The 72,089-nt window shown below is 44.9% G+C and overlaps 1 protein-coding gene across 1 annotated transcript; it reads left to right on the top strand.

The window, feature by feature from the left end:
• The first annotated feature begins 35,640 nt into the window (after positions 1–35,640).
• On the top strand, positions 35,641–71,070 carry lrpap1 (low density lipoprotein receptor-related protein associated protein 1). Its single transcript, XM_067982444.1, has 8 exons — positions 35,641–35,874; positions 57,104–57,248; positions 57,415–57,545; positions 60,511–60,631; positions 62,151–62,306; positions 67,630–67,712; positions 69,770–69,946; positions 70,640–71,070. Exons 1-8 carry the CDS (start codon positions 35,656–35,658, stop codon positions 70,706–70,708), a joined length of 1,101 nt encoding a protein of 366 aa, XP_067838545.1. The 5' UTR covers positions 35,641–35,655; the 3' UTR covers positions 70,709–71,070.
• Positions 71,071–72,089: the final 1,019 nt, after the last annotated feature.

The raw sequence follows: 72,089 nt of genomic DNA, 5'->3' as shown, positions 1-72,089 counted from the left end.
AACTTCCACCATTGACCTGATATTCAAGAAATTTTCTGTGCTGTATCCGGGGTACAGTGTCTCTATACACCTTGTACAGTGCTGTACCCAGGGTACAGTGTCTCTATACACCTTGTACAGTGCTGTACCCGGGGTACAGTGTCTCTATACACCTTGTACAGTGTTGTACCCAGGGTACAGTGTCTCTTTACACCTTGTACAGTGCTGTACCCAGGGTACAGTGTCTCTATACACCTTGTACAGTGCTGTACCCAGGGTACAGTGTCTCTATACACCTTGTACAGTGCTGTACCCAGGGTACAGTGTATCTATACACCTTGTACAGTGCTGTACCCAGGGTACAGTGTCTCTATACACCTTGTACAGTGCTGTACCCAGGGTACAGTGTCTCTATACACCTTGTACAGTGCTGTATCCGGGGTACAGTGTCTCTATACACCTTGTACAGTGCTGTACCCGGGGTACAGTGTCTCTATACACCTTGTACATTGCTGTACCCGGGGTACAGTGTCTCTATACACCTTGTACAGTGCTGTACCCGGGGTACAGTGTCTCTATACACCTTGTACAGTGCTGTATTCGGGGTACAGTGTCTCCATACACCTTGTACAGTGCTGTACCTGGGGTACAGTGTCTCTATACACCTTGTACAGTGCTGTACCTGGGGTACAGTGTCTCTATACACCTTGTACATTGCTGTACCCGGGGTACAGTGTCTCTATACACCTTGTACATTGCTGTACCCGGGGTACAGTGTCTCTATACACCTTGTACAGTGCTGTACCTGGGGTACAGTGTCTCTATACACCTTGTACAGTGCTGTACCCGGGGTACAGTGTCTCCATACACCTTGTACAGTGCTGTACACGGGGTAAAGTGTATCTATACACCTTGTACAGTGCTGTACCCGGGGTACAGTGTATCTATACACCTTGTACAGTGCTGTACCTGGGGTACAGTGTCTCTATACACCTTGTACAGTGCTGTACCTGGGGTACAGTGTCTCTATACACCTTGTACAGTGCTGTACCCAAGGTAAAGTGTCTCTATACACCATGTACAGTGCTGTACCCAGGGTACAGTGTATCTATACACCTTGTACAGTGCTGTACCCAGGGTACAGTGTCTCTATACACCTTGTACAGTGTTGTATCCGGGGTACAGTGTATCTATACACCTTGTACAGTGCTGTACCCAGGGTACAGTGTATCTATACACCTTGTACAGTCCTGTACCCAGGGTACAGTGTCTCTATACACCTTGTACAGTGCTGTACCCAAGGTAAAGTGTCTCTATACACCTTGTACAGTGCTGTACCCAGGGTACAGTGTATCTATACACCTTGTACAGTGCTGTACCTGGGGTACAGTGTCTCCATACACCTTGTACAGTGCTGTACCCAGGGTACAGTGTCTCTATACACCTTGTACAGTGCTGTACCCAGGGTACAGTGTATCTATACACCTTGTACAGTGCTGTACCCAGGGTACAGTGTCTCTATACACCTTGTACAGTGCTGTACCCGGGGTACAGTGTCTCTATACACCTTGTACAGTGCTGTACACGGGGTACAGTGTATCTATACACCTTGTACAGTGCTGTACCCAGGGTACAGTGTATCTATACACCTTGTACAGTGCTGTACACGGGGTACAGTGTATCTATACACCTTGTACAGTGCTGTACCCGGGGTACAGTGTCTCTATACACCTTGTACAGTGCTGTTTCCGGGGTACAGTGTCTCTATACAGCTTGTACAGTGCTGTACCCGGGGTACAGTGTCTCTATACACCTTGTACAGTGCTGTACCCGGGGTACAGTCTCTCTATACACCTTGTACAGTGCTGTTTCCGGGGTACAGTGTCTCTATACACCTTGTACAGTGCTGTACCCGGGGTACAGTGTCTCTATACACCTTGTACAGTGCTGTACGCATGTTGCAGAATATCTAAACACGGTGTAAATGCCAGCCTTTCCAGAGGTAGCCACGTCCCAAGTAGGAAGATGAAACACAACAGCAAAGTGCAGTTAACAAGGGGTGTGCCTAGTGGCTGAAGAGAATGAAACTGCAACAAGTGAATAATCAGAAGGCGGCGGAACAGGTAGATAAGGTGGTAAAGAAGGCATATGGGATACTTGCCTTTATTAGCCGAGGCATAGAATATAAGAGCAAGGAGGTTATGATGGAGCTGTATAAAACACTGGTTAGGCCACAGCTGGAGTACTGTGTGCAGTTCTGGTCGCCACACTACAGGAAGGATGTGATCGCTTTGGAGAGGGTGCAGAGGAGATTCACCAGGATGTTACCAGGGCTGGAGCGCTTCAGCTATGAAGAGAGACTGGGAAGATTGGGTTTGTTTTCCTTGGAGCAGAGGAGGCTGAGGGGGGACATGATTGAGGTGTACAAAATTATGAGGGGCACAGATAGGATGGATACTAAGGAGCTTTTTCCCTTCGTTGAGGGTTCTATAACAAGGGGACATTGATTCAAGGTAAAAGGCGGGAGGTTTAGAGGGGATTTGAGAAAGAACTTTTTCACCCAGAGGGTGGTTGGAGTCTGGAACTCACTGCCTGAAAGGGTTGTGGAGGCAGGAACCCTCACAACATTCAAGAAGCATTTGGATGAGCACTTGAAATGCCATAGCATACAAGGCTACGGACCAAATGCTGGAATATGGGATTAGAGCAGACAGGGCTTGATGGCCGGCGCGGACACGATGGGCCGAAGGGCCTCTATCCGTGCTGTATAACTCTATGACTCTATGACTCTATGACTCTATAACTAGAAACGCTGATCAGGTTTTTGGTTCTGCCCCACTGAAGGCACAAATTGGAATCCAAAGCTGCTCACCGAGAAGCCGGAGTGGGCCGTGTTCCTCATCAAGCCCCTGCGCTGGAAAAGGGACCATTTTTCACTCACCTGCTAAGTGAGCGCTCCGACCTCATGCCGAGTTTCTGTTAAAGAAAAAGCTCGCATTCCTGTCGCACCTTATCGCGACGCTCAGTGACGTCTCAGAGCAGCTTGTGTACATTTTCCCCACTTGCGGGAGGGTAGGTAACCAGAGGACACAGGTTTAAAATCATTGGCTAAAGAACCAGAGGGGGAGACCAGGAGAATTTTTTTTTAACGTAGTGAATGGTTACGATCTGGAATGCGCTGCCTGAAAGTGTGACGGAAGCGGGTTTAACCGTCTGTAACTTTCGAAAGAGAAATGGATAAATACTTGAAAAGGAAAAATCCTCTTTGAGTAAAGAAAGAACTTACATTTCTATCGCACCTTTCACGACCTCAGGACGTCCCAAAGCGCTTCACAGCCACTGGAGTACTGTTAAAGTCACTGCTGTAATGTAGGAAACACAGCAGCCAATTTGTGCACAGCAAGATCCCACAAACAGCAATGTGATAATGACCAGATAATCTCTTTTTAAGTGATGTTGGTTGAGGGACAAATATTGACCGGGACACCGGGGAGAACCCCCCTGCTCTTCTTCGAAATAGCGGCCGTGGGATCTTTTATGTCCACCTGAGATGCAGAAGCATCCGAAAGACGATACCCCTGAGAGTGAAGCACTCCACCAGTACAGCACTGGGAGCGTCAGCCTAGATTACGCGCTCAAGTCTCTAAAGTGGGACTGGAACCCAGGACTTTCTGACTCAGAGGCGAGTGGGCTACCAACTCCTTTTATTGGCATTCGGTTTTTTTTCTTCACGCTTCTGTTCAGCACCTTGTGACAATTTCTCTATGTTCAGTGAGCTATATAAATCAAGTTTCTGTCGTTCGTAGCTGTTATTGTTGCAAATTACCAAGCTGGGCGTGAACTTTAGGGACATACCTAATGGAGCTGGTCGCTCTAATGGGACAGGGATGAGTTTCGATGGGCTGAATGACCTTGACTCTTGTAATGATCTCAAACAAAAAAATGATTTGGGAAGCATTGCCCTCCTGCGGTAACAGTTACCCAAAGCTGGAGTATTGCACGGTGTGATCTGTGGCTTCGAACACAACTTTCCCGACTTACCTTTTATTTCCCGTGCGACGTACTGGAACTTTGTTATAAAGGCCGTCGATGCAAGGTTCAATGTAGATTTAGAACGGAAGGCAGGAGAAACCTCTTCACACAGAGGAGTTGTGAGGCCGTGGGATTCACTTCCAAGGCTTTTTTAGTGGTTGAAACAGAGACAATGTCAACATTGAGGATTAGATTGGATAGGCAGATGAAAGAAAAGGGTTAAAGGGGTGTGGGAGAAGGGAGGGTATGTGTGGATTTGGATTATTCACTCACATGGCAGGTAAACGCCGACACGGACCAGTTGGGCCGAATGGCCTCTTTCTGTGCTATAAATACTATGTAATTCTCTGTCATTTCTCTTCTTAAAAAAAAAAATTCCCCTCCTCTTCTTAAGACATTTCAAATTGCTCTTCAGACCTAGCCTGGGAATAGGTATTGTGGATAGAATTTCTCCTGCTGAATTGCCTCCCAGACATCTCTTCAGACTGGTGCTCAGTCCCTTTGCTAATGCCGCTTAGTATCTTGTCTGGCAGTTCTGGTGCATTGGGCATCCTGCCCTCCATCTGCTCCACCATCAGTGACCTTCATGTTCTCTGCACTCTCTGGCACTCTCTCCCTAAACCCCTCCCCCTGATTACTCCATCGAGTTACATCAAAATTACAGCACAGAAACAGGCCATTCGGCCCAACTGGTCCGTGCCGGTGTTTATGCTCCACGTGAGCCTCCTCCCTCCCTACTTCATCTCACCCTATCAACATATCCTTCTATTCCTTTCTCCCCTGTGTGCTTTTCTAGTTTCTCCTTAAATGCATCCATGCTATTTGCCTCATCTACTCCTTGTGGTAGCGAGTTCCACATTCTAACCACTCTGTGGGTAAATATGTTTCTCCTGAATTTTCTGTTGGATTGATTAGCGACTATTTTATGCCTTCAAAATCCTCTTCAAAACTTAACTCTTTGACCATAGCTTTCGGTCAATTTCTTTCCTGCTTCCTGCTTGGCATCCGCCACTGTGAAGCATTTCAGGCGTTTTGTACCACTGTATAAAATAAAACTTCTTGCTCTTTGCCTTTTCTCCTGCATCCGTCAGCTGAGCTGGTGGTTCCAACGATTCTTCCACAATAACTCCCAGGTCCGTTTCTTGACCAGTCCACTACAAAAACCTTTCATTCCATACATCTACCCACACTAGATCCTCAAACCCATACAATTTTAAAGAGGGTGCGGGAACAGGGAGTCCTGGGGGTGTAGGTACACAAATCTTTGAAGGTGGCAGGACAAGTTGAGAAGACTGTTAAAAAAAGCATATGGGATCCTGGGCTTTATAAATAGAGGTATAGAGTACAAAAGCAAGGCTAATGCTAAACCATTATAAATCACTGGTTAGGCCCCAGCTGGAGCATTGTGTTCAATTCTGGGCACCACACTTTAGGAAGGATGTCAAGGCCTTGGGGAGGGAGCAGAGGAGATTTACTGGAATGGCACCAGGGATGGGGGACTTCAGTTATGTGGAGAGACTGGAGAAGCTGGGATTGTTCTCCTTCGAACAGAGAAGGTTAAGGGGAGACCTAATAGAGATATTCAAAATTATGAGGGGTTTTCATAAAGCAGGTAGGGATGGTAACCACAAGGTCACAGATTTAAATGAATGGGCAAAAGAGCAAGAGGGGAAATGAGGAGAATTTTTTTTACACAGAAGGTTGATAAGATCTAGAACGCACTACCTGAAAGGGTGGTGGAAGCGGATTCCATAGGAACTTTCAGAAGACAATTGGACATGTGCATGAAGAGGACTAATTTGCAGGGTTATGGGGAAAAGGCTGGAGTGTGGGACTAAATTGGATAACTCTTTCAAAGAGCCGGCACAGGCACGACGAGCCGAGTGGCCTCTTTCTGTGCTGAAAGTTTATATGATTCTATGATTCTTTGACACTCCCAGCGCAGTACTGAAGGAGATTTAATAGAAGTGTTCAAAATCATGAAGGGTTTTGATAGAGTAAATAAGGAGAAACTGTTTCCACTGGCAGAAGGGTCGGTAACCAGAGGACACAGATTTAAGGTAATTGTCAAAAGAGCCAGAAGCGAGATGAGGAGAAATTTTTTTATGCAGCGACTTATAATGATCTGGAATTCACTGCCTGAAAGGGCGGTGGAAGCAGATTCAATAGTAACTTTCAAAAGGGAATTGGATAAATACTTTAAAGGGAAAACAAATTGCAGGGCTATGGGGAAAGAATAGGGGATAGGACTAATTGGAGAGCTCTTTTAAAAAGCCGGCACAGGCACGACGGGCCGAATGGCCTCCTTCTGCGCTGTATGATTTTATGATTCTATAACCTTTAGCTGATCTCAAGTACAAGTAGAAGCACTACAATTGACCTCAATGCTGCATCATTAGGGAGGGAAAAATCAATCAAGGTTCCTGCTACAGATAGCTAGTCAACCACTCTTGCTGGACGTCCGTATGTGTGGACATACGGTGAGGACAGGATCAGGCCCAGCTATGATGACCCCCTTCCCCCCATCTCCCCCGCCCCCCCCCCCCCCAAACCACCATCCCAGCCCACTAACACTCATTGCCCAGGTTCACAAATGATGAATGGCTCCTTCAGCAAGGTACTGGAGGGTGACCAGCCCCTGGAGGAGCTCTACACCAGCAATGAGTTAACACCTTGAAAGGAGGAGAGGAAACTGGCAAAGGGAAAGAGAAAAGAGAGAAAAAAAACACAAGGAAGAACTGAGGTACAATCGTACTGTTAGATATAAGAAACTCACAGTATAGACACAGACGATGAACGCCATTCAGCCCCTCTTAGCTCGGTCATCCAGCAAGAACCCACATAGTTCTCCCCAACACAGCATCCAGCGATCTCTTAAACAGTTCCAAGTGTTTGGAATATAAAAGTGATACTTCATTTGTACAGAGCCTTGGTCCGACCCCATCTGGAGTACCATGTTCAGTTTTGGGCACTGCACCTCAGAAAGGATATATTGGCCTTGGAGAGGGTACAACGCAGATTCACCAGAATGATACCGAGGCTAAAAGAGTTAAATTATGAGGACCGATTGCAGAGACGAGGTTTGTATTCCCTTGAGCTTGGAAGGTTATAAGCAGCGATATTATTGAGGTGTTTAAAATGATAAAAGGACACGATAGGGTAGATAGAGAGGAACTATTTGCTCTGGTGGGAGAATCCAGAACAAGGGGGCATAATCTTAAAATTAGAGCTAGGTCATTTAAGAGTGAAATCAGGAAGCACTTTTTCACACAAAGGGTATTGGAAATTTGGAACTCGCTCCCTCAAGAGGCTGTGGATGTTGGATGAACTGAAATTCTCAAGACTGAGATCGATGGATTTTTGTCAGGTAAGGGTATCAAGGGATATGGAGCAAAGGAGGTTAAATGGGGTTGAGGTACAGATCAGCCACGATGTAATTGAATGGTGGAGCAGGCTCGAGGGGCTGAATGGTCTGGTCCCATGTTCAATAATGGACGTGTTTGTATAACTTTCCCCCTGTCATTCACCCCTACTGAGAACATTTAAAAGAAACAGGTTAGCACCTTCAATCAAATAGAACCAATGTAATTACAGCTCAGCACGTCACTGGACCCAGTGCATCTGTGTGGCTGCTAGGTCTTCAACTGAAACTGTCTACTCTAATCCCATTTCCCCTACCCCATATCCTTTTATATATGTTCCATTTTCCACCCTCCGTAAACTTGAGCTCATCCAAAACTCGCTGACCTACATTGGCTCCCGGTCCGGGAACGCCTCGATTTTAAAATTCTCAACCTGCTTTCAAATCCGTCCATGGCCTCACCCCCGCCCCACCCCCCATCTCTGAAACCTCCTCCAGCCCTACAACCCCTCCGAGATCTCTGCACTCCTCCAATTCTGGCCTCTTGCGCATCCCCGATTTTCATCGCTCCACCATTGGTGGCCGTGCCTTCAGTTGCCTAGGCCCTAAGCTCTGGAATTTCTTCCCTAAACCTCTCCGTCTCCACCTCTCTCCCCTCTTTTAAGACACTCCTTAAAAACTATATCCTTGACCAAGCTTTTGATCACCTGTCCTAATATCTCCTTATGTGGCTCGGTGTCAAATTTTGTTTGATTATGCTTGTGGGAAGCGCCTTGAGACGTTAAAGGTGCTATATAAATGCAAATTGTTTTTGTTCAAATATGTGTGGGTGTTTATACTCAAGATAAATGTTCAATTGCAAATGGAAGGAGTTTTAGTAATATTAAAAGCTTTTATTAATACATATTTGTTCAGGGGGAAAAAATGTATTTTTATGACAAATACCCTGCTATCTTTTCTCTTTAAAAAAATCTCATCGTCAATAATATCTTCTTGGTCTCCAAGGGCCCTGGTACGGGGGTAACTCAGCTGCCACACTGCTCCAGTACTCCACAGACTTGAGCTGCGAGTTGCTCTTGTAGTGAGGGTTGTCGGACAGCATGTCCTCGATGAAGATATCCTCCGGCACGGGCAGGAAGACGCAGGAGTTGGGACCGATCTTGCTGAACTTGGAGGCATTGGGCCGCCTGTGCCTGAAGCTCAGGCTGTCCCCGTCCTCGTCGCTGGCCGAGCTGGTGTTCCACTTCTGCTTGGGGGTCCGGCGGTGGTACTTCCTCCGGGTGGCCACCACCTTCTTCCTGCTCTTGGCCTTCTCGGACCTCTTCAGGCACGGCTTGGACAGGTGCGTCTGGCAAAACGACAAAAGAGGCTCGCGGTCAGTATTTCAGATCTTCAGACAGATCTTGGCCCCATAGCACTGTACAAGGTGTATGGAGACACTGTACCCCGGGTACAGCACTGTACAAGGTGTATGGAGACACTGTACCCCGGGTACAGCACTGTACAAGGTGTATAGATACACTGTACCCTGGGTACAGCACTGAACGAGGTGTATAGAGACACTGTACCCCGGGTACAGCACTGAACGAGGTGTATAGTCACACTGTATCCCGGGTACAGCACTGTACAAGGTGTATAGACACACTGTATCCCGGATACAGCACTGTACAAGGTGTATAGATACACTGTACCCCGGGTATAGCACTGTACAAGGTGTATAGATACACTGTACCCCAGGTACAGCACTGTACAAGGTGTATAGACACACTGTATCCCGGATACAGCACTGTACAAGGTGTATAGAGACACTGTACCCCGGATACAGCACTGTACTAGGTGTATAGAGACACTGTACCCTGGGTACAGCACTGTACAAGGTGTATAGAGACACTGTACCCTGGGTACAGCACTGTACAAGGTGTATAGAGACACTGTACCCCGGGTACAGCACTGTACAAGGTGTATAGAGACACTGTACCCTGGGTACAGCACTGTACAAGGTGTATAGATACATTGTACCCCGGGTACAGCACTGTACAAGGTGTATAGATACATTGTACCCCGGGTACAGCACTGTACAAGGTGTATAGAGACACTGTACTCTGGGTACAGCACTGTACAAGGTGTGTAGAGACACTGTACCCCAGGTACAGCACTGTACTAGGTGTATAGATACACTGTACCCTGGGTACAGCACTGTACAAGGTGTATAGAGACACTGTACCCCGGGTACAGCACTGTACAAGGTGTATAGAGACACTGTACCCTGGGTACAGCACTGTACAAGGTGTATAGAGACACTGTACCCTGGGTACAGCACTGTATAAGGTGTATAGATACACTGTACCCCGTGTACAGCACTGTACAAGGTGTATAGAGACACTGTACCCTGGGTACAGCATTGTACAAGGTGTATAGATACATTGTACCCCGGGTACAGCACTGTACAAGGTGTATAGATACATTGTACCCCGGGTACAGCACTGTACAAGGTGTATAGAGACACTGTACTCTGGGTACAGCACTGTACAAGGTGTATAGATACATTGTACCCCGGGTACAGCACTGTACAAGGTGTATAGAGACACTGTACCCTGGGTACAGCACTGTACAAGGTGTATAGATACACTGTACCCCGGGTACAGCACTGTAAAAGGTGTATAGATACATTGTACCCCAGGTACAGCACTGTGCAAGGTGTATAGAGACACTGTACCCTGGGTACAGCACTGTACAAGGTGTATAGTCACACTGTATCCCGGGTACAGCACTGTACAAGGTGTATAGAGACACTGTACCCCGGATACAGCACTGTACACGGTGTATAGATACACTGTACCCCGGGTACAGCACTGTACAAGGTGTATAGAGACACTGTACCCCAGGTACAGCACTATACAAGGTGTATAGAGACACTGTACCCTGGGTACAGCACTGTACAAGGTGTATAGAGACACTGTACCCCGGGTACAGCACTGTACAAGGTGTATAGATACACTGTACCCCAGGTACAGCACTGTACAAGGTGTATAGATACACTGTACCCCGGGTACAGCACTGTACAAGGTGTGTAGATACACTGTACCCCGGGTACAGCACTGTACAAGGTGTATAGAGACACTGTACCCCGGGTACAGCATTGTACACGGTGTATAGATACACTGTACCCTGGGTACAGCATTGTACAAGGTGTATAGATACACTGTACCCCGGGTACAGCACTGTACAAGGTGTATAGAGACACTGTACCCCGGGTACAGCATTGTACACGGTGTATAGATACACTGTACCCTGGGTACAGCATTGTACAAGGTGTGTAGATACACTGTACCCCAGGTACAGCACTGTACATGGTGTATAGAGACACTGTACCCCGGATACAGCACTGTACACGGTGTATAGATACACTGTACCCCGGGTAGAGCTCCCGCACTGTTAACTATGGAGTCCCCCAAGGATCTATCCTTGGCCCCCTCCTAGTTCTCATCTACATGATGCCCCTCGGCAACATCATCCGAAAACATGATGTCAGGTTCCACATGTACACTGACGCCCAGCTCTACCTCACCACCATCTCTCTCGACCCCTCCACTGTCTGGTTTGTTACGCTGCTTGTCCGACATCCAGTACTGGATGAATAGAAATTTCCTCAAACTAAATTTTGGGAAGACCGAAGTCATTGTCCTCGGTCCCGGCCACAAACCCTAGCCACCGACTCCATCCCTCTCCCTGATCACTGTGTGAAGCTGAACCACACTGTTCGCAACCTTGGCATCCTTTTTGACCCTGATATGAGCTTCCGACCAAATATCATTCAATTTGATCATGGCCAATCTGTATCTTAACTCCATTTACCCTCCTTGGTTCGGTAACCCTTAATACCCTCGCCACCAAAAATCTATCGATCTCAGTTTTGACATTTTCAATTGACCCCCAGCCTCAACAGCTTTTTGGGGGAGAGAGTTCCAGATTTCCACTACCCTTTGTGTGAAGAAGTGCTACCTGATATCACCCCTGAACGGCCTAGCTCTAATTTTAAGATCATGCCCCTTGTTCTGGACTCCCCCCACCAGAGGAAATAGTTTCTCTCTATCTACCCTATCAAATCCTTTAATCATCTTAAACACCTTAATTCAACTCTTAATCTTCTATACTCGAGGGAATACAAGCCTAGTCTATGCAACCTGTCCTCATAATTTAACCCTATTAGTCCCTGTATCGGTGAACAGTGGCAAATGACATTCAATACAAGGGTACAGGACATTAAAAGTAAAAAAAAAGGACTCTGTATGGTAGAATTGGAAGAGATCTAGGTGTCAAAAGGACCTGCTATTTAATGTGACTAATCACTGTGAAGCAGCAGTCAACAAGGCAAATACAATGTTGAACTACATTGCCAAATTGACCTCTCCGTTGTAAAGCTGCTCGTCCGACATCCAGTCTTGAATGAGCCGCAATTTCCTCCAGTTAAGCAATGGGATGACCCAAGCCTTCACCTACGGCCCCCCCACCCCCAGCCACAAACTCCGTATCCTCGCCACCGACTTCATGCCTTTCCCCAGCCATTGCCTCGGGTTGAACAAGACTGCTCGCAACCTCGACGTCCTATTCAACGCCCCCCCCCACCCCAACCACTGAGCTTCTAACATAAGTAACAGTTCCAGGCAAGTGCAGACTCTAGCCACTTGTCCGGGAACCCCTCCCTTCAGCCCACCATTGGCCGCCGTCCCATCAGCCGCCCAGGTCCCGTACCCTGGAATTCCCTCCCTAAAGCCCTCCGCCTCTCCACCTTCCTCTCCTCCCTTTAGACCCTTCTTAAAACCCACAAGTTTTTGGTCACCCCTCCTAATATCTTCTTTGCCTTGGCAACCAATTCTTGATTGCGTTTCTGTGAAGCGCCTTGGGACATTTTTCATAGAGTCATACAACCACAACAACTTATGCCTTTAACATAGTAAAACATCCCAAGGTGCCTCACAGGAGCGCTAACAAACAAAATTTGACACTGAGCCACACAAGGAGATATTAGGACAGGTGACCAAAAGCTTGGTCAAAGAGGTAGATTTTAAGGAGCGTCTTAAAGGAGGAGAAAGAGGTAGAGAGGCAGAGAGATGTAGGGAGGATATTCCAGAGTTTAGGGCCTAGGCAGCTGAAGGCACAGCCGCCAATGGTGGAGCGATGAAAATCAGGGATGCGCAAGAGGCAAGAGTTGAAGGAGCGCAGAGATCTCGGAGGGTTGTAGGGCTGGAGGAAGTTACAGAGATAGGGAGGGGCATGGCCATGAAAACAAGGATGAAAAGGAGACCATTCGGCCCATCGTGTCTGTGCTGGCTCTTTCCAAGAGCAATCTAATTAGTCTCACTCCCCTACTCTTTCCCCATAGCCCTGCAAATTTGTTCTTTTCAAGTACATATCCAATTCCCTTTTGAAAGTTATTATTGAATCTGCTTCACCGCCCTTTCAGGCAGCGCATTCCAGATCATAACAACTCGTTGTGTACAAAAATTTCTCCTCATTTTCCCCCTGGATTTTTTGCCAATTTTCTTAAATCTGTGTCCTCTGGTTACCAACACTCCTGCCAGTGGAAACAGTTTCTCCCCATCTACTCTATCAAAACCCTTCACAATTTTGAACACCTCTATTAAATCTCCCCTTAACCTTCTCTGCTCTAAGGAGAACAATCCCAGCTTCTCCAGTCTCCCCACATAACTGAAGTCCCCCATCCCAGGTAACATTCCAATAAATCTCCTCCACACCCACCCCGAGGCCTTGACGTTCTTTTTCTATGTTAAAGGCACTTATACAAAGCTTGTTGTTGTAGTAAATCAGTAGCATATAAATTGGACAATGTCATTCTAAAACCATACAGCGCACTGGCTAGACCACACACCTTGTGTACTGCGTCCTGTCCAGTTCTGGTCACTAAACAATAAGCGAGAGGTTCAAGCGTTGGATGGAGGAAGTGCAAAGAAGAGCCGTGAGGTTGGTCCCTAGTTTTGGAGGTCAGAGTTATGAGGAAATACAGGAGAGACTCAGACTTTTCAACCCGAGAAGGTGGGGACTTCGTAGAGACATATAAGATAGTTGACAACGACAACTTGCACTTATATAGCGCCTTTAACGAAGCAAAATGTCCCAAGGCGTTTCACAGGAGCGTAATCAGAAAAAAATAATTGACACCGAGCCACAGAAGGTGACATTAGGACAGGTGACTAAAAGCTTGGTCAAAGAGGTAGGTTTTAAAGACCGTATTAAGGAAAGAGAGCGAGGTAGAGAGGCGGAGAGGTTGAGGAAGGGAATTCCAGAGCTTAGGGCCCAGACGGCTGAAGGCACAGCCACCAATGGTGGGGCGAAGGGAGTGGGGTTGCATGAGAGACCAGAATTGAATGTTATAGGAAAGGTAAATCTGGAATATTACTTCAAGTTCAACCATGACAATCGGACAAAGGAGAGGTTCAAACTTGTGAAAGACAAATCTAGGATGTTCTTCTTCACATAATGCACTTCTAGTCATGGCATCGGAGACAAAAAGAACCTTAGGCGTATGTAAGATCGAAGAATGGTGGCAAGAATGAGCACTGGGAGGATTAAAGAAAGCCACAAAACAAGCTCTCATTTTTTTTTGGAAGGTCCGCAATGTTGGCACAATGGCTGCCCCCTTTGGGAATTCCCATTTATTTGTGTTTATTGGGGAGAGATGAGGGGCAATGAGAGGGTTGCCAGACTGCCAGAGGAACACCGCACCCACCCAGTGCTGCCCTCACACCCACATTTACAGGCAGAGGGGCACCCCTACCCGGGTTTGTCAGAGGAGCTCTGCCTGCAGAACCACAAATTGCCAGGTGGGCAACGGCAGAGCAATGCCGCCTGCTGCAAGGACAGCTGCAGCTAGCACGCATCATAGCGCTGGCACTGCCAGTGGCGTGGATGGTCAGCTGTGCTCTTGAGTTCTCTATCTCACCCTCCTTGCCTTGTCTCTCCTATCTCGGTATCCTAGGCCAATATTTATCCCTCAACCAACATGACTAAAAATAAATGACCTGGTCATTTATCTCATTGCTGTTTGTGGGACCTTGCTGTGCGCAAATTGGCTGCCGCGTTTCCCTACATTAGAACACTTCAAAAGTACTTCACTGGCCGTGAAGCGCTTTGGGGACGCCCTGAGGTTGTGAAAGGCGCTATATAAATGCAAGTCTTTCTTTTCTTTCCCTTCCAGGGATGCTGCAACAATGTCTCCGGGGGTGGGGGAGGGGGGTTGACCTTGAATGGCGAACGGGCCCACCCACCTCGCGCTCACCTCACACGGCATCTTGCAAAGCTTGCTGGATCTGAAAATGATACCAGCACATTGGAGAGTGATAAACATCATATCTTCATTCAGATGCGGAGAAAGGGACAACTCAGATGGAGGTCAAACAGTTTAACCAAGGACCTTCCCCTCTGTCATTGTTGAGCCAACTGAAGGTCAAGAGTTTGCTGATGATTCTAGAGTGTTCAGTTCTATTCACAACTCCTCCCATAATGATGCATCCCATTCCAGCCTACTGTAGGACCTGGATAACACCCAGGCTTGGGATGGTGAATGAGTAGCAAGTATCATTTGCATCGTTTGCCAGGTAATGATTATCTCCAACAACTATCTCCCCCTGACCTTCAACGGCATCAGCATCACCAAGTCTCTCACTATCAATATCTTGAGGGTCACAATTGACCAGAAGCTTGACTGAAGCAGCCACAATGTGGTTACAAGAAGTGGGTGGAGACTGGGTACTCCGTGATGAGTGACTCACCTCCTGACCCCTCAAAGCCTTTCCATTTACAAAGCTCAACACAGAAGTGCGATGGAATACTCACCACCGGCCTGCTTAAGTGCAACTACAACTTCGCTCAAGATACTCAACACCATCGAGGACAGATCAATTCACTAGATTGGTGCCCCTGTCACTGAGCTCAATATACGCCTGTTTCCCCGCCTTATTCTGGAGGATGCACTGCAGCAACTCACCAAGGTTGCTTTGACAGGACCTCTACCACCGAGAAGGACAAGAGCAGCAACGTCACGGGAGCGCACACCACCTCCAAGTTCCTCTCCAAGTCACAGACCATCCTGATAAAACAGTAAATGGTACGGAAAAGGTTAATCCGGAAAACTGTGGGAGTAGGGCAAGCGGGCACGGGTTCAAACCAATAAACGGTAACTTTAGGACTGACATCAGAAGGTTTTTCTTCACGCAGCGAGTGATCAATACTTACAATGGACTTCTGGGCAGAGTGATGGGATTGAAAATCATGAAAGCATTTAAGAAACAATTTGATGCAATAATGGGTGGAATTGTAGGGTTGTTCTGGATGGATGTACTAAGATGGGCAGAATGTCCTTTCTCATCTTGAAGTGTCTTATGATCTTGTGATTCAGATATGTATCTCCATTCCTCTATCATCGCTGGGTCAATATTGTATATGGGTACGGTAGTATAGTGCTTATGTAACTGGACAAGTAATCCCGAGGCCTGGACTAATAATCCAGAGAATGTGAGTTTAAATCCCACAATGGCAATTTGAGAATTTGAATGCAGTACAAAAAATCTGGAAATTTTAAAAAAGCCGATATCAGTAAAAGTGACCATGAAGCTGTCGGATTGTCGTCAAAAACCCAACTGGTTCACTAATGTCCTTTAGGGAAGGAAACCTGCCGTCCTTACCCGGTCCGGCCCTATATGTGACTACAGTCCCACACCAACGTGGTTGACTCAACTGCCCTCTGAAGTTACCTAGCGAGCCACTCCGTTGCATCAAACTGCCAGAAAGGATACCGTGTGGATTGCAGTGGCTCAAGAGGAAGGCCCACCATCAGGGCAACTGGGGATGGACAATAAATGCCGGCCTGACCAACAATGCCCATAACCCGAGAATTTTTTTTTTAAATCCTGGATTCTTTACCTAACACCATTGTGGGAGCACCATCAGCACCATGACTGCTCAAAGCATTTAGGGATAGGCAATGAATGCAGCCTTGCCAAAGTAGCCCACAATCCAAGAACAGACAAAGAAAGACGGATTTCTCTGTAGACTGCCAAACAGGGCTGCAATATTCCATCACTTGTACAACAATGGTCTTCTATTGTGACAAGAAGCCCTGTTTTGAGAATATGGGCACTTTTCCCAGCTACCTTTGCCACTTTTCTTTTGCCTCAGTTTAAGCAAAGATGCATAACGGGTTTTTTTTTATATATGACTGTAGCATGGTGTTTGGCAGAACATTCATCTTGAATTCACCTGTGCCTTCTATTTTTCAGAATATTACATACATAAGCACATTCTGTGAAGTCATTATCCATTCTGATTGCACACTGCACAATTCCACCCCTTCCCCCACCCCCCCCCCGACCTCATCATCCAGCGAATTGGCAAACATGAACGCCTCGATTTTACAACCTCTGCGCATCCCCGATTTTTAATCGCTCCACCATTGGCGGCCGTGCCTTCGGTTGCCTGGGCCCTAAGCTCTGGAATCCCCTCCTTAAACCTCTCTGCCTCTCTCTCCTCCTTTAAGACATTTTTTAAAACCTACCTCTTTCACCAAACTTTTGGTCACTTGTCCTAATATCTCCTCATGTGGCTCGGTGTCAATTTTTGTCCGATTACGCTCCTGTGAAGCGTCTTGGGACATTTTACTGTGTTAAAGGCGCTATATAAATGCAAGTTGTTGTTGTTGTTTCTGAAAGACTTGGTTAGATATGGCCACATTTTTCTAGCACTCCCTTAAACAGCTATTAATGTCCTTAAGGGATCCTGTTGTACTGTCGCTAGGAAGCTCTCCTGATGATGCTTTCCAGTGCGCTCAGTGTCCCCCAGAGTCACGGGTATCATAGTAAGTACATAGCAGGTAGAGCACAGGAGGAGGCCATTCGGCCCATCGTGCCTGTGCTAGGTAGAAAGGGAAGAAATACCAACTTTACACAAGAAAAAAGTTACACATAACAGAAGGAAACAGTACAGCTGATGTCAGAATGCAACAAACACAGGGAAGTCCCCATTCTTATTAGACACAGGAGAATGCCTATTTTTTTTTTCTCTCTGTAATTAACAGGGTATCATTCTCAGAGATTGCTCCTTTCAAGATTGCACATTCCACCATTTTCTTAACAGGTCCTTAATATTGGAGAAAAGTGCTCCTGCTTTTTACTAAAAGAGGAATCTCGCCCCCCTCCTTCCCTCATAGGGAGAATATTTCTGCTGTTCGCTGAGGAATCATACAGCACAGAAGGAGGCCATTCGGCCCATTGTGCCTGTGTCAGTTCTTTAATACCCTGTTAAAACGGATAAAAGAATAGAACGGTTAAGCGAATAAAATTACTTGGCAAAATCATTATTCATTTAAGCCTTTTGCACTGTACCAGCAATGGCTCACTTTGGAGGAGGATTTCCGCTGTGCATAGTGAAATTATGAACGTGCGTTTAAACAGCCCATTGATGGTTTCGCTATAGTTGTTATGGATGCTATAGGTGCAGTTGTTATGATCAGGGATGCACTGCCTGAAAGGGTAGTGGAATCAGACTCAATAGTAACTTTCAAAAAGGGAATTGGATAAATAATTGAAAAGGAACAATTTGCAGGGCTATGTAGAAAGAGCAGGGGGAGTGGGACTAATTGGACAGCTCTTTCAAAGAGCCGGCACGATGGGCCGAATGGCCTCCTCCCGTCTGTATGATTCTATGAATTGTTGTATCAAATTTGACAAGATGCTAACAATGGAATGCAAACTGGATTGCAATTACAATACTGTAAAAATGGCCATACGATTGTTATGGATAACCAAAAGTATATTTATGTAATTTTCCTCACTACAATAAACACATTACAGTGCAGCACAAATATTTCGTTCTTCATCAAACAAATTTGCGATTGCACTTATTGTTACCAGAGTATTGGGCTTTTGCTCCTCACAGACCCTCTAGCCTGAGGGAGCAGTTTGTTTATTGGATATTTGCAGGTACATTTGCTGGATCAATTCTCTCTCTGAAATGTATTATAATTTGTATTAATTTTATTCAAAATATTGAATATTGTACCTATAACCATGCAGGAAGCAGGGGAGGAATTTTAAGGCAAACTAGTTAACATTTGTGACAGTTCAGAGAGAAAATACCTACTTTCTAATAGTCTGCTTAGGAACGTGATTTGCATTCACTGAAACTACTTGTGTGGTGAATAAAAATTATTTTTAATCATGCCCCATCAATCCCTCCATCTAACTGAGAGAAAGAAAGATACATATACTGGTGCATTTAAAAGAAAGGTAATAATTCAGGAGCGAAATCAGGATGCATTTTTTCACCCAAATAGTAGTAGAAATCTGGAAGTCTCTCCCCCCGCCCCCCCGCCCCAGAAGGCTGTGGATGGTGGGGGGACAATTGGAGCTTTCAAGACTGAGATCGATAGATTTTTGTTGGGCAAGGATATCAGGGGATATGGAGCAGAGGAGGGTAAATGGAGTTGAGGTGCAGATCAGCCACAATCTAATTGAAAGGCGGAACAGGCTCGAGGGGCTGAATGGCCTACTCCTGTTCCTAACGTTCCTATGTTTCCAATAAATAGGTGCAGAAACATGACACAGTGTATCCATTGGAATCAGCCAGACTCACAGTGGGAAGTAAAGAAAGAACTTGCATTTATATAGTGCCTTTCATGTCCTCAGAACGTCCCAAGGTGCTTTACAGCCAATTAAGTACTGTTTGAAGTGTAGTCACTGTTGGAATGTAGAAAACGCAGCAGCCCAATTTGCGCACAGCAAGATCCCACAGACAGCAATGTGATGATGACCAGATCATCTGATGTTGGTTGAGGGATAAATATTGGCCCAGGACACCAGGAAGAACTCCCCTGCTCTTCTTCGAAACAGTGGGATCTTTTACGTCCACCTGAGGGGGCAGACGGGGCTCCTGTTTAAAGTCTCATCCAAAAGACGGCACCTCCAACAGTGCAGCGCTCCCTCGGTGCTACACTGGGAGCGTCAGCCTGGATCACGTGCTATGGAGAATGATCGGTCTGGCCCAAAAGTTAAAATTCTAAATTGGGGAAAGGCCAATTTTGATGGTATTAGACTGGAACTTTCAGAAGTTGATTGGGAGAGTCTGTTGGCAGGCAAAGGGACGTCTGGTAAGTGGGAGGCTTTCAAAAGTGTGTTAACCAGGGTTCAGGGTAAGCACATTCCTTATAAAGTGAAGGGCAAGGCTGGTAGAAGTAGGGAACCTTGGATGACTCGGGAGATTGAGGCCCGAGTCAAAAAGAATAAGCAGGCATATGACATGCATAGGCAGCTGGGATCAAGTGGATCCCTTGAAGAGTATAGAGATTGCCGGAGTAGAGTTAAGAGAGAAATCAGGAGGGCAAAAAGGGGACATGAGATTGCTTTGGCAGATAAGGCAAAGGAGAATCCAAAGAGCTTCTACAAATACATAAAGGGCAAAAGAGTAACTAGGGAGAGAGTACGGCCTCTTAAGGATCAACAAGGTCATCTATGTGCAGAACCACAAGACATGGGTGAGATCCTGAATGAATATTTCACATCGGTATTTACGGTTGAGAAAGGCATGGATGTTAGGGAACTTGGGGAAATAAATAGTGATGTCTTGAGGAGTGTACATATTACAGAGAGGGAGGTGCTGGAAGTCTTAACGCGCATCAAGGTAGATAAATCTCCGGGACCTGATGAAATGTATCCCAGGACGTTATGGGAGGTTAGGGAGGAAATTGCGTGTCCCCTAGCAGAGATATTTGGATCATCGACAGCTGCCTGAAGAGGTGCCTGAAGATTGGAGGGGAGCAAATGTTGTGCCTTTGTTTAAGAAGGGCGGCAGGGAAAAGCCTGGGAACTACAGACCGGTGAGCCTGACATCTGTAGTGGGTAAGTTGTTAGAGGGTATTCTGAGAGACAGGATCTACAGGCATTTGGAGAGGCAGGGACTGATTAGGAACAGTCAGCATGGTTTTGTGAGAGGAAAATCATGTCTCACGAATTTGATTGAGTTTTTTGAAGGGGTAACCAAGAAGATAGATGAGGGCTGTGCAGTAGACGTGGTCTACATGGACTTCAGCAAAGCCTTTGACAAGGTACCGCATGGTAGGTTGTTACATAAGGTTAAATCTCATGGGATCCAAGGTGAGGTAGCCAATTGGATACAAAATTGGATTGACGACAGAAGACAGAGGGTGGTTGTAAAGGGTTGTTTTTCAAACTGGAGGCATGTGCCCAGCGGTGTGCCTCAGGGGTCTGCTGTTATTTGTTATTTATATTAATGATTTGGATGAGAATTTAGGAGGCATGGTTAGTAAGTTTGCAGATGACACCAAGATTGGTGGCATTGTGGACAGTGAAAAAGGTTATCTAGGATTGCAACTGGATCTTGATAAATTGGGCCAGTGGCAGATGGAGTTTAATTTAGATAAATGTGAGGTGATGCATTTTGGTAGATCGAATCGGGCCAGGACCTACTCCGTTAATGGTAGGGCGTTGGGGAGAGTTATAGAACAAAGAGATCTAGGAGTACAGGTTCATAGCTCCTTGAAAGTGGAGTCACAGGTGGATAGGGTGGTGAAGAAGGCATTCAGCATGCTTGGTTTCATTGGTCAGAACATTGAATACAGGAGTTGGGATGTCTTGTTGAAGTTGTACAAGACATTAGTAAGGCCACACTTGGAATACTGTGTACAGTTCTGGTCACCCTATTATAGAAAGGATATTATTAAACTAGAAAGAGTGCAGAAAAGATTTACTAGGATGCTACCGAGACTTGATGGTTTGACTTATAGGGAGAGGTTGGATAGACTGAGACTTTTTTCCCTGGAGAGTAGGAGGTTTAGGGGTGATCTTATAGAAGTCTATAAAATAATGAGGGGCATAGATAAGGTAGATAGTCAAAATCTCTTCCTAAAGGTAGGGGAGTCTATAACGAGGGGCATAGATTTAAGGTGAGAGGGGAGAGATACAAAAGGATCCAGAGGGGCAATTTTTTCACTCGAAGGGTGGTGAGTGTCTGGAACGAGCTGCCAGAGGCAGTAGCTGAGGCGGGTACAATTTTGTCTTTTAAAAAGCATTTGGACAGTTACATGGGTAAGATGGGTAAAGAGGGATATGGGCCAAGTGCAGGCAATTGGGACTAGCTTAGTGGTATAAACTGGGCGACATGGACATGTTGGGCCGAAGGGCCTGTTTCCATGTTGTAAACTTCTATGATTCTATTCTAAGTCCCTGGAGTGGGGCTTGAAACCCACAACCTCCTGACTCCGTGGTGAGAGTGCTAGCCACTGAGCCACTGCTGAAAGAAGCAGTCCCTTGTCCCCCCCTTATGACTCCAACAGCCGGTTGTGAAGCAGAATGGGCAAACCCTTATACTCCTCACTGACCTCAATCCATCCGGCACCAAGCTTCAGCCACAAGGTGTGTATGCTCCATTCCCCCGGTACTTCATGGGCAGTGGTAGGAGAGCTGGGCACTCCTAATAATAAACAGACTCCACTCGAAAGTTCACAAGATGTCCAACAAGTCACCTCGTCATTTTTAAAATGGGGCTTCACCGTAGCCGGAGTTGTTCTGGGAAGGGGTTGACTTGGTTTTAGCACGCCTGGGTGTCAGGCTTGGCTCAGTTGGTAGCACTCTTGACTCTGAGTCAGAAGGCTGGGGGGGTTCGAGCCTCACTCGGGAGCACGTAATCTAAGGGTAGCACTTCCAATGCAGTGCTGAGAGAGTGCTGCACTGTTGGAGATGTAGTCTTTCAGACGAGATGTTAAAACAAGGCTGTGTCTGCCCTCTCAGGCGGATATAAAAGATCCCACTATTTGAACAAGAACAGTGGAATTCTCCCTGGAGTCCTGGTTGACATTTATCCCTCAACCAGCATCACCAAAACAAATTATTTGTTCATTATTTCATTGCTGTTTGTGTGACTGCTCTGTTTCCTACATTACAATAGTGACTGCACTTCAAAAAGTACTTCATTGGCTGTGAAGCACTTTGGGATGTCCTGAGGTCATGGAAGGCGCTATATAAATGCAAGTTCTTTTTTTGGGGTGTCAGGGCAGGATCAGAGACCTGAGTTACACAGCTACTTTTGCATTGATATGCATCCAAAAGTACTTACTCAACATAAAGGTGACTGTATAACTGCACTAGTTTGAAAAATAGGTAAGTGCATGCAACCATCAAAGGCATTTTTTATTCAAAGGAAATGGATGAGGTAAGGGCAAAATATTACTGACATATAAAAATGTCATCTTGTGTGATGTAGCTATATAAATGCAAGTTTTTCATTTCGTGTTGCTTTACTGGTGGGCTGCAGTGTGACCTTACTTTGCTCTTGGTCTTGGCGAGTTTCACCCCATCCCCATCGCCGTAAGTTGCGTCAGGCTTGCGCCAGGCTTTCCCTTTGGCCGCCTGCTTGTTGAGGCTCCTCCTGCCCGGTTTCAGCTCCTCCCTGCTGTCCCCGCACTCGGAGGCGGTGGAGACGGAATAGGCGGCGTCTTCATCGCGGAACAGTCGACCGTCTCGAACCAAGCAAGCGGGAGCAACATCATTCGCCAGACTGTCCATCTCTCCTCGGGGGTCAGTAGGATTGACCTTAAAGTTTGAAACTTTTTTTTTTCGTTGTTCTCTCTCGAATATACTTTAAATAAATCTATTTGAAGATTTGTTTTTTTTTTGTATCAGGTCTTGATCTAATTATTGCTGTTACCTGCTCTTATCATTGACAGACAGGCTGCCCCACAGAGATAAGATGCCTTTTATGAATATGACCGAGGTTTTGAGCTGTCTCTGTACATTGGGACTGGAATCTACCCTGAAACAGCAACATTCTCAATTCGGCCAAACAGTTTCGGTCGTGTTCCAACACTATGGCAACAAGAATTAAATAAAATCTGCACTCGTCAACAAAAAAAAGGGACAATTGCTTATTAATTATTGCAAAAGCTGATTTGTTGCTTCCCAGCATTGTCAAATAAATAAGCTTTTACTGTGGGTGCAAACTGTCAGTGGATAAATATTGGCTACCGCGTTTCTCGACATTACAATAGTAAATGCTCTTCAAAAGTACTTCATTGGCTGTGAAGCGCTTTGCAATGTCCTGAGAATGTGAGAGGCTCTTACATAAACGCAAATTCTTTCACCAGTACAAGTGAAGTAATTTTGTGTATATCTACGACTTCAGTTATAAAGCCCCTGTAACTACTTGTTTTCATATGTCAAGGCCATCCTTGAGTTGTCAGCTTTCTAGAGACTGTGTCAGCTTTCTAAAGCTATTAGTCAGCTCTTGCTTGTTTTCTAAAGTTAACATGTATGTTGTTATGTAAGGACTCGCAGCAGCCGTCTCACACGCAGCGAGATCCCACCGACATCACTGAGATGGCGGACCACGATGAGGCAAGGGGGAGGGATTAGAATCATAGAATCATAGAAGTTTACAACACGGAAACAGGCCCTTCGGCCCAACATGTCCATGTTGCCCAGTTTATACCACTAAGCTAGTCCCAATTGCCTGCACTTGGCCCATATCCCTCTATACCCATCTTACCCATGTAACTGTCCAAATGCTTTTTAAAAGACAAAATTGTACCCGCCTCCACTACTGCCTCTGGCAGCTCGTTCCAGACACTCACCACCCTTTGAGTGAAAAAATTGCCCCTCTGGACCCTTTTGTATCTCTCCCCTCTCACCTTAAATTTATGCCCCCTCATTATAGACTCCCCTACCTTTGGGAAAAGATTTTGACTATCTACCTTATCTATGCCCCTCATTATTTTATAGACTTCTATAAGATCACCCCTAAACCTCCTACTCTCCAGGGAAAAAAGTCTCAGTCGATCCAACCTCTCCCTATAAGTCAAACCATCAAGTCCCGGTAGCATCCTAGTAAATCTTTTCTGCACTCTTTCTAGTTTAATAATATCCTTTCTATAATAGGGTGACCAGAACAGTACACAGTATTCCAAGTGTGGCCTTACTAATGTCTTTTACAACTTCAACAAGACATCCCAACTCCTGTATTCAATGTTCTGACCAATGAAACCAAGCATGTTGAATGCCTTCTTCACCACCCTATCCACCTGTGACTCCATTTTCAAGGAGCTATGAACCTGTACTCCTAGATCTCTTTGTTCTATAACTCTCCCCAACGCCCTACCATTAACGGAGTAGGTCCTGGCCCGATTCGATCTACCAAAATGCATCACCTCACATTTATCTAAATTAAACTCCATCTGCCATTCATTGGCCCACTGGCCCAATTTATCAAGATCCCGTTGCAATCCTAGATAACCTTCTTCACTGTCCACAATGCCACCAATCTTGGTGTCATCTGCAAACTTACTAACCATGCCTCCTAAATTCTCATCCAAATCATTAATATAAATAACAAATAACAGCGGACCCATTACCGATCCCTGAGGCACACCGCTGGTCACAGGCCTCCAGTTTGAAAAACAACCCTCTACAACCACCCTCTGTCTTCTGTCGTCAATCTAATTTTGTATCCAATTGGCTACCTCACCTTGGATCCTGTGAGATTTAACCTTATGTAACAACCTACCATGCGGTACCTTGTCAAAGGCTTTGCTAAAGTCCATGTAGACCACGTCTACCGCACAGCCCTCATCTATATTCTTGGTTACCCCTTCAAAAAACTCAATCAAATTCGTGAGACATGATTTTCCACTCACAAAACCATGCTGACTGTTCCTAATCAGTCCCTGCCTCTCCAAATGCCCGTAGATCCTGTCTCTCAGAATACCCTCTAACAACTTACCCACTACAGATGTCAGGCTCACCGGTCTGTAGTTCCCAGGCACTGTGGGAGAACCGTCACCACACGGACTGCAGCGGTTCAAGAAGGCGGCTCACCACCACCTTCTCGAGGGCAATTAGGGATGGGCAATAAATGCTGGCCTTGCCAACGACGCCCACATCCCGTGAACGAATAAAAAAAAAAGGCTTTTCCCTGCCGCCCTTCTTAAACAAAGGCACAACATTTGCTACCCTCCAATCTTCAGGCACCTCACCTGTAGCTGTCGATGATCCAAATATCTCTGCTAGGGGACCCACAATTTCCTCCCTAACCTCGCATAACGTCCTGGGATACATTTCATCAGGTCCCGGAGATTTATCTACCTTGATGCGCGTTAAGACTTCCAGCACCTCCCTCTCTGTAATATGTACACTCCTCAAGACATCACTATTTATTTCCCCAAGTTCCCTAACATCCATGCCTTTCTCAACCGTTAATACCGATGTGAAATATTCATTTAGGATCTCACCCATCTCTTGTGGTTCTGCACATAGATGACCTTGTTGATCCTTAAGAGGCCCTACTCTCTCCCTAGTTACTCTTTTGCCCTTTATGTATTTGTAGAAGCTCTTTGGATTCTCCTTTGCCTTATCTGCCAAAGCAATCTCATGTCCCCTTTTAGCCCTCCTGATTTCTCTCTTAACTCTACTCCAGCAATCTCTATACTCTTCAAGGGATCCACTTGATCCCAGCTGCCTATGCATGTCATATGCCTCCTTTTTGACTAGGGCCTCAATCTCCCGAGTCATCCAAGGTTCCCTACTTCTACCAGCCTTGCCCTTCACTTTATAAGGAATGTGCTTACCCTGAACCCTGGTTAACACACTTTTGAAAGCCTCCCACTTACCAGACGTCCCTTTGCCTGCCAACAGACTCTCCTAATCAACTTCTGAAAGTTCCTGTCTAATACCTTGAGGAAGAGAATTCCAGAGAACAAGGGTAAAATAAAGGATGCATGACATTGGGTGGTGATTTATACTTGGAGAAAGACAAGCGCCAAAATTAAATGATGTACATGAACACCCATTAGTTTATTACCTAAAATACAATCTGTAACTCTTAACATCTCATAACCCCATCAAATATTACATAGAGCTACATGGAATCTACAGCACAAAAACAGGCCATTCGGCCCATCTGGTTTATGCCGGCATTTATGCTCCACAGGAGCTTCCTCCTACTCTACCTCATCTAACCCTAACAGCGTATCCTTCTATTCCTTTTTCCCTCATGTGTTTATCTAGCTTCCCCTTAAATGCCGAAGGCCAACGGAATGTTGGCTTTTATTGCTAGGGGGATAGAATATAAAAACAGGGAGGTATTGCTGCAGTTATATAAGGTATTGGTGAGACCGCACCTGGAATACTGCATACAGTTTTGGTGTCCATACGTAAGAAAAGACATACTTGCTCTCGAGGCAGTACAAAGAAGGTTCACTCGGTTAATCCCGGGGATGAGGGGGTGGACATATGAGGAGAGGTTGAGTAGATTGGGACTCTACTCATTGGAGTTCAGAAGAATGAGAGGCGATCTTATTGAAACATATAAGATTGTGAAGGGGCTTGACCGGGTGGATGCGGTGAGGATGTTCCCAAGGATGGGTGAAACTAGAACTAGGGGGCATAATCTTAGAATAAAGGGCTGCTCTTTCAAAACTGAGATGAGGAGAAACTTCTTCACTCAGAGGGTAGTCGGTCTGTGGAATTTGCTGCGCCAGGAAGCTGTGGAAGCTACATCATTAAATAAATTTAAAACAGAAATAGACAGTTTCCTAGAAGTAAAGGGAATTAGGGGTTACGGGGAGCGGGCAGGAAATTGGACATGAATTTAGATTTGAGGTTAGGATCAGATCAGCCATGATCTTATTGAATGGCGGAGCAGGCTCGAGGGGCCGATTGGCCTACTCCTGCTCCTATTTTTTATGTTCTTATGTTCTTATGCATCAATGCTATTTGCCTCAACTACTCCTTGTGGTAGTGAGTTCCACATTCTTACCACTCTGGGTAAAGAAGTTTCTCCTGAATTCCCTATTGGATTTATTAGTGACTATCTTATATTTACAGTCCCTAGTTTTGGTCTCCCCCACAAGTGGAAACTGGTTGGTAACCAGAGCTCACAGATTTAAGGTGATTGGCAAAAGAGCCAGAGGTGCCATAAGCAAACATTGTTTGACGCAGTGAGTTGTTACGATCTGGAATGTATTGCCTGAAAGGGCGGTGGAAGCAAATTCAAAAGGAAATTGGATGAATACTTGAAGGGAAGAAATTTACAGGGCTATGGCGAAAAAGTAGGGGAGTGCAACTAATTGGATAGCTCTTTCAAAGAGCCGGCACAGGCACAATGGGCCGAATGGCCTCCTCCTTTGCTGTACCTACTATGATACCATGATCTTCTCTACATCTATCCTATCGAACCCCTTCCTCATTTTAAGGGCCTCTGCCTTCTCTTTTCTAGAGAAAAGAGCCCCAGCCCGTTCAGCCTTTCCTGACAGGTATAACCTCTCAGTTCTGATATCATTTTGCACCTTCTCCAGTGCATCTATATCATTTTTCAATATGGAGACCAGAACTCTGCTCAGTATTCTAAGTGTGGTCTAACCAAGATTCATTACAAGTTTAACATAACTTCTCTAGCTTTTCAATTCTATTCCTCTAAAATTGTGCATTGTGCGTTTAAGCCCCAGTTAAACACATAATCTAGGCTGACACTTCAGTGCGGTACTGAGGGAGTGTTGATGGTGCTGCCTTTTGGATGAAACGTTAAACCGAGACCCTATCATAATTTTTTTAAATATTGTACAATGAAAAGTCACGTAACTTATTCAACAGATAGGAGAACAGCAACTACATCATAATAAACCATTGTTCTGATTAATCCTTCCACCGAGCTCATTAGCGTAACAAAGTGTTGTTACACTTTAGTAAATTTATGCAAAGCACAGCCTCAGACATTCAGTCATATACATCTTCCCAGGGAGAGGCACAGGAGTTCTGGCCGCCAGCATTGTCGTATGAATAAATGTTCCCGAGTAAGCATTGCTTTGACCACAGTGATGATTGACATGCCAGGGAATCGGCCCGTTTGTTGGATGTACAAGGCAGACACCTCAGTCTCAGTCAGGAATTTGGGACATGGGAATTAAAGGCACTGGGGGACAGTGTACCACAAATAGGACAATTCTATTAACCATTGGAGCTGATCCAACATCAGCAACAATGGCGAAGGGGCTGTTCAAATATTGTACTGTGGCATTAAAGACTTGCATTTATATAGCACCTATCATGACCTCTGGATGTCCCAAAGGGCTTTACAACCAATGAAGTACTTTTAAAGTATAGCTATTGTTGTAATGTAGGGAAACGCGGCAGCCAATTTGCGCACAGCAAGGTCCCACAAACAGCGATGAAATAAATGAACAGTTCAGCTGTTTTTAGATGTTGGCTGAGGGAAAAATATTGGCTAGGACAACTCCCCTGCTCTTCTTTAAAGAATACCGTGGGACCTTTTACGTCCACGTGAGAGTTCAGACGGGGCCTCGGTTTAATGTCTCATCCCAAAGGCGCCACCTCCAGCACTCCCTCAGTACTGCACTGAAGCATCAGCCTAGATTATTTGCTCAAATCTCTGGAGTGGGACTTAAACCAACAACCTTCTGACTTAGAGGTGAGAATGTTACCCACTGAGCCACAGCTGACACTGTGGAATGTTACGTAACTTATTTACCAGCTAAGAAAGCAGTAGTCGCCTCATAATAAAGCAAACAGGAATAGGCCAAGGAGTATGGTAGTGTGGTGGCTATGGTACTGGACTAGCAACCCTGAGGTATTGAGTTCAAAACTCACCATGACAGGCTGTGAAACTGAATTCAATAAATCTGGGAATTTATAGGTTGGCCCCAGAAAAATGACCATGAAAGCTGCAGTTCCAAAAGCTTTTAGGGAAGGAAATCTGCCGTCCTTACCTGGTACGGCTTGTATGTAACTCCAGTCCCAAACCAAGGTGGTTGACTCTTAACAGCCCTCTGAATTGGCCTAGCATGTCACACAGTTATATCAAACCGCTACAAAGAATATCACACGGACTGCAGCGGTTCATAGCAGGCGGCTCACCACCACCTTCTCAAGGGCAATTAGGGATGGGCAATAAATGCCGGCCTCGCCAGCGACGCCCACATCCCATGAACAAATAAAAATAAATAAATTCCAGGTTATTAATCATAGTTTTACACCCACAGTGTTCGGCTCTGATCAGCTGCATTCCACAGTTGACACATCCTTTCCAAAGTCACACACCATCCCGACTTGGAAATATATCGCCGTTCCTTCATCGTCGCTGGGTCAAAATCCTGGAACTCCCTTCCTAACAGCACTGTGGGAGAACCGTCACCACACGGACTGCAGCGGTTCAAGAAGGCGGCTCACCACCACCTTCTCAAGGGCAATTAGGGATGGGCAATAAATGCCGGCCTTGCCAGCGACGCCCACATCCCATGAATGAATAAAAAAAAATCCAGTTTCATTTAACATAGTCAGACACTTTTCCGACTCATAGAAAAACTCTTTTTCCCAGTTTCCCCTAGTAAATTGAATAGTCAGTCACCTTTTTCCATATCTTTATATCAACTTCCTCCATTTGTTCCAACGATCTACATAGCAACACTTGGTTAATAAATTTTCTCCTTTAGTGTCACAGGTTTAGACCCCATTGGTTTCAATGTCACCCCTTCTGCAGTCAAATGCACTCATTCAGTAACTATTAGATTCTCATCAACAAGCAAAGACACCACCACCACCACCACCACTACTTAGAGGTTCCTCGTGTTCATCTCCAGGCAGTCCTTTTTCTCAAAGGGTAATAAATGCTTGGAATAATTCGCCGGAGGGTAACAGAGACCAAAACACTAAGGGGTGGGGGGGGGGGGGGGTCATTTTGGGTGAGAGTGTAAAACTGGTGCGATCAATTTTACCACCCGTCATACATCTCTCCTAATATTCAGTTCAATTTTCCTCCCTCAACCAACCAAAAACAGATTGTTGCTTTTTGCGATCTTGCTGTGTACAAATTGGTTGTCACATTTCCCTACATGAGAACCGTGATTGCACTTCAAAGAGTGGTTCATTGGATGTGAAGTACTTTGGGACGTCCTGAGGCTGTGATAAGGCAGAATATATATATGTAGGTTCTTTATTTTTATGACGCAGGAGAATCACATCAAAAGCATGCTGTCTTTCTTGATGGTTTCTAGTAATACAGTGCTTTCTTACCAGTGACACTACACTGAGATGGATTGCTGCCAAATCTAGCTGATCGGGATAAACAGGATCAGCTTAATCTGCCTGTCTCCACAATGAGAGCTGACAAGTATAAAGAAACTCTGCTGACTGCAGTGAGGCATATTTTATGTCTGCTGTCTCTGAAGATCTATTCAACAACTGCGTTTTTGAAATATATCCCCCTTTCCTTCAACCGCCTATCTAACCTATTCTTAAATGTCGACTTCGTTTCAATCACTAACTCTGGCGGTGCAGTCCACAGTCTCATAAACCTGTGTGTAAAAGTAAGTTTCTCCTGCTCTCTGTCCGAAACCTTGATCTTCCAGCTGAATGCTAAGGAGAAAAAAGAACTTGCATTTATATAGTGCCTTTCATGACCTCAGGACATCCCAAAACGCTTTACAATGAAATACTTTTGAAGTGTAGTCACTGCTGTAACATAGGAAATGGGGCAACCAATTTGCACTCAGCGAGGTCCCACAAACAGCAATGCGATAATGACCAGATAATCTGTTTTAGTGATGTTGGGTGAGGGATAAATATTGGCCAGGACAGAGGTGAGAACTTCACTGCACTTTTTCAAATAGTGCCACAGGAAGGACAGACAGGGCCTCAATTTATCATCTCATCGGAAAGACAGCATCTCCAACAGTGCAGCACTCCGTCAATACCGGCACTGGAGTATTAGCCTAGATTATGTTGCTCAATCCTTTGGAGTGGGACTTGAACCCACAACTTTCTGATTTAGAGGCGAGAGTGCTGCCCACTGAGCCATGGCTGACACCTTCAGCTAGAAAATGACAGAACAGATGATAAATGAAGGAAGGAAAACTAAAGCCATCCTTGACACTTCCCACCACCACCTACATGTCTCTGGCTCCACCTCCATCAATATCCCAGCCGCCCACACCGGCTCAACCAAGTGCGTGCAACCTTCATCTTCCAGCTGAGTTGATCTTTTAACTATAAGGGGTTTTGGACGGAGACCAGGAGGAACGTTTTGACATGGTGGGTTGTGAGGCTGTGGAATGCACCTCCGGTGTAAGTGACTGAAGGTTGGAGGAAAGGAGAATAAAAGAATATGGGTGCAAGGTAAGACACGTGGGATTAGGTATATAGGAACAGGAATAGGCCATTCAGCCCCTCATGCCTGCTCCGCCATTTGATAAGATCGTGGCTGATCTGTGATCTAACTCCATATACCTGCCTTTGGCCCATATCCCTTAGCTATCAATCCCTTAGCCAAAAAGCTATCAATCTCAGATTTAAATTTAGCAATTGAGCTAGTATCAATTGCCGTTTGCGAAAGAGAGTTCCAAACTTCTACCACCCTTTGTGTGTTTTCTAATCTCGCTCCTGAAAGGTCTGGCTCTAATTTTTAGACTGTGCCCCCTACTCCAAGAATCCCCAACCAGCGGAAATAGTTTCTCTCTATCCACCCTATCCGTTCCCCTTATATAGTTGCCAACTCTGGTTGGACATATTCCTGGAGGTTTCATCACATGACCTCGTGTCTCTATCTGCCCCACTCGGTCAAACAGCCTTTTTCCCAACTCCAATATTTATATAACTAATAAGCAGAAGTGCTCAAAGAAAATGAAAAATCTTTTTTTTTAATTCCGCTATGATTTTTCTCCTGAGTTTCTAACAAACCAGGGGATTAATCTTGTAATTGCTGGAGACACCAGGACAATTCTGGAGGGTTGACAACCCTATGATTAGGACTACTGTTGACATGGAGGATAAACACACAGACTGGTTGGGTTGATTCGCTTTTGTAATTTCTATGTAATTGTGTGGATGAATTTAAATAGGCCCAATAGCCTTCTTCGTCCATAATTATCTTGTGATTTTGCGAAGTATAGTAAGGAAGAGAAAGTGCATACAAAAGTGCAAAGAATAGTGCAGATCACGGGCACTGGGAGAGATATAAAGAACAGCAAAGGAAGACAAAAAAGACAGTAAGAGCTGCAAAAAGGGAATACGAAAAGAAACTTGCGAGGGATATCAAGATTAAGACAAAAAGTTTTGAGAATTATATTAGAAGAGAAAGGGGTACTCAAGGATAATGTGGGCTCTTTAAAAACAGATGCGGGTAGTATTGCAAATGAAAATAAAGAAATGTTGAATAATTACTTTGTGTCAGTCTTCAAGGTAGAGGAAGAGGATAATATACCTGACATTCCAGGGAAACTAATAACGAATCAAGGACTGGAACTCACTAAAGTTATCATAAGCAAGAAAACAGTATTAGAAGAAATAACGGCACTAGAGACTGACAAATCACCAGGATCTGATGGTTTCCCTTCCAGCGTTTTAAAGGAAGTAGGTGAGGAAATTGCAGATGCTTTAGCCATAATCTACCAAAGCTCTCTCGATTCAGGAATTGCCCCTTTAGATTGGAAAATTGCAAATGTAACTCCATTGTTTAAGAAAGGTGAGAGAGAGAGAGAAGCCAGGAAATTATAGACCTGTTAGCCTAACATCTGATGTGGAGAAGTTATTGGAATCTATAATTAAGGACAGTGTGACTGAGCACTTAAGAGAAACTTGAGCTGATTAGAGAGAGCCAATATGGATTTGTAACGGGTAAGTCATGTCTAACAAACCTAATTGAATTTTTTGAGGAAGTAACCAAAGTAGTAGACAGGGGAATGTCTATGACATGCCTTCAGCTGCCTAGGCCCTAAGCTCTGGAATTCCCTTCCGTAACCTCTCGGCCTCTCTCTCCTCCTTTAAATCGCTCCTTAACACCTACCAGGACCAGGGGTCACAGTCTCAGGATACGGGGTATGCCATTTAGAACCGAGATAAGGAGAAATGTCTTCACTCAGAGGGTGGTGAACCTGTGGAATTCTCTACCACAGAAGGCTGTGGAGGCCAAGTCATTAGATGTATTCAAGAAGGAGATATGATTCTATAGAGGCGGGTACAATTTTGTCTTTTAAAAAGCATTTGGACTGTTACATGGGTAAGATGGGTATAGAGGGATATGGGCCAAGTGCAGGCAATTGGGACTAGCTTAGTGGTATAAACTGGGCGACATGGACATGTTGGGCCGAAGGGCCTGTTTCCATGTTGTAAACTTCTATGATTCTATGATATATTTCTTAATGCTAAAGGGATCGAGGGATATGGGGAAAAAGTGGGAACATGGTACTGAGTTAGACGATCAGCCATGATCATTTTGAATGGTGTAGCAGGCCCGAAGGGCCGAATGGCCTACTCTTGCTCCTATTTTCTGTATTTCTATATTACCCTTGGTCACCTGCCCTAATATCTCCTTATGTGGCTCGGTGTCAAATTTAGTTTGATAACACTCCTGTGAAGCGCCTTGGGAAGTTTTACTACGTTAAAGGTGCTATATAAATGCAAGTTTTTGTTGTTGTTGTCATCATTGTTGTTGTTTATATGGACTTCCAGAAGCCATTTGATAAGATTCCACATAAGAGACTGTTAGCTAAAATTAATGGAATTGAAGGCAAATTATTGACCTGGTTAGGAGACTGGTTAGGCTGCAGTAGACAGACAGTAGGGATAATGGGTATGTACTCGAATTGGAAGGAAGTGACTAGTGGTGTCCCACAAGGATCTATTAATGACTTAGATAACAATAGAGAGCCATATATCCAAGTTTGCCAATAACACAAAGATTGGTGGCATCGTAAGCAGTGTAGACGGGAGCATAAAATTCCAAAGAGACATTGATAGATTAAGTGAGTGGGCAAAACTGTGGCAGATGGATTTCAACGCAGGTAAGTGTGAGATCAGCCATTTTGGACCAAAAAAGGATCAAATGGTGTAAAGCTAAGAACAGTGGAGGTTCAAAAAGATTAAGGGATCCATGTACACAGATCACTAAAATGTAGTGGTCAGGTACAAAAAATAATCAAAAAGGCTAATGGAATGTTAGTCTTTATAACTAGAGGGTTAGAATATACAGAGGAGGACGTTTTGCTGCAAGCTATTCAAAGCCCTGGTTAGACCACATCTGGAGTACTGTGTACAGTTCTGGGCATTTTGAAAGGATATGTTGATCTTGAAAGGAGTGCAGCGCAGATTCACCAGAAAGTTACCAGGGCTCCATGGGTTAGATTATGAGGAAATATTACATAAACTAGACTTGTATTCCCTGGAATATAGAAGATTAAGGGGTGATTTGCTTGTGGTTTTTAGGATTTTGAAAGGAATTGATAGGGTAGATGGAGAGAAACTTTTTCTGCTGGTGGGGGAGTCTAGGACAAGGGGACATAACCTTAAAATCAGAGCCAGGCCATTCAGGAGAGAAGTTAGGAAACACTTCTTCACGCAAAGGGTAGTAGAAGTGTGGAACTCTCTCCCACAAAAAGCAGTAGATAATAATTTTACATCCGAGATAGATAGATTTTTGCCGGCCAAGGGTATTAAGGGATATGGAGCCAAGGCAGGCAGATGAAGTCAGGATACAGATCAGCCATGATCTTATTGAATGGTGGAACAGGCTCGAGGGGTTGAATGGCCGTCTCCTGTTCCAATGTTACTGCTATGTTTAGATAAAGTAAATAAAGAGAAACTGTTCCCATTGGCAGAAGGGTTGAGAACCAGAGGACACAGATTTAAGTTGATCGGCAAAAGAACCAAAGGCGACGTGAGGAAAAGCTTTTCTACGCAGCGAGTAGTTATGATCTGGAATGCGCTGCCTGAGAGGGTGGTGGAGGCAGATTCAATCGTGTCTTTCAAAAAGGAATTGGATAAATATTTTTAGCGAAAAAATTTGCAGGGCTACGGAGAAAGAGCAGGGGAGTGGGAGTAACTGGATTGCTCTTGCAAAGAGCCGGCACAGGCTCGATGGGCTGAAGGGCCTCCTTCTGTGCAGTCATGATTCTATGTTAGGAGGTGACAGGGTGAGATGAAGCAGGGGTGGGAGGAGGCTCAGGTGGAGCATAAACACCATAGACCAGTTGGGCCGAATGGCCTGTTTGTGTGCTGGATCAGTCCATGCACCTATGCAGGTAATCCCCACCTTAACCCCTTGGCTGCTGCTCTAATCACGTGGGCGCCTACGGTCATGGGGACGGCGCAAAGCACGGTGGGAATTGTAGTCCCCGCGTCCCAAAGAACAATCGGGAGAGCCCGCGCAGGCGCATTGATGGCGCGCCGCTCTCCGCCCCCCCCCCCCCTCCCCGGTTGCCCATGGTGACGGTTACCTCAGTGCGTGGACGGCGGCTGGTGCGAGTGATGGCGGTGTGTTGGGCGAGGGTTGCGTTGCTGGCCGTGTGTCTGGTGCCGGCCCCGGTTCGGACTCAGGCGGCCGGCAAGTACTCGCGGGAGAAAAACGAGGCCGCGGCAGTGAAGGGATCGAACGAGTTTAGGATCGCCAAACTCTCCCAGGTCTGGGACAAGGCCCAACGGGTGAGTGAGGGGGAGGGGAGGGGAGGGTGAGTGAGGGGGAGGGGAGGGTGAGTGAGGGGGAGGAGGTGAGTGAGTGAGGGGAGGAGGTGAGTGAGGGGACGGGAGGGGAGAGGAGGAGTGAGGGAGGGAAGAAAGGAAGGGGAGAGGGGGTGAGTGAGAGGAGAGGGAGTGAGTGAGTAGGGGAGAGGAGAGGAGGAGTGAGGGAAGGAAGGAAGGGGAGAGGGGGTGAGTGAGGGGAGAGGAGAGGGTGAGTGAGGGGCTACTGAAATTTGGAGAGGGGGATACTGAGTTTAGGGACAGGCTACATACTTTAAGATGTGGGAGGGGGTACCCCACGCACCACTAACTAACTGGGTATCCCAGGGGAGGCGTCTCAGGCAACATTAGGTGGAAAAGGCATTGGCTGAAAGAAGGGAAGTGATGGATTGGGGAGGTGAACAGAGTGGGGTGGAGGGTCTGTGCATTCTCATATGTTGTCCCGTTACTTGACAGCTTTAGGAGATTAACTACCTTCCTTCTTACCGCTAGTTTAATAATGTGCAATTCTGAATCCTGGCAGTAGTGCGGTAGGCTGATTGATAACTTCAGAGAGACGAGGGAAAGATTAGAATAACTTTTCAGTGTGGGAAGGAAGGGACTGAGAGGGCCCCTTAAAGGATACACAAGACTAAGTGGCATAGAAGAGGTTAATCTGGGGTATTATTTCCAGTTAAACTATGATTAGGGCACATACAGTTACAAGCTAAGAGACAACTCCTAGGAAACACTTCATGCAGATGATTAATGTCGGAATGGTAGTGGTGGCAAAGTACAGTTGTTCAAGAAGCAGTATGTTGAATGCTGAGGGTTGTAGATCTCTCCAAATAAATCCAATAGGGAATTCACAAGAAACATCTTTACCCAGAGATGGTTAGAATGTGGAATTACATAGAATTTGCAGCACAGAAACAGGCCATTCGTCCCAACTGGTCCATGCTGGCGTTTATGCTCCACGTGAGCTTCCTCCCACCCTACTTCATCTCACCCTATCAGCATATCCTTCTATTCCTTTCTCCCTCATGTGTTTATCCAGCTTCCCCTTAAATGTCTCTGTTATTTGCCTCAACTACTCTTTGTGACAGTGAATTCCACATTCTAACCACTCTCTGGATAAAGAAGTTTCTCCTGAACTCCCTGATCTGTAACTTTGTGTTTTATCTCACGCGGATAGTGAAGGGTGTGAGTGAGTGTGTGCAATAAAGGGAAGGTTTCTCCATATTTGGATTTCACTCCCATTAATTTCATTTGGATCAAATTGATAACGCAAATGAGTTATTTCTGTTGCTCTGTTTTGCAGAAAATTAAGCTTGCTTAACTAATCTGATGTTTCCATTGTTAAAGAGCTATTCATAGAATCTTACAGCACAGAAGGAGGCCCTTCAGCTCATCGTGCCAGTGGAAAAAGCTATCCAATTATTCCCACTACCCCTGCTCTTTCCCTGCATATGTTTCATTTTCAATTATTTATCCAATTCCCTTTTGAAAGTTACTATTGAATCTGCTTCCACCACCCTTTCAGGCAGTGAATTCCAGATCATAACAACTCATTGTGTTAAATAAAATTCTCCTCATCTCCCCTCTGGTTCTTTTACCAATTATCTTAAACCTGTGTCCTCTGGTTACTGACCCTTCTGCTACTGGAAACAATTTCTCCTTATTTACTCTATCAAAACCCCTCCTGATTTTGAACACCTATATTAAATCTCCTCAACCATCTCTGCTCTAAGGAGAACAATCCCAGCTTCTTTAGCCTCCCCACATAACTAAAGTCCCGCATTCATCCAATTATACCTACTACTGCTTTGAAGATTTATCTTCGTCCCTCTCTCCTGTTCTCTCTTCTCTCCCCCCCCCCCCACCCCCCCCCCCCACCCCCCCCCACAGAAAATAATGTTTCAAGCTTTTTAAATGTTGAAAAATGTTCCTGGAGCTTTGCAACCTACTCTTTTGTTAACTTGTGATTAAATCACAAAGCATCTAGCAAGAATTATTAAAGATAAGTCCTAGTGGAGATTTTAGGGAACAGAGCTGTGAGCCTCTACTTGCTTGAAATCAAATTAAGTGAAGCATATTCACAATTAGTTTATTTCTGTAGAGTGAGATGTACAACTGACAGTGACTTTAAAAAGTATGACTTGTAAAATGGGAAAGTGAGAAAGACATGTCCAAGAGTTGCACACAAGGGTACAAAGTTGTAAATATCTGTTCTGTCTGAGATATGGCGATTTGGGTTTTAACAGCAAACCCAAGGAGGACATTTCTTCCATGTATGAATTGCACTCATTTGTTTTAGTGGGATTCAGTTCATGAAACAAACAAGCTACTTCTCTTCCAGTTGTTTTTACTCTTTCTCCCCCCTCCACCAAGTCGTCAGCTCTCTTTCCTCCCACCCTCCCAGACATGAGTTCTTTTTCTCCCACCCACCCAGACGTGAGCTCTCTTTTCTCCCCCTACTCTGAAGGTGATGTGTCCTTGCTTGGATACAGTTCCATAGGAACTGAATGCTTTTGTGTACCTGCATGAGCATACATGAGCTCTTCAGCAGAAATTGCTGGATGGTGATCAAGGGTAAAAACCCTGGCTGAATTTGACTTCCCCTCCCCCAACCCAGATGTGCTGAAGCCAATTTGTAGCATTTCTGCTGACAGCCCCCCTGCTGAGATCACTTAACTCCCTGGGATTTTCCTGGTCTTTGGGTCAGCTACTTGTGACTAAAACTTGCTGAGTCATCGGAGGAGGCACCTCGGGGGCTTGGTGTGGTATTCTGTCCACTGAATCTCAGCAATACTTCAGATCACTGGTTTCTCTGGGTGTGGGACACTGCAATGTTGCAACAGCGTGCACTCAATGTATAGGAAATTTTACTGTATAGAAAATGGTAATACTGCTGCTGTATAACATTGTAACTGATTTTTGAGACAGTGACTGGGACTTGTGAGCAGGAAAATAAAGATGAACACTTAACTTTGTTTTCAGTTACAGTTTTGCTTGTTTCAAATAATTGCTGATCTGTAGCTAACAATGACTTTTAACCTTTTGAACCCAGATCCTTCGAAGTTTTTAAGCAGTATTTATTATTAACTGAAGCCTAACTTTGTACAGTAGTGCATCAACTAAAATTACATGGAATAATATAGCTGTTAGTTGGCCATTAATATGCTTTATTTAATGAGGATTTTCTCTCAGGTTTTTATGACTAATACCCAGTCATTCCTTTCTTTCTGTCTGTCTTTCTGCCTTTGTCTATCTGTCTGTGTGCCTTTGTCTATCTGTCTGTGTCTGTCTTTCTTTCTCAGTCCTATAAATCACTTGCCTTCGTGTTCTGACAAAGGATCTCTCCCTGAAACAGATGCTGATAGACCTGCTGTTTATTTCCAGGATGTATTAACCTTTTATTTTAAATTTTCATTTCCTTTTTTTTCCCCCTCTTATCTCATTTATTTCTTCTGGAATTTGATTTCTGCCTTATTTCACACCTGCCAGAAGACTGGAATTTCTTCCTCGAGTCTTGACTTACTGCTTGGTAATTTTTATAGGTCACTACTCTTAATTGGTGATAATTCTTTTGAATTGAATCTCTTGAGGCTAATGTTTCTGGTTGTCCCCTTTGATCTTTGGGGTACAGTGGGTATTCTAAATCTCAGGCAAAGGAGAATCCAAAGAGCTTCTACAAGTACATAAAGGGCAAAAGAGTAACTAGGGAGAGAGTAGGGCCTCTTAAGGATCAACAAGGACATCTATGTGCAGAACCACAAGAGATGGGTGAGATCCTGAATGAATATTTCACATCGGTATTTACGGTTGAGAAAGGCATGGATGTTAGGGAACTTGGGGAAATAAATAGTGATGTCTTGAGGAGTGTACATATTACAGAGAGGGAGGTGCTGGAAGTCTTAACGCGCATCAAGGTAGATAAATCTCCGGGACCTGATGAAATGTATCCCAGGACGTTTTGGGAGGTTAGGGAGGAAATTGCGGGTCCCCTAGCAGAGATATTTGAATCATCGACAGCTACAGGTGAGGTGCCTGAAGATTGGAGGGGAGCAAATGTTGTGCCTTTGTTTAAGAAGGGCGGCAGGGAAAAGCCTGGGAACTACAGACCGGTGAGCCTGACATCTGTAGTGGGTAAGTTGTTAGTGGGTATTCTGAGAGACAGGATCTACAGGCATTTGGAGAGGCAGGGACTGATTAGGAACAGTCAGCATGGTTTTGTGAGGAAAATCATGTCTCACGAATTTGATTGAGTTTTTTGAAGGGGTAACCAAGAAGATAGATGAGGGTTGTGCAGTAGACGTGGTCTACATGGACTTCAGCAAAGCCTTTGACAAGGTACCGCATGGTAGGCTGTTACGTAAGGTTAAATCTCATGGGATCCAAGGTGAGGTAGCCAATTGGATACAAAATTGGCTTGACGACAGAAGACAGAGGGTGGTTGTAGAGGGTTGTTTTTCAGACTGGAGGCCTGTGACCAGCGGTGTGCCTCAGGGATCGGTGCTGGGTCCGCTGTTATTTGTTATTTATATTAATGATTTGGATGAGAATTTAGGAGGAATGGTTAGTAAGTTTGCAGATGACACCAAGATTGGTGGCATTGTGGACAGTGAAGAAGGTTATCTACGATTGCAATGGGATCTTGATAAATTGGGCCAGTGGGCCGATGAATGGCAGATGGAGTTTAATTTAGATAAATGTGAGGTGATGCATTTTGGTAGGTCGAATCAGACCAGGACCTACTCCGTTAATGGTAGGGCGTTGGGGAGAGTTATAGAACAAAGAGATCTAGGAATACAGGTTCATAGCTCCTTGAAAGTGGAGTCACAGGTGGATAGGGTGGTGAAGAAGGCATTCGGCATGGTCAGAACATTGAATACAGGAGTTGGGATGTCTTGTTGAAGTTTTACAAGACATTAGTAAGGCCACACTTGGAATACTGTGTACAGTTCTGGTCACCCTATTATAGAAAGGATATTATTAAACTAGAAAGAGTGCAGAAAAGATTTACTAGGATGCTACCGGGACTTGATGGTTTGACTTATAGGGAGAGGTTGGATAGACTGAGACTTTTTTCCCTGGAGAGTAGGAGGTTAAGGGGTGATCTTATAGAAGTCTATAAAATAATGAGGGGCATAGATAAGGTAGATAGTCAAAATCTTTTCCCAAAGGTAGGGGAGTCTATAACGAGGGGGCATAGATTTAAGGTGCGAGGGGAGAGATACAAAAGGGTCCAGAGGGGCAATTTTTTCACTCAAAGGGTGGTGAGTGTCTGGAACGAGCTGCCAGAGGCAGTAGTAGAGGCGGGTACAATTTTGTCTTTTAAAAAGCATTTGGACAGTTACATGGGTAAGATGGGTATAGAGGGATATGGGCCAAGTGTAGGCAATTGGGACTAGCTTAGTGGTATAAACTGGGCGACATGGACATGTTGGGCCGAAGGGCCTGTTTCCATGCTGTAAACTTCTATGATTCGTTTTCTTGGCCTCTTTCCATAGGGTGAATATTCTGTTACATTACTTATATTTTTGAAAGGCTCAATGTTTACAACCCAGAATGCTGTGTGCAATATTTTGAGCAAGTCTTGATGAGCAGGCTCTGCATAGCACCTTATTTTGTTTCTCAAATATTACTTGTATTCGGGCTCTTCAGTCTTGACAATTGAGAAGGGACCTTTTATAAAAAGATGGAATAAATAAATCCAGATTACCACAAGGTAAACTGTAACCTAGGATAAGGCAACACTTTCAAACTAGTTAAAATAAACAATTTGGGGCTAATGTAAGAAAATTCCTTGGCACAGTGTGCAACATAAGTAATAGACTTATAGGTAAAGTAGTGGAGGCGGAATTCTTGGAATCTTTTCAGAGACAGTTTGTATGCTGTGAAGGCAAGGCTGAAGCTTTTGGTCGATTGATGAGCTACGATCAGCTAAATGGCCTCCTGTATCTGTATTTATCTTGTACAATGCAGTAAGCATTGCAGGTGGAGTATTAAGTTTGCATTTCAGCAATATAAGTTGTAGGCATTTAAATTTGACCACATAGCTGTTCATGATTCATTTTATGGAAAATGTAAGCCTTTTTATTTTAAAAGTAACTTTCTCCCCTCCTCTCCTGAAAAGCATTGACTTCTACTGTGGTAAAGTTCCATGGGTGGTCCTGCTTGACTCTACATAGAAAATAGGAGCAAGAGTAGGCCATTCGGCCCTTCGGGCCTGCTCCGCCATTCAAAATGATCATGGCTGATCATCTAACTCAGTACCCTCTTCCCACTTTTTCCCCATATCCCTTGATCCCTTTAGCATTATGAAATATATCTATCTCCTTCTTGAATACGTCTAATGACTTGGCCTCCACTGCCTTCTGTGGTAGAGAATTCCACAGGTTCACCACCCTGAGTGAAGAAATTTCTCCTCATCTCAGTTCTGAGTGGCATACCCCGTATCCCGAGACTGTGACCCCTGGTTCTGGACTCCCCAGTCATCGGGAACATTCTCCCTGCATCTAGTCTGTCTAATCCTGTTAGAATTTTATATGTTTCGATGAGATCACCTCTCATTCTTCTAAACTCTAGTGAATATAGGCCTAGTCGACCCAATCTCTCCTTATACATCAGTCTTGCCATCCCAGGAATCAGTCTGGTAAACCTTCATTGCACTCCCTCCATGGCAAGGACATCCTTCCTCATAAGACCAAAACTACACACACCACTCCAGATGTGGTCTCACCAAGGCCCTGTACAATTGCAGTAAGATATCCCTGTCCCTGTACTCAAATCCTCTTGCAATGAACGCCAACATACCATTCGCCTTCCTAACTGCTTGCTGCACCTGAATGCTCGCTTTCAGCGACTGGTGTACAAGGACACCCAGGTCTCGTTGCACCTCCCCTTTTCCCAATCATTCAAATAATCTGCCTTTGTTTTTACAACCAAAGTGGATAACCTCACATTTATCCATGTTATACTGCATCTGCCATGTTCTTGCCCACTCACCCAACTTGTCTAAATCACATTGGAGACTCTTTGCATCCTCCTCACAGCTCGCATTCCACCCCAGCTTTGTGTCGTCTGCAAACTTGGAAATGTTACATTCAGTTCCCTCATCCAAATCATTGATATATATTGTGAATAGCTGGGGCCCAAGCACTGATCCCTGCGGTACCCCACTAGTCACTGCCTGCCACCCGGAAAAAGACCCGTTTATTCCTACTCTCTGTTCCCTGTCTGTCAACCAGTTCTCAATCCATGCCAGTATATTCCCCCCAATCCCATGTGCTTTAATTTTGCACACTAACCTCTTGTGTGGGACCTTATCAAAAGCCTTCTGAAAATCTAAGTACACCACATCCACTGGTTCTCCCCTATCTATTCTACTAGTTACCTCCTCAAAAAAACTCCAGTAGATTTGTTAAGCATGATTTCCCTTTCATAAACCCATGCTGACTTTGTCCAATCCCGTTAATGCCTTCCTCTCTACCCATAAAGAGGTAAACAGGTGGAGTGAATATTGACACAATGTCAGCCAATGAATTGGAGGCGGGACTTGTGATTTTAATTTAGAGTCTCCGAACTTGTGACCGAAACGACAGCAAACAGAGTCTCCCGATTATAGCAGGGTTATTTCTCCAGCAAAATGCAGTGAGTGGAGGATAGTTACGTAATGCAAATTATGTTTGTAAAATCAATCCCATTCACTTACAGCAGTGCGGGCTCCAGGCGTGATTAAGGGGGGGTTGGAGGGTCGGGGGGAGGGGAAATCAACCCATCATCTCCATTCTGGCCAGGAGTTGTGTCATTCTGTGCAGCCGTAAAAGGGGGGCTGTGTTTTTGTTGCTGTGGAAGGAGAACAGCCTTTGCTGCCAATCATTTTTGTTGTATTGACTTTTTATCATAACAGAATCGTTACAGTACAGAAGAAGGCCATTCAGCCCATCGAGCCAGTGCTAGCTCTTTTGTAAGAGCTAATCCAGTTAGTCCTGTTCCCCCCGTTCTTTCCCTGTAGCCCTTCAAATATTTATCCAATTCCCTTTTGAAAGCCACAATTGACTCTGCATCCACCACCCTTTCGGGCAGTGCATTCCAGATCCAAATCACTCGCTGCGTAAAAAAAGTTCTTCCTCATGTCGCTTTTGGTTCTTTTGCCAAGCACCTTAAATCTGTGTCCTATGGTTCTCGACCCTTCCACCAATGGGAACAGTTTCTCTATTTACTTTATCTAAACCCTTCATGATTTTGAACACTTCTATCAAATCTCCTCGCAACCATCTTTGCTGCTAAGGGAACAATCCCAGCTTCTCCAGTCTATCCACGTAACTGAAGTCCCTCATCCCTGGAACTATTCTAGTAAATCTTTTTTGCATCCTCTCTAAGGCCTTCACATCCTTCCTAAAGTGCAGTGCCCAGAATTGAACACAATACTCCAGTTGTGGACGAACCGGTGTTTTATAAAGGTTCAACATAACTTCCTTTTACTCTGTTTATAAAGTCCAGGATCCTGTATGTTTTTTTTTAAAACTGCTTTCTCAACCTGTCCTGCCACCTTCAAAGATTTATGCACATATATTTCCAGGTCTCTCTGTTCCTGCACTCCCTTTAGAATTGTACCATTTAGCTTATATTGCCTCTCCTCATTCTTCCTGTCAAAATATATCACTTCGCACTTTGCATTAAATTTCATCTGCCATATGTCCACCCATTCCACCAGCCTGTATGTCCTCCTGAAGTCTATTACTATCCTCCTCACTGTTTAATACACTTCCAAGTTTTGTGTAATCTTCACATTTTGAAATTGTACCTTGGTGGGGGTCTGGAACTCACTGCCTGAGAGGGTGGTAGAGGCAGAAACCCTCAACTAATTTTAAAAATACCTGGATATGCACCTGAAGAGCCGTGACCTGCAGGGCAACGGACCAAATGCGGGAAAGTGGGAATATGCTGGGTGGCTCGTTTCTCAGCCAGTGCGGACACGATGGGCCGAATGGCCTCCTTCTGTGCCATAAGTTTTCTATGATTCTATACACCCAAGTCCAAGTCATTAATATATCAAAAAAAAGCAGCGGTCCTAGTACCAACCCCTGGGGAAAACCACTGTATACCTTCCTCCAGTCCGAAAAACAACCATTCACCACTACTGTTTCTTGTCACTTGGCCAATTTCGTATCCAAGCTGACATTGCCCCTTTTATTCCATGGGCGTCAATTTTGCTGACAAGCCTATTATGTGGCACTTTATCAAACGCCTTTTGAAAGTCCATATACTCATCAACCCTCTCTGTTACCTCATCAAAAACTCAATCAAGTTAGTTAAATACGATTTGTCTTTAACAAATCTGTGCTGGCTTTCCTTTATTAATCCACACTCGTACAAGTGTCTGTTAATTCTGTCCTGGATTATCGTTTCTAAAAGTTTCCCCACCACTGAGGTTAAACTGACTGGCCTATAGTTGCTGGGTTTATCCTTACACTCATTTTTGAACAAGGGTGTAACATTTGCAATTCTCCAGTCCTCTGGCACCACCCCCGTATCTAAGGAGGATCCCGCCACGGCAGCTGGCGAATTTAAATTCAATTAATTAATTAAATAAAAATCTGGAATTAAAATACTAGTATCAGTAATGATGGCCATGAAACTACCGGATTGTCGTAAAAACCCATCTGGTTCACTAATGTCCTTTAGGGAAGGAAACCTGCCATCCTTACCCGGTCTGGACTATATGTGACTCCAGACCCACAGCAATGTGGTTGATTCTTAATTGCCCTCTGAAATGGCCTAGCAAGCCACTCAGTTGTAAAATCTCGCTACAAAAAGTCAGAATAAGAATAAAACCGGACGGACCACCCGGCACCGGACCACGAGGCACCGGACACGACAACGGCAAAACACCAAGCCCAGTCGACCCTGCAAGGTCCTCCTTACTAACGTCTGGGGACTTGTGCCAATATTGGGAGAGCTGTCCCACAGACTAGTCAAGCAACAGCCTGACATGGCCATACTTACAGAATCATATCTTTCAGCCAACGTCCCAGACTCTTCCATCACCATCCCTGGGTATGTCCTATCCCACCGGCAGGACAGACCCACCAGAGGTGGCGGTACAGTGATATACAGTCAGGAGGGAGTGGCCCTGGGAGTCCTCAACATTGACTCTGGACCCCATGAAATCTCATGGCATCAGGTCAAACATGGGCACGGAAACCTCCTGCTGATTACCACCTACCGTCCTCCCTCAGCTGATGAATCAGTCCTCCTCCATGTTGAGCACCACTTGGAGGAAGCACTGAGGGTAGCAAGGGCACAAAATGTACTCTGGGTGGGGGACTTCAATATCCATCACCAAGAGTGGCTCGGTAGCACCACTACTGACCGAGCTGGCCGAGTCCTGAAGGACATAGCTGCTAGACTGGGCCTGCGGCAGGTGGTGAGCGAACCAACACGAGGGAAAAACTTACTTGACCTCGTCCTCACCAATCTACCTGTCGCAAATGCATCTGTCCATGACAGTATTGGTAGGAGTGACCACCGCACAGTCCTCGTGGAGATGAAGTCCCGTCTTCGCACTGAGGACACCATCCAACGTGTTGTGTGGCACTACCACCGTGCTAAATGGGATAGATTCAGAATGGATCTAGCAGCTCAAAACTGGGCATCCATGAGGCGCTGTGGGCCATCAGCAGCAGCAGAATTGTATTCCAGCACAATCTGTAACCTCATGGCCCGGCATATTCCTCACTCCACCATTACCAACAAGCCAGGGGATCAACCCTGGTTCAATGAGGGGTGTAGAAGAGCATGCCAGGAGCAGCACCAGGCGTACCTAAAAATGAGGTGCCAACCTGGTGAAGCTACAACTCAGGACTACATGCATGCTAAACAGCGGAAGCAACATGCTATAGACCGACCTAAGCGATTCCACAACCAACGGATCAGATCAAAGCTCTGCAGTCCTGCCACATCCAGTCGTGAATGGTGGTGGACAATTAAACAACTAACGGGAGGAGGAGGCTCTGCAAACATCCCCATTCTCAATGATGGCGGAGTCCAGCACGTGAGTGCAAAAGACAAGGCTGAAGCGTTTGCAACCATCTTCAGCCAGAAGTGCCGAGTGGATGATCCATCTCAGCCTCCTCCCGATATCCCCACCATCACGGAAGCCAGTCTTCGGCCAATTTGATTCACTCCACGTGATATCAAGAAACGGCTGAGTGCACTGGATACAGCAAAGGCTATGGGCCCCGACAACATCCCAGCTGTAGTGCTGAAGACTTGTGCTCCAGAACTAGCTGCGCCTCTAGCCAAGCTGTTCCAGTACAGCTACAACACTGGCATCTACCCGACAATGTGGAAAATTGCCCAGGTATGTCCTGTCCACAAAAAGCAGGACAAATCCAATCCGGCCAATTACTGCCCCATCAGTCTACTCTCAATCATCAGCAAAGTGATGGAAGGTGTCGTCAACAGTGCTATCAAGCGGCACTTACTCACCAATAACCTGCTCACCGATGCTCAGTTTGGGTTCCGCCTGGACCACTCGGCACCAGACCTCATTACAGCCTTGGTCCAAACATGGACAAAAGAGCTGAATTCCAGAGGTGAGGTGAGAGTGACTGCCCTTGACATCAAGGCAGCATTTGACCGAGTGTGGCACCAAGGAGCCCTAGTAAAATTGAAGTCAATGGGAATCGGGGAAAACTCTCCAGTGGCTGGAGTCATACCTAGCACAAAGGAAGATGGTAGTGGTTGTTGGAGGCCAATCATCTCAGCCCCAGGACATTGCTGCAGGAGTTCCTCAGGGCAGTGTCCTAGGCCCAACCATCTTCAGCTGCTTCATCAATGACCTTCCCTCCATCATAAGGTCAGAAATGGGGATGTTCGCTGATGACTGCACAGTGTTCAGTTCCATTCGCAACCCCTCAGATAATGAAGCAGTCCGAGCCCGCATGCAGCAAGACCTGGACAACATCCAGGCTTGGGCTCATAAGTGGCAAGTAACATTCGCGCCAGATAAGTGCCAGGCAATGACCATCTCCAACAAGAGAGAGTCTAACCACCTCCCCTTGACATTCAACGGCATTACCATCGCCGAATCCCCCACCATCAACTTCCTGGGGGTCACCATTGACCAGAAACTTAACTGGACCAGCCATATAAATATTGTGGCTACGAGAGCAGGTCGGAGGCTGGGTATTCTGCGGCGAGTGACTCACCTCCTGACTCCCCAAAGCCTTTCCACCATCTACAAGGCACAAGTCAGGAGTGTGATGGAATACTCTCCACTTGCCTGGATGAGTGCAGCTCCAACAACACTCAAGAAGCTCGACACCATCCAAGATAAAGCAGCCCGCTTGATTGGCACCCCATCCACCACCCTAAACATTCACTCCCTTCACCACCGGCGCACTGTGGCTGCAGTGTGCACCATCCACAGGATGCACTGCAGCAACTCGCCAAGGCTTCTTCGACAGCACCTCCCAAACCCGCGACCTCTACCACCTAGAAGGACAAGAGCAGCAGGTGCATGGGAACAACACCAACTGCACGTTCCCCTCCAAGTCACACACCATCCCGACTTGGAAATATATCGCCGTTCCTTCATTGTCGCTGGGTCAAAATCCTGGAACTCCCTTCCTAACAGCACTGTGGGAGAACCGTCACCACACGGACTGCAGCGGTTCAAGAAGGCAGCTCACCACCACCTTCTCGAGGGCAATTAGGGATGGGCAATAAATGCTGGCCTCGCCAGCGACGCCCACATCCCGTGAACGAATAAAAAAAAAGAAGATTATGGCCAGCAGCTCTGCAATTTCCACCCTTACTTCGCTCAGCAACCTGGGATGCATCCCACCCGGATCGGGTGACTTATCTACTTTAAGCATAGTCAGCCTTTAGTACCTCCTTTATCAATTTTCACCCCATCCAGTAATTCAACTACCTCCCCTTTTACTATGACTTTGGCAGCAACATCTTCCTTGGTATAGACAGATGCAAAGTACTCATTTAATACCTCAGCTCTGTCCTCATGCATAGATCTCCTTTTTGGTCCCTAATTGGCCCCGCCCCTCCTCTTGCTACCCCTTTCCCAAATATATACCCATAGAAGACTTTTGGATTCCCTTTTATGTTAGCTGCCGTTCTATTCTCAAATTCTCTCTCTGCCCTAATTTCCTTTTTCACTTCTCTTCTGTACTTTCTATATTCAGCCTGGTTCTCACTTGTATTATCAACCTGACATCTGTCGTATGCCCCCTTTTTCGGCTTCATCTCTCGCTCTCACTCATCATCCAGGGAGCTCTGGCTTTGCTTACTGCACCTTTCTCCCCCTCTCGTAGGAATGTACCCGAAGCATCTCTTTAAAGGCCACTCATTGTTCGATTAGCTTTGCCTGCCAATCTTTGATTCCAATTTACCTGGGTCAGATCCACTCTCAACACACTGAAATTGGCCCTTCTCCAATTAAGTATTTTTACTCTAGATTGCTCCTTTTCTTTTCCTTAACTAATCTAAACCTTGATACTATGATCACTGTTCCCTGAATGTTCCCCTAATGACATTTGCACCACCTCATTCCCCAGAACCAGATCCAGCAATGCCTCCTTCCTCATTGGGCCAGAAACATACTGATCAAGAAAGTTTTCCTGAACGCACTTCAGAAATTCCTCCCCCTCTTTGCCCTTTGCACTATTACTATCCCAGTCTATTTTAGGATAGTTGAAGTCCCCCATTATCACTACTCTATAGTTCTTGCACCTGATTTCTCTGAAAATTTCCTCCGCTATATTCTTCCCACTAGTTGATGGTCTATAGAATGCACCTCTATAGTTTCTTAACTCTAACCAAATAGATTCTGTCCTTGACCTCTCTCCCCAGCACTGCAATATTCGCAATCAATGCTGCCACCACCCCCCCACCCCACCCAACCCAACTTTTTCCTTCCCTATCTTTCCTGAACACCTTGTATCCATGAATATTTAGTACCCAATCCTGCCCTTGTATCATAGTCCTATGTGGGTATTTGTGCCTGCAGCTCACCAGGCTTCGTACATTTACACACATGCATGCTATACCTATCTTTGACCTTATATTCTCTCTTAGTCTGATCCCAGCTAACACTGTATTATTCCTTACTCTAGTGCTATCTGTCTCTCCCAATCCTTTGTGCACCTTGTTTCTCCTTTCTAATGCTACATCCTGGTGCCCATACCCCTGCCAAATTAGTTTAACCCCCCTCCCCAGCACTAGTGAACCTCCCCATGAGGACATTGGTCCCAGCTCTGAAGTACAACCCATCCATCTTGACCAGGTCCCAATGCCCCAAGAATCTGAAGCCCTCCCTCCTGCGTTATGTCTCTTAGCCAAACATTAACTTGCCTTATCTTCCTATTTCTGTACTCACTAGCACGTGGCACTGGTAGTAATCCAGAAATTACTACCTTTTGAAGTCCTGCTTTTTAACTTCCTCCCTAGCTCCTAAACTCTAGCCGCAGGACTTCATCCCTTTCCTATGTTGTTGGTACCCACATAGACCACAACTTCTGGCTGTTCCCCTTCCACCCCCCCACAGAATGTTCTGCACCCTCTCGGTGATGTTCTTTACCCTGGCACCAGGGAGGCAACACACCATGCGGGACTCACGTCGACAGTCATAGAAACACCTGTCTATCCCTGATTATCGAATCCCCTATGACTACAGCATTTCTACACTTTATTATGCCCCCCCTGTGCAGTCCTTTGCCCCATGCTCAGGACTGCACTCCTTCAAGATGTCATCATCCTCACTGTTATTTAGTGCTGAATATCAGTTTGAGAGTGGCGCACACACACAGAAGATTCCTGCACTGCCTGCCTCTTCCTACACTTTCAGATAGCCACCCACTTGCTATCTTCAACTTTCTGTGGCTGCGAGGTGACCACCTCCTGGAACATACAATCCAGGGAATCTTTAACCTCCGTTATGTTCTGCAGTGACACCAGCTGCCCCTCAAACTCAGAAACCCTCAGCTTGAGCTCAAGCAACTGGAAGCATTTCCTGCACATGCGTCCTGAAGTTCCCATATGGCACAGGAATTGCAGGCAATGGGTCTGAGCTGCCCATCCATTATATTTAGAAACCTTTTTTTCAAAACTCCCTTTAGATACTCAATTATTATTAATTTATGATGTGGAGATGCCGGTGATGGACTGGGGTTGACAAATGTAAGGAATCTTACAACACCAGGTTATAGTCCAACAATTTTATTTGAAAATCACAAGCTTTCGGAGGCTTTCTCCTTCATCAGGTGAGTTCAAATAAAACAGTTGGACTATAGCCTGGTGTTGTAAGATTCCTTACAATTATTAATTTACTTACTGTTTACTCCAATTAACCTACCCTTTTATTCCAGGTCTGAGCTCTTCCTCTCTGTTCAGTGTCTCTTCCTCTCTGTTCAGTGTCTCTCCCTCTCCCTCTCCCTCTCCCTCTCCCTCTCCCTCTCCCTCTCCCTCTCCCTCTCCCTCTCCCTCTCCCTCTCAAGTTCCCACTCCACTCCATTCACACTGTGCTTTAGCAGATACCATCTACTTTATAAATCTTTTGAGAACAGCATTTACAACTGCTCAATCAGCTTCCAGCTTACAGTAATTACCCCCTATTCAGACAATCACTTACAGCTGATTAACTGTTAACTGCCATTGACTTGCAGTTCCTGTTAAAGTTTTAAACTTAATTTTATAAAGTTTAAATAAGCCCCCAGTAACTGTTTCTAGCCTAAAGTCAGTTTGGCTCAGTTGGTAGTAATCTTACTTCTGAGTCAGACACTTGTGGGTTCAAGTAGCACTACAGACTAGAGCGCATCATCTAGGTTGACACCTCGGAGCAGTACTGAGAGTGTATTGCACTGTCTGAGGTGCCATCTTTGAGATGAGATGTTGAACCGAGATCCTGTCTGCCTGCTTCAGTGATTGCAAAAGATCCCATGGCACGATTTGAAAAGAACGGAGTTCTGCTGCTGTCCTGGCCAACCAACACTATCAAAAATAATCATTTGGCCATTTGTTCATTTGAACTTTTTGGGATCTTGCTATGCACACGTTTGCTAAAATATAAAACATGACTGCACTTCAGAAAGTTATCCATTGGTTGTAAAGTGCTTTGGGACATCCTGAGGAAGTTATAAGATGCTATATAAAAGTCCAACTCTCTTTCAGTTTGAGGCAACGTTTGGTATGAGTACCTTTCTGTTTTAATGGAATGCTACACCTCTTGCCTGTTTACCCCCACCCCTGGTGTAGTTGACTTTGTTCTCTTCTTTGGTCTACTTATGTTCCACCATTCAATTAGATCATGGCTGATCTGTACCTCATCCCCATTTACCCGCCTTTGCACCATATCCCTTAATGCATTTACCCAACAAAATCTGTCGATCTCAGTCTTGACAGCTCCTTTTGTCCCAGCATCCACAGCTTTTTGGGGGAGAGGTTTCCAGATTTCTATTACCCTTTGCGTGAAAAAGTGCTTCCTAATTTCCCTCCTAAATAGCCTGGCTCTAGTTTTAAGACTATATCCCCTTTGAACACAAGAACGTAAGAAATAGGAGCAGGAGTAGGCCATACGGCCCCTCGAGCCTGCTCTGCCATTCAGTCAGATCTTCAACCTCAACTCCACTTTCCTGCCCGAGCCCATATCCCTTGGTTCCCCTAGAGTCCAAAAATGTATCTATCTCAGCCTTGAATATACTCAACAACTCAGCATCCACAGCCCTCTGGGGTAGAGAATTCCAAAGATTCACAACCCTCTGAGTGAAGAAATCCCTCCTCATCTCAGTCTTAAATGGCCGACCCCATATCCTGCGACTATGCCCTCAAGTTCTAGAATCTCCAGCCAGGGGAAACAACCTCTCAGCAACTACCCTGTCAAGTCCCCTCAGAATCTTTTATGTCTCAATAATATCCCCTCTCATTCTTCTAAACTCCAGAGTGTATAGGCCCATTCTACTCAACCTTTCCTCATAGGACAAGCCTCTCATCCCTGGAATTAATCTAGTGAATTTTCGTTGCATCGCCTCTAAGGCGAGTATATCCTTCCTTAGGTAAGGAGACCAAAACTGTACGCAGTATTCTAGCTGAGGTCTCACCAAAGCCCTGTACAATTGTAGTAAGACTTCCTTACTTTTGTACTCTAACCCCTTTACAATAAGGGCCATCAAGCCATTTGCCTTCTTAATTGCTTGTTGTACCTACCTGCATGCTAACTTTTTGTGTTTTTTGTACCAGGACACCCAACATTTAATAGTTTCTCACCATTTAAAAAAATATTCTGTTTTTCTATTCTTCCTACAAAAGTGAATGACCTCACATTTCCCCACATTATACTCCATCTGCTACCTTCTTGCCCACTCACTTAACCTGTCTATATCCCTTTGCGTGCACTTTGTGTCCTCCCACCTAGCTTTGTATCGTCAGCAAACTTGGATACATTACACTCGGTCCCTTCATCCAAGTCATCAATATAGATTGTAAATAGCTGAAGCCCAAGCACTGATCCTTGCGGTACCCCACTAGTTACAGCCTGCCAACCTGAAAATGACCCGTTTAACCCTACTCTCTTTTCTTTCCGTTAACCAATTCTCTATCCATGCGAATATGTTACCCCCAACCCCATGAGCCCTTATCTTGCGTAACAACTCTTGCCTGTTTACCTTATGTGGCACCTTATCGAATGCCTTTTGAAAATCCAAATACGCTACATCCACTGGTTCTCCTTTATCTTCGCTGCTAGTTACATCTTCTTTAAAAACGCCAATAAATTTGTCAAACACTATTTCCCTTTCATACAACCATGTTGACTCTGCCTAAACATATAATGTTCTTTAATGCGTCTGCCATTTCCTGATTTCCCCTTATAATTTCTCCTATCTCAGCCTCTAGAGGACCCACTTTTACTTTTGCGACTCTCTTCCTTTTTACATACATGTAGAAGCTCTACCACCGTGCTAAATGGGGTAGATTCAGAACAGATCTAGCAGCTCAAAACTGGGCATCCATGAGGCGCTGTGGGCCATAAGCAGCAGCAGAATTGTATTCCAGCACAATCTGTAACCTCATGGCCCGGCATATTCTTCACTCTACCATTACCAACAAGCCAGGGGATCAACCCTGGTTCAATGAGGAGTGTAGAAGAGCATGCCAGGAGCAGCACCAGGCGTACTTAAAAATGAGGTGCCAACCTGGTGAAGCTACAACTCAGGACTACGTGCATGCTAAACAGCGGAAGCAACATGCTATAGACAGAGCTAAGCGATTCCACAACCAACGGATCAGATCAAAGCTCTGCAGTCCTGCCACATTCAGTTGTAAATGGTGGTGGACAATTAAACAACTAACGGGAGGAGGAGGCTCTGTAAACATCCCCATCCTCAACAATGGCAGAGTCCAGCACGTGAGTGCAAAAGACAAGGCTGAAGCGTTTGCAACCATCTTCAACCAGAAGTGCTGAGTGGATGATCCATCTCAGCCTCCCCCCAATATCCCCACCATCACAGAAGCCAGTCTTCAGCCAATTCGATTCACTCCACATGATATCAAGAAACGGCTGGCTGCACTGGATACAGCAAAAGCTATGGGCCCCAACAACATCCCGGCTGTAGTGCTGAAGACTTGTGCTCCAGAACTAGCTGCGCCTCTAGCCAAGCTGTTCCAGTACAGCTACAACACTGGCATCTACCCGACAATGTGGAAAATTGCCCAGTTATGTCCTGTCCACAAAAAGCAGGACAAATCCAATCCGGCCAATTACCGCCCCATCAGTCTACTCTCAATCATCAGCAAAGTGATGGAGGGTGTCGTCGACAGTGCTATGAAGCGGCACTTACTCACCAATAACCTGCTCACCAATGCTCAGTTTGGGTTGCGCCAGGACCACTCGGCTCCAGACCTCATTACAGCCTTGGTCCAAACACGGACAAAAGAGCTGAATTCCAGAGGTGAGGTGAGAGTGACTGCCCTTGACATCAAGGCAGCATTTGACCGAGTGTGGCACCAAGGAGCCCTAGTAAAATTGAAGTCAATGGGAATCGGGGAAAACTCTGCAGTGGCTGGAGTCATACCTAGCACAAAGGAAGATGGTAGTGGTTGTTGGAGGCCAATCATCTCAGCCCCAGGACATTGCTGCAGGAGTTCCTCAAGGCAGTGTCCTAGGCCCAACCATCTTCAGCTGCTTCATCAATGACCTTCCCTCCATCATAAGGTCAGAAATGGGGATGTTCGCTGATGACTGCACAGTGTTCAGTTCCATTCGCAACCCCTCAGATAATGAAGCAGTCCGAGCCCGCATGCAGCAAGACCTGGACAACATCTAGGCTTGGATTCATAAGTGTCAAGTAACATTCGTGCCAGGCAATGACCATCTCCAACAAGGGAGAGTCTAACCACATCCCCTTGACATTCAACGGCATTACCATCGCCGAATCCCCCACCATCAACATCCTGGGGGTCACCATTGACCAGAAACTTAACTGGACCAGCCATATAAATACTGTGGCTACGAGAGCAGGTCAGAGGCTGGGTATTCTGCAGCAAGTGACTCACCTTCTGACTCCCCAAAGCCTTTCCACCATCTACAAGGCACAAGTCAGGAGTGTGATGGAATACTATCCACTTGCCTGGATGAGTGCAGCTCCGACAACACTCAAGAAGCTCGACATCATCCAGGACAAAGCAGCCCGCTTGATTGGCACCCCATCCACCACCCTAAACATTCACTCCCTTCACCACCGGCGCACAGTGACTGCAGTGTGTACCATCCACAGGATGCACTGCAGCAACTCGCCAAGGCTTCTTGGACAGCACCTCCCAAACCCGCGACCTCTACCACCTAGAAGGACAAGAGCAGCAGGCATGCTACTCTTCTTGGCAACACAGCCTTTGGAACTCTCGGTCGCGGCTGCAGAGAACAGTATCTATCCCTCTGACTATACTATCCCCTACCACTACCGCATTCCTTTTTACTCCCCCACTTGAATGGCCTCCTGTACCACAGTGCTGTGGTCAGTTTGCCCATCCTCTCTGCAGCCTTTGCTCTCATCCATACAGGTACCGAGTATCTCGTACCTGTTGGACCAGGTCAAGGGCTGAGGCTCCTCCATCACTAGATCTTGGGTCCCAATACCTGCCTGACTCGCAGTCACACCCTCCTCTCCCTGAACACTGAACAAATCTAAACTACTACCTAATCTAAGGGGTGTGACTGCCTCCTGGATCAAAGTGTCCAGGTAACTGTCCTCCTCCCGTAATGTCTGCAGCTCGTACTCCAGCTCAATAACTCTGAGGCCGAGTTCCTCGAGCTGCAGATCCTACTGCTGATGTGGTTGCCAGGGATCTCGCTGGTCTCCACCAACTCCCACGTGCTGCAGTTACGACACACCACCTGCCCTGCCATCGCTTGTCGAACCAGAATTTATTTATTTACTTTAGTTTTTAATCTCTCGTAATTCTTAGTTTTATTAACTAATTAATTTAACTAGTTAAAGTTATTGATTTAAGCTCTTAGTTAAACCCCTGCCCTAACTTAGAGAGAGAAAAAAAACAGTAATACTCACCAATACTCCAACCAGTCACCTACCTGCTGACGTCACTGTTTCAATTTCTGCCTGTGGTGAGTCGACTCCAACAGTGTCTCGGGCTTCATCCCCCCCCCCCCCCCGGCTCTTGCTCCACTCACAGGCCTTCTGCCAGCTAATCACCTACCTGCTGTCCTGTGACATCACTCCTTGATTTTTTTTTCAATCCCACCGAATTTATCCTGACGATTTCCCACCTCCGCTGCTCAAAGTGAGTTTAGGCCTTCGATCCCCTATTTTTATTTACTTGCCTCAGCCGCTCTGGTCCCCGCTCCCGCCTCTGCTGCTCTCTGAGCTCTTCCTCTCAGTTCACTGTCCTTCCCCCTCCACACCTAATTCCTCCTCAATTCTCAAGTTCCCACTCTGTTCGCAATGCACTCCATTTGCTCAGTGCTTTCGCTTTTGTTCTTTATTTCCCCTATCGATTCACCTCGATTCTGGCACAGGCAAGATGGGTCGAATGGTCTCCCGTGCTGTACCATTCTATGATCCTATCAACCCTCAATTTTCTATGCTCAAGGGAATCCTTCCTCCCCTCCACCCAGTTCTACCAAATGTTAGAACTATCTGTGCATAAATGCATGGTTTTTCTCTGTTCCTTTCTGCAGCTCCAGTTGTCTCCCGTAAAACAGGCCGAGCTCCACAGTGACCTCAAAATCCAGGAGAAGGATGAGTTGAACTGGAAGAAGTTGAAAGCTGACGGGCTTGATGAGGACGGCGAAAAGGAAGCCAAGCTGCGTCGTAACTTCAACGGTAAACTCTGACAATAGTTCTGGAGAGAGCAGGGCTATGTTCACTGGATCCCGGAACCCGCGGCTATCCGTGGGGGAATGGGTGGAAAGGAAAGACTATATTATACGTGGCTCTTCAGGTAAGATAAACTAACCCAGAGTAACCTTTCCTGCTTTTTTCCCTGCAGTAATTCTCACAAAGTACAGACTTGATGGAAGGAAGGATGCTGTGCCTTTAGACACAAATTATCTGAAAGATTCAGTGGACTCTGAAAATGATGTGTTTGATGATCCAAAACTGGAGAAATTGTGGAATAAGGTTTGTTGTCTTTTGAATTAAAACTAAAAGGATATCAGTTTAAAACATAGATTCTGTAAGTAATCAAGGGAATAAGAAAAAGAGGGAAGTTATCGCTTCTTTTGGTTCAGCATCATCGGCCGCTCCCATAAATGGACCTTATGCCCACGATGCTTTGGAGTGCACCTTTTTCTACCCAATATCTAAGCAAACGATACGAGATCCCGGAATTGTAACCCTTACACTGCACAGCAGTTACTGGAAAGTATGGCATGCTGCCACGTGATACTCCTTTGAAAACAGACTGAACCTTTTCAGAAGTCGTTTGATAAGACGTAGCACAAGAGGCTGATTACATATATTCAGCTGTATGGTATGAGAAAATGTGGTACCATGGATAGAAAGTTGGTTGATGGATAGGAAACAAAGAGTTAGGGTAAGTTGCTGTTGCTCGGATTGGAGAAGGGTTAGAAGTGGTGTGGTGTTGGAAGTGCCAGGTCCACTTTTGTTCTCGGTATATACAGGGTCAAAAATATAAGATAGTCACTAATAAATCCAATAAGGAATTCAGGAGAAACTTCTTTACCCTGTTAGAAGGTGGAACTTGCTACCACAAGGAGTAGTTGAGGTGAATAGCATTTAAGGGGAAGCTAGATAAACACATGGGGGAGAAAGGAATAGAAGGATATGTTGATAGGATTAGATGACGTAGGGTGGGAGGAGGCTCGTATGAAGCATAAACACGAGCACAGACTAGTTGGGCCGAATGGCCTGTTTCTGTGCTCTAAATTCTGTGATTACGCACTCTTAAGACCAAGACTTGGGTTCTTAACCAACAGTTGGTTCTCATTAGGTAAGACAGAAGTATGAACAGTATAACATGGTGAGATATACATTTCTCTACTCCCCAAAGTGCATTAAATAATAAAAATGCCACTCATTTTCTCCCTAAACTATAGACTCTGCAGAGCTGTTAATGGTAAATTTCAGGGTGTTTTTAGGTTTTGTTTTATCTTTGTAAGGTCAAAGAATTATTTTTAAACAACTATTGCACAATATAACAGGTTTTAATTTCTCCATTACAACTCATCATAGTTGTGAAGAGGCTGAGGGTAAGGGGTGTTAGTCCTTCAGTTACAGGTAACCTATGTGTGGAGGCGGAAGATGTTGGTATGGTTCTTAATGAATACTTTGCATCTGTCCTCACAAAAGAGAGGGATGATGCTGACATTGTAGTTAAGGAGGAGGAGTGTGAAATATTGGATGGGATAAACATAGTGAGAGAGGAAGTATTTAAGGGATTCACATCTTTGAAAGTAGATAAATCACCAAGATTAAATGTATACTAGGCTGTTAAAAGAAGAAAGGGAGGAAATAGTGGAGGCTCTGACGATCGTTTTCCAATCGTCCATGGATAGAGGCGTGGTGCTGGAGGATTGAAGGACTGCTAATGTTGTACCATTGTTTTAAAAGGGAGAGAGGGATAGACCGAGTAATTACAGGCCAGTCAGTCTAACCTCGGTGGTGGGCAAATTATTGGAATCAATTCTGAGGGACAGGATAAACCGTCACTTAGAAAGGACAGTCAGTATGGATTTGTTAAGGGAAGGTCGTGTCTGACTAACTTGATTGAATTTTTTGAGGCGGTAACAAGGAGGGTTGATGAGGGTAGTGCGTTTGATGTAGCCTACATGGATATTAGCAAGGCTTTTGACAAGGTCCCACATGGCAAACAGGTCAAAAAAGTACAAGCCCATGGGATCCAAGGGAAAGTGGCAAGTTGGATCCAAAATTGGCTCAATGGCAGGAAGCAAAGGGTAATGGTCGATGGGTGTTTTTGTAACTGGAAGGTTGTTTCCAGTGGGGTTCCGCAGAGCTCAGTACTAGGTCCCTTGTTTTTTGTGGTATATATTAATGTTTTGGACTTAAATGCAGGGGGCATGATTAAGAAGTTTGTAGATGATACAAAAATTGGCCGTGTGGCTGATAGTGAGGAGGAAAGCTGTAGACTGCAGGAAGATATCAATGGAATGGTCAGATGGGCAGAAAAGTGGCAAATGGAATTCAATCCAGAGAAGCGTGAGGTAATGCATTTTGGGAGGGCAAACAAGGCAAGGGAATACACAATAAATGGGAGGATAGTGAGAGGTGTAGAGGAACAGAGGGTCTTTGGAGTGCATGTCCCTGAAGGTAGCAGGAGAGGTAGACAAGGTGGTTAAAAAGGCATACGGGATACTTTCCCTTATTAGCCGAGGCATCGAATATAGGAGCAGGGAGGTCATGCAAGAACTGTATAAAACACTAGTTAGGCCACAGCTTGAGTACTGCGTACAGTTCTGGTCACCACATTACAGGAAAGATGTGGTTGCACTGGAGAGGGTGATGCCAGGACTGGAGAATTTTAGCTATGAAGAAGGATTGGATAGGCTGGGGTTGTTTTCTATGGAACAGAGGAGGCTGAGGGGTGATTTAATTGAAGTGTACAAAATTATGAAGGACCTAGATAGGGTGGATAGGAAGGACCTATTTCCCTTAGCAGAGAGGTCAATAACCAGGGGGCATAAATTTGAAGTGATTGGTAAAAGGATTAGAGGGGAGCTGAGGAAATTTTTTTTCTCCCAGAAAGTGGTGAGGTCTTGAACTCACTGCCTGAAAAGGTGGTAGAGGTAGAAACCCTCAACTCATTTAAAAAGTACCTGGATGTGCACCTGAAGTGCCGTGACCTACAAGGCTACGGACCAAGTGCTGGAAAGTGGGATTAGGCTGGGTGGCTCATTTTCGGCCGGCGCAGACATGATGGGCAGAATGGCCTCTTTCTGAGCCATAAATTTCTATGATTCTATGATACACTGACTAAAAATCTGATGGGGAATGTTTTCCATTGACTTGTAGTTGAAGTATGGAAACTTTGAGGATAAATTCCACAGAGCACCGGTACATTTTGTACCACTTTAACTGTGGGCATCTTACCTGGATTTCTTGATAGGCAAAAACACTTGGGAAATTTAACGATGATGAGGTTCGAAAACTGCGCCGTGAGTTCCAGCATCACCAGGACAAAGTTGAGGAGTATCACATCTTGAGAGAGACTGTGAGCAGGAATGAAGGTATTAGTTAAAACCACAATCTAAGTTACTTCAAATCAGACTTTTATAGAACAATAATTGTTCTCCATCAATTTTTTTTTATAAATGACTTCAAAGTTCCTGTGGATGTCGTCACGGTCCTGAGCTAACTACAGTTTGATAATTGGACATCCTTTGCAGACAGATGGAGATTTGCACCTTCACTTGAGGGGGGAAAAGTCATCTGTCCTGAAAATTTGGCTCAAGAATGTCAAACTTACCACATTGTCAATGTGATCTCCTGGACTGGTTTTGATTGCCTGAGGGGGTGGGAGAGGAATTTTCCTGAGTACTTTTTCCTTAATTGGCCCTGGGTTTTTCTCTAGTATTTTGCCTCTCCCAGGAGATTACATGGCCGGGAGGGGAGAGTAGGAGTGTTTAGCCATGATGCTCCAGCCAACATGCTGATCTTTCGCTGCCTGTCTATTTCATATGTTCGTAACTTAGAGTTTCAAATATTACATTATAACTAAGATTGCATTAAGATAACTAACATCTAGAATACTGTGTGCAGTTTTGGTCTCCTTATTTAAGAAAGGACATGATTGCTTCAGAAGCAGTTCAGAGAAGGTTCATTCGACTGATTCCTGGGATGAGGGGATTATCTTATGAGGAAAGGTTGGACAAGTTGGGCCTGTATATATTGGAGTTTAGAAGAATGAGAGGTGATCTTATCGAAACAACTAAGATCCTGAGGGGGGGACTCGAAGGGGTAGATGCTGAGAGGATGTTTCCCCTTGTGGGAGAGACTAGAACTAGGGGCCACAGTTTAAAAATAAGGGGTCTCCCATTTAAGACGGAGATGAGAATATTTTTTCTCTGAGGGTCGTGAGTCTGTGGAACTCCCTTCCTCAGAGAGCGGTGGAGGCAGGGTCATTGAATATTTTTAAGGCTGAATTAGATAGATTCCTGATTAACAAGAGAGTCAAAGATTATAGTAGGTAGACGGGAAATTAGGGTTGAGGTCACAATCAGATCAGCCATGATCTTATCAAATGGCAGAGCAGGCTCGAGGGGCCATTTCCTGCTCTTAATTCGTATATTTGTATGTATTCACTGGAGCAGAGAATGTTAAGGGGATCTAGTAGAATTGTTGAAAATTATGACAAAGGTTCGAAGATAAATAGTGCAAGATTATTTCCGAGTCGGATCTGAAACGAGAGGCGTAAACTCGGGGTTAGTACCAGAAGCTTAAAAGGTGGGGTTAGAAGAAATTTCCTCAAAGGGTTATTAAAATAATGAAATACAGTACCACAAAAATGTCTGTTGAAACCAAATCAAGTGACCATATTTAAGAGGAAATTAGATGAACACTTGAACCAAAATATTAATGAGCGCAGGGAAAGAGTAGGGGAATGGGATTCAAGAATGTGGCTCCGATGTGCAAGTAGCGCAGGCACAAGTATAAGGGCTGAACGGTTCTGCGCCCAAATATATACTTCTCGCACACTGGACAGATTGTGCTTTATTGAAGAGAAATGTAACTCTTCGCTTTCCCCAGACATTTATCAGAACGTGATCAGCCCATCCGAAGCCCATATCAAGGAAGACCTCCTACACTCCAAACATGCTGAGCTGAAGGACAAACACCGTAATGTCCAAGAAAGTTTTGAGCGTTTGCGCAAACTCATCCGCCAAGGCTACGACGAGGACAGTGGTACGGTTCCTTTCCTTTGGTTAAGCAGTACATTGTTTTCTTGATAGAATTGGGGGGGCGCTCATCTCTGGTTGAACCGTGGGTGCGTTTAATTGTGTCTCAAATTAACAGAAGAGAAGTGGAAGAGCAATCGTTCACTTGAAGCAAAAGAAAAGGTACTTGCGATTATATAGCATCTTAATCTGTTGAAATGTCTCAAGTGCATCAAGCAGTAAATTGTTCATTTTTTATTTTGGAGTACAGGAGGTGCATTTACATTGCAGGCAAACATAGCAGCCATTCTGTGCCTGTAACACCCAACAAGCAGCAGTGAGATCGCTGACCAGTTAATTGGTTGCCTTTCAGGATTGTCTTGACCGTTATTCCACAAAGAATTTGGTGGGAGATAAGTTACTTTTAAAGCAGCGTATTCACTCCAGTTTAGGGAGAAAAAAGCACTGAGACAAAAGGTGGTTAATATTGTTAATGGAAGTCTTTTTTTTGAGGTGGGGAGGGGCGCGCAAGATAGGACCATCAATGAGCAGCTGTCCTCTCTTCATGGTCCTCCCATCAAACTTATCACTTGAAAAAGATTAATCTTCCATGGGACAGGAAGATGTAAAACCAAGCTAGGCAGATGTGAAACAAAATCAAGAAGCCATTCATTCATCTTTTGAAAGGCAGAAGCAAGTGTCTGTAGCCTTAATTATAGAAGTCGTCTGTAATTTGAAATGTGCCAGAAGTCAATCATAACAAAAAATAAATTTGATGGTGTTATGTTCCTTGAAAAAACGACAAGCAATTTGTGCTGGAAAATCTTTGATCCCTGGCGCTCTCACAGGGGTTGTCTGGCAGACCTTCCACTTTGGCTGTGAACAAAAGGAGATTTAAACCAGAGACTGCACAGTTATTCAGGTTTTAAAGGGAAAGATGCAAGGACAAAATTTGGCCAAGCTCAGAAGGAGAATGCAGGAGGGTGGTTGGAAGTTATTTTGTTTATCAAGTATGACGATCCACTGATGTGAGGAAGCATAGCGTATTCAGTATTGTGTATTGCATAAAGACTAGCTGCACTGTTTTGAATTAAGTGAATCCAATCATAACTTTTGCTCTCTGCATGTTCACTCAATGAAATAAAATAGCTTAATGATTTGGCCTTATCTTATCAAGTACTATCCTAGCCTGCCTTTGAAGAAGCACATGTAAAAGGTATGAAAATCCAATTCGGATCACAAGGGGATGCTATTGTATAGTTAGATATTAGGCAGTACAGAGATTAGGGGAAATTTCTTCACTCAGATGGTGGTGAATCTTTGGAATCCTCTATCCCAGAGGGCTGTGGAGGCTCAGTTATTGAGTACGTTCAAAACAGAGATCGATAGATTTCTAGATATTAAAGGCGTCAAAGGATATGGCGGTGCTTCAACAGCACCTCCCAAATCCGCAACCTCTACCACCTAGAAGGGCAAGGGCAGCAGGCACATGGGAACAACATCACCTGCACGTTCCCCTCCAAGTCACACACCATCCCAACTTGGAAATATATCGCTGTTCCTTCATCGTTGCTGGGTCAAAATCCTAGAACTCCCTACCTAACAGCACTGTGGACCACACGGACTGCAGCTGTTCAAGAAGGCGGCTCACCACCACCTTCTCAAGGGCAATTAAGGATGGGCAATAAATGCTGGCCTTGCCAGTGAAGCCCACATCCCATGAGCGAATAATTAAAAAAAATATGGGGATGGTGCAGGAAAATGGCGTTAAGGTAGAAGATCAGTCATGATCTTATTGAATGAGGGGCCGGATGACCTACTCCTGCTCCAATTTCTTATGTTCTTATGTACACTTCTAAACATAAAATGCTCAGACTGCATAAGACTGACTCTCACTGCTATACCAGAGAAGACAATCTCTAAGACAAGACCCTAATCTTATATCAGTTACATTGATTGAGTGTTGGCTGGATACTGGGAAGGCCTAACTTTTTTCTTCTTGGAATAGTGTCATGCAGTGCGCAACTGAACATATAGATGAGACCTCTAATATCTCATCTGAAGTACAGCACCTGTGACACTGAAATATTCCGTTAGTATCGCGTTGGGTTATGAACTTCAGTCCTGATTTGGGGCTCCAACTCTATTGTGCGAAGCCACAAATACAGTAATAATGTACTGTAATATTTGAAAATGCAAGTTCTGGTTTTATTCCTGTACAGGTGGCAGCAGTAACTTTCTTGCTGGCTCTGCTTTTGACCTTGTAAGATCATGGACTGTGTTGTGTCAGACTGTTCCAAATTTCATTGGGTATAGTAGATATTCTCTCTGGCTCGTTCACTCTTAAGTGGATCACATGTCCCCTATGATCAGGAGTGCACACTTCTACCCAATATCTGATAAACAATAATATGACCTGGGGGTTGTAACATGGACCCCTTATTGTGTCTATTGATACTCTATCTCATATGTGCTTCGTTCTGTCTTTATTGAACGCAAATTGGAAATCATTCTCGTGAGATGAGGCACAAATATTAACCAAAAAATGGTATTTTATATGAAATATATGGACAAAATACAGTTTTTCAGTGAGCTGTATCTATTTCATACCATTCCTGTAACAAAAATAATGCGTGACTTTGCCACTAATCTAAGCACTCTTTTTATTATTTTTTGCGATGTGGCGACACTGGCAAAGGAACATTTATTGCTCTCCTGAGTTACCTCAAGAGCATTAAGTCAACCACATAGCGTGGGATTGGAGTTAGGTGTAGGCCAGACTGGGTAGCAGGTCATTAGTGAACCAGTGGGGTGTTTACAAAAATCTGACAGCTTTCATGTTCTTTTTTTCTCTCTGTACTAGCCCACAAATTACCAGATTTACTGAATGTGCTTTCCCAAGTTACTATAGTGGAATTTGAACTCTTGACCTCTGGGTTGCTCGTCCAGTATCTTAACCAGAAAGCTACCTTACCTGCAAGCTGGCTGTCCCTGAGCTAGATGACACACCAGAGAGTGCTGCACTGTCGGAGGTGCCGTCTTTCAGATAAGATGTTAAACCAAGGCCCCATCTGCACTCTCAGGTGGACGTAAAAGATCCCATGGCGCTATTTCGAGGAAGAGTAGTGGAGTTCTCCCTGGTGTTCTGGACAATATTTATCCCTCAACCAACATCATAAAAACAGATTATCTGGTCATTATCACATCGCTGTTTTGGGAGCTTGCTGTGCGCAAATTGGCTGTCGTGTTTCTTACATTTCAACGTTAACTACACTTCAAAAAAGTACTTCATTGGCCGTAAAATGCTTTAGGATGTCCTGCGGTCATAAAAGACGCTGTATAAATTTAAGTCTTGGGCTCCAAGCACTATGAGTTCACTCTGCCATTCTCGAGCTTGTCTTTCTGGCAGTCTCAGACTCTGGGCATCTCTCTCACCATGTCAGACTGTCTCCCCAAAGGGTGGTGGGGGTTAGAAGAGAAAGAAACAGTACTGCCCCCGGCCCCCCTCTCTTAATTCTGGGTGTTGAGGATTTCTCTACTGAGATGCCAATCAGAGTTATCACTTTGAGTGAAAAGCTGCCTTCCTGATGTGGTAGCTTGTGGCACCTGTATGTCTGTTCAAGTAAGCTCTTTACCAAGTATAATAAATGAAAACCATTCATCCATAATGGCAAGAAATAAAAAGGGCTAGGCCTTAACTTCATTAAACTTCACTATCTCAAAACTAATGTAACATGCAAAATAAATGGTCCCTGAAGTCTGTTATCCCGACTGAGAACCATCCTGATCAACATTCCAAGTGGCTTGTGTATCTCTAGGAGATAACCCTTTAAGCTGAATCTGACTTCGCATCAGTGACATAAATAAAACTATAATCCCTGCCAGGTCCTATAGGTAAAAGTCCCAAATTGTTAGAGACACCTTCTCCTTTTGAAGTATTTCTGTGAAACGATGCTTGTATGTGGTTCAACTACAAAACTTTAACATAGAGCTGGAACAGCGGTGGGCCCTGATGGAATGCATTGGCTTCACATGTGCTTCATTCGCTTAGAATATTTCTCCCCTGTAAGCACTTTTCTCCAAGAGTACACTGACCTGAGAATACATGTCATCATCAGGTGTTCATAGTATGTTACAGCGCAGGAGGCCATTCGGCCCATCATGCCTGTGCCGGCTCTTTGAAAGAGCCATTCAATTAGTCCCATTCCCCCTGCTCTTTCCCCATAGCCCTGTAAATGTTTTCCCTTCAAGTATTTATCCAATTCCCTTTTGGAAAGTTACTATTGAATCTGCTTCCACCACCCTTTCAGGCAGCGCATTCCAGATCATAACTCTCTGCGTTTTTAAAAAAAAATGTTTCCTCATGTCATCTCTGGCTCTTTTGCCAATCACCTTAAAAATCTGTGTCCTCTGGTTACCGACCCTTCTGCCACTGGAAACAGTTTATCCTTATTTACTCTATCAAAACCATTCATGATTTGAACACCTCTAACAAATCTCCTCTTAACCTTCTATGCTTTAAGGAGAACAATCCCAGCTTCTCCGGTCTATCCACATAACTGAAGTCCCTCATCCCTGGTACCATTCTAGTAAATCTCTTCAAATCGCGATTTGATAAACTTCGGAGAATTCAGCTCATGTTCTGCAAGTTACGTTTGAATTGACCGTAGAGGATTGGAACAAGCTTGTTCAATGTTTGCATTTATCATGATTATTGCAAAGCCTAACACCTGTCCACTTGAAGACTATTCTGTGCCGGCCAATACTTGTGTAGATCTTGTGGTGCGATGACTGATTTCAGTACAGGCTGTACAGCACTATATACTGTATAAAGGATTCAATAGGGTGGATACAAACTATTTTCTCTGGTGGGGGAAATTAAGAACGAGGGGACATAATCTGAAAATTAGAGCTAGGCCATTTAGGAGAGAAATCAGGAAGCACTTTTAGACTCGCAGGGTAGTAGAAATCTGGAATTCTCTTCCCCCCCCCCCTAAAAAAAAAAGGCTGTGGATTCTGGGACAATTGGAGCTTTCAAGACTGAGATCGATAGATTTTTGTTAGGTAAGGGCTATTAAGGGACATGCAGTTGAGGGGCTGAATGGCCTGCTCCTGTTCCTATGTTCCTATTATGTACTATTTGTGAATGTGATTTGATACTTTAATAAGAATCTACTGTCTGGTCTGCTGTACCTTTCCAGCATTTTCATTTTTTTATTAATAAAGCAATGAAGTGAGTTTTTAAAGGAACCGTGCAAGTAGTGATACGCATTCTAGGAAAAGTTCTTCACCAGGTTTGTGATTTGAGTGAAATCTGCATTTAATAAAGTTTCTATTTCCATTCTCTTCAGAATTTTCTGAACCAAGAGTGCTCGAACTGTGGGATATGGCAAAACGGTCAAACTTCACAGAAGATGAACTGGATTCCATTAAGGTAAACCATCTTATGGGGAAGGTACTTGGAGGATTGTTCACTCACTCTCCCATGTATGTAAAGAAATTTCTCATAACCCTCTCCTTACTCTCTTGGAAGACTCCCTGGAGGTGGCAGTCTAGCATTGCTTTGGTTGCAGAGTCCAAAACTCTACTGCCCATGTCCTAACTTCCACCAAGTCCCGTTCACCCATGACCCCTGTGCTCGCTGACCTACATTGGCTCCCGGTCCGGCAGCGCCTCGATTTTAAAATTCTCATCCTTGGTTTCAAATCCATCCACGGTCTTGCCCCTCCCTATTTCTGTAACCTCCTCCAGCCCTACAACCCTCCAAGATTTCTGTGCTCCTCCAATTATGGCCTCTTGCGCATCCTCGGTTTTAATCGCTCCACCATTGGCGGCCGTGCCTTCAGCTGCCTAGGCCCTAAGCTCTGGAATTCCCTCCCTAAACCTCTCTACCTCTCTGTCCTCCTTTAAGATGCTCCTTAAAATCTACCTCTTTGACCAAGGTTTTGGACACCTGTCCTAATATCTCCTTATGTGGCGTGGTGTCAAATTTTGTTTGATAATCGCTCCTGTGAAGCTCCTTGGGACGTTTTACTACATTAAAGGTGCTATATAAATGCAAGTTGTTGTTATTTGATGGTGCAGGGAGTGTAAATCTAGTGTGGTGTCAGACCTGGGTTACCATGTGCTTGGAGCCCATTGGACCTCTTGAGGACTTTTTTTTGAACCTATCTGATAAGTTAGATAAGAGCAGGGATTCTCCCCTCCCCGCTCTCAACCTTTACATTTTTTAACTTTATCGGAAACAGCTCAGTGCATGTATGTATCCAGGAACATGCAGAGTTCTCCCTAAGCACAGGCAGGAAACAAACCACGTAAACGGATTTCAGTCTCTGACCTGTAGCTGCAGTGTACATGAACCCCTTAAAATCAGAGTCTGGGGTCGGTATTTACACATTTAAAAAAAACACCACTGCTTTAAACAAACCAACCGTATCCTGGCTGGCATGATTGCAAAGAACCTGCCTGCTTTCAGTACAGCTCTTCTTTCACAGAAACTGTAGAGAGTCTCTGAACACTATTGCTTGTTATTTTCCTCTAATTCCAAACCAAAAGAATTTGCTCATGAAGATAGTTATTTCAAAGCCAATTTTGAATTCACACTATTCAGGCTAATTTTTTAAAAACCACAAATTTTCCTGTTTGAGGCATGGCTGAGCTCTGCTTCCATCACTGTTAAGTCTCTGTCACAAAATAATTGTAATCTTAATGCCTTATTCTGTTGACGTAGGTTAGAGTGTATCTGTTATTTAAGAATATGGATACGAAGGTGCTGTGACTTGTTTCGTTCACTGGCGTACCCTAATGAATCCCTCTATTAATAACTCCACACCTTTAGCATAAGTGAAGCTTATTCGAATGTTCTACAGGCACAGGACTTTCGAAGTGCAGAATGAAGCTTCAAGCTATTGAGAACAGCTCTTAATGGCTCAGTGATTGCACAAACCTGCAGGCAGCATGTTTTGTGTGCCAAAAACCCAAGGAACTGAGGGATAAAGGCTTTTCATAAATTCATGTACGGTCGGCATTAACTAGCCTGGCTGGTTTGTAATGTACGAAAAGACTTTCATTTATATAGCACCCATATCACATCTCTCCAGCATCTCAAAGATTTCCATATAACAATGAATTGCTTTGATGGTTATTCAGGTTATTTTGTTCGTCGCAAGATCCCACAAATGACAGTGAGGTGAATGACCTGTTTTTTGGCGGTCTTGGCCAGGACCTCCAGAACAGACCAGAGCCTTGGTTTAGCATCAACCAAAGGACAGCACTTCCGACAGTGCAGCACTCCCTCTGTACTGCACTGCGAGGGTTGGCCTCAATTTTAAGATCAAGCTCTTTTTTGTTTCATAGAGCTTCAAATGAAAGGTGCTACAAACTGAGCCGAGCTGAGGAAATCAAGCTTGGGACAGTCTTGTGTGGGTCTGGAAGAACCAGATAGTTAACCTTATTATTTTGCACTTTGTTTTTAAATCTGGCTAACGGTAGGAGGAACTGAAGCACTTTGAGACAAAGATTGAGAAGCACCAGCATTATCAGGAACAGCTGGATTTGTCCCACCAAAAGCTTAAACACGTGGAGACAATTGGGGACAAGGAACATTTGTCTAGGAACAAAGAGAAGTATGCAGTGCTGACAGAAAAGACAAAAGAGCTCGGGTACAAGGTAAATGAGTGCCCTCTTCAGGCCACTTTAATTTGCTCCAGCGTTTTTGATAAACTTATTGAGATGCTTATCGTTTGCTGTGATGGGAATAGGAGCATAGAACTACTGTAAAAAAAAACTAAAGACTGCATGATGCACTTCTAATGACAGATACAAGTAACCACTTTGAAGTCTTGTGTGGTCCAGTCTTATCAGGCCTTCTGTAGCTTGACATTAAACAAAACTGGAGTCCAGCACAATGCCGTTTATTGTAGGGGGAGACGGAAGTATCTCTTTACTGTATTCACTTGTTAATGTGCTAAATGCTCATGTCACAATAGCTTTATTGCGATGTTAAGGTACTGAAACTGCCTTCCTTGTTTTGTTTTCCAATTTGATCCCCCTCCAGTGACACTGACTTCTTATGGTTTGAAATGGGCTCTGGTCATCTGGTACCTTTTTTGGGTGGTGATGAAAGCAGGTTTGGCTGTACTATCCCCATGGTTGAATAGTGTGTGGACATTCCCTGCCAGAGCACTCGCGTGAGGAATGGCCATTTGGTACATGCCTGTGGAGCCACACCCCCCCAAGTATAAATCCCTCTAGAGGGAAAGATGTCATGGAGTTATCACAGAACTGCAGTGATTCATTAAGTGTTCATGTTAATCTGCACGCAACAGTTCACTGAATATAATTCTACTTGCTTCATCTTAGGTAAAGAAACACATGCAAGATCTTCTGGCTAGACTCTCGCAGGGAGGGCTGAACCACAATGAGTTGTGAATTCCCTCTTGCCCAAAGCCTGCCACTTATCTTTTTTGCTGCATTCCTGTAGCTGGAATATGTACCGAGTCTTAAATGCGTACTAATCGTAAGTCATCGGCTCGACTGACGCTCTCAAATGTATTTTTGGTTCTGTGATGATTTGCCTCTTTTATACAATTAATTGGAGATACTGGAATGGAACCCTATTGTTACACAAGGTTTTGCTGCTGTTTTTGCTGATCCGTGAACCACAAGTTGTTAATGAGCTCCTGAAGGTACCTATTTAAACACAAACTCTACTCAAATCAAAGCAGTTATTGGACACAACACCATCTCTGTGTAATCAACACTTTTGTAAATTAAATTCAGACGTTTCTGTACATGGGTGTGTGTTTGTTGCTGCCTGTTCACTGTATAGTTACTGGCTCAATCGGCAGGTTCTGAGCTGACCTGTGATACACCAATGAATTAGTTATCCTCAACTGGACTTTGTCTCAAAAACTGAACGTAACGCTATAAACATGTTCACAAGCCATACGGCAGCTGGGTGTCACCTTCTAACGTGCAATATATCCAATACAATCCAGGCTGACACTCCCAGTGGAGTACCGAAGGACCGACCGCTGCACAGTCGGAGGTGCCTTCCTGCGGATGAGACGTTAAACCGAAGCCCCATCTGCCCCCTCTAGGTGAGCGGAAAAGATCCAAGGCACTATTTCGAAGAAGAGCAGGGGAGTTCCCCCCGGTGTCCTGGGCCAATATTTATCCCTCAACCAACCTCACTAAAGCAGGTTATCTGGTCATTATCACATTGGTGTTTGTGGGATCTTGCTGTGTGCAAATTGGCTGCAATTTCCTACATTACAACATTTCAAAAAAATTACTTTATTGGCAGTAAAGCGCTTTGGGACATCCTGAGATCGTGAAAGGTGCTATAGAAAAGGAAGTTTTTTTTCTTTTGACACGGGTAAGCAATAAACATGCAACAAATCCAGCAAATTTGCATGCTTACCACTTGTGTAATGCATTTCGTTGTCCAAATATCACTATTTATGCATTAAGTTGCCCCAGTGATGGGACCTTTCCAATCACACCCCACTCATCACTTCCTCTATTCAAATCATGAGGCATTTGCCCCAACCTACGTCCGCCATGATGCATAGCTCCAGAGAAACAAGGCCCTAACACACCTTGCAATGTGCACCAGTAATTTATTTCACCAGACTGCCTCACTTTCCTGTTTAGACCTTGTTTTTAACTTTGATTCCTTCACCATAGTGAACAGTTTGCCTGGATCTCACTTCCTGAACTCAGCCTCCCCTTCCTCCTCCTCCTTTCCCCCCCGCCCCCCCCAAAAACAAACCAATCCAACTTTCTTCATCTTTCCTCATAACTTAAA

The sequence above is a fragment of the Heptranchias perlo genome, chromosome 4 (assembly GCF_035084215.1).
Source record: "Heptranchias perlo isolate sHepPer1 chromosome 4, sHepPer1.hap1, whole genome shotgun sequence".
In the NCBI taxonomy this organism is placed as follows: Eukaryota; Metazoa; Chordata; class Chondrichthyes; order Hexanchiformes; family Hexanchidae; genus Heptranchias; species Heptranchias perlo.
Note: the sequence above shows the minus strand (reverse complement) of the source record. Positions and strands in the feature narration are given on the sequence as shown.

What these genes read in the sequence shown, in the direction of transcription:
- lrpap1 (XM_067982444.1), top strand. Translation starts at nt 35,656, where the DNA reads ATGGTGACGGTTACCTCAGTGCGTGGACGGCGGCTGGTGCGAGTGATG. An exon ending in TGGAGAAATTGTGGAATAAG is followed by an intron (nt 57,546 to 60,510) that starts GTTTGTTGTCTT and finishes ATTTCTTGATAG; the next exon opens with GCAAAAACACTTGGGAAATT. An exon ending in ATGAACTGGATTCCATTAAG is followed by an intron (nt 67,713 to 69,769) that starts GTAAACCATCTT and finishes GGCTAACGGTAG; the next exon opens with GAGGAACTGAAGCACTTTGA.